The sequence below is a fragment of the Pavona decussata genome, unplaced genomic scaffold (assembly GCF_977016875.1).
Source record: "Pavona decussata unplaced genomic scaffold, jaPavDecu1.1 SCAFFOLD_8, whole genome shotgun sequence".
Classification (NCBI taxonomy): domain Eukaryota; kingdom Metazoa; phylum Cnidaria; class Anthozoa; order Scleractinia; family Agariciidae; genus Pavona; species Pavona decussata.
In genome coordinates, this window is record NW_028145431.1 from 900,924 (window position 1) to 955,000 (window position 54,077).

The 54,077-nt window shown below is 38.8% G+C and overlaps 2 protein-coding genes across 3 annotated transcripts in view; both read left to right on the forward strand.

Moving 5' to 3' along the window:
* The first annotated feature begins 1,335 nt into the window (after positions 1-1,335).
* On the forward strand, positions 1,336-45,543 carry LOC146488750 (uncharacterized). The gene is made up of 22 exons (XM_085112059.1): positions 1,336-1,821; positions 9,377-9,463; positions 14,729-14,815; positions 15,021-15,107; positions 15,306-15,392; positions 15,610-15,696; positions 15,898-15,984; positions 16,193-16,279; positions 16,497-16,583; positions 16,785-16,859; positions 17,377-17,463; positions 17,665-17,751; positions 18,257-18,343; positions 18,561-18,647; positions 18,848-18,947; positions 22,703-23,479; positions 24,336-24,440; positions 24,830-24,934; positions 39,392-39,464; positions 39,922-40,008; positions 41,105-41,209; positions 44,871-45,543. Exons 1-22 carry the CDS (start codon positions 1,769-1,771, stop codon positions 45,131-45,133), a joined length of 2,787 nt encoding a protein of 928 aa, XP_084968185.1. The 5' UTR covers positions 1,336-1,768; the 3' UTR covers positions 45,134-45,543.
* Positions 45,544-53,739: 8,196 nt separating this feature from the next.
* Positions 53,740-54,077, forward strand: part of LOC146488751 (uncharacterized) — a 9,551-nt gene continuing 9,213 nt past the window's right edge. Inside the window, exon 1 of one of the 2 annotated variants that reach the window (XM_085113186.1) lies at positions 53,740-53,871. Coding sequence is in view for 1 of the 2 variants with exons in the window: in XM_085113190.1 (XP_084969316.1) it covers positions 53,822-53,871 (50 nt within the window). In the remaining variant the exon portion in view is untranslated. The remainder of the gene's footprint in view (positions 53,872-54,077) is intronic. The other variant, XM_085113190.1, reaches the window with a different exon arrangement.

Sequence of the window (54,077 nt, forward strand, 5' to 3'; positions counted from 1 at the left end):
ACTACGACGAGGGCAAATTGGGGAAAAATGCAAAGAAAAGTAGTCCTTTTTCTACGCCGATTCATGGCGATTACATCGACGTGTGAAAATGTTCTTCGATCCGGGTTAAAAAACGGGCAGCCCTAGGAGTTTTTAAACCGAATTTTAAACCGAATTTAGTTGTTGTTTATATCTCGGCGGTAACAAATTTTCATTAAAATTTGCTGGTAAAATGTTCATTTCAACTAGCTCGTCTATTTCTTCAATGGTGGGTGCTTTATGGACTGTAAATTTTTGCATTTTCTTTGTATTGACGTAAAAATTAAAGCCAAAAATTCAAATAACCCGCCCAGAGAAAAAATTCGCTCACAGATATTACCATGGCTACAGTTTAACTGAAGTAAGAATTTCTCTTTCAATCAGCGCACGATTTGTACTTTATCCGTTTACTTTCTCCAACAAAATGTCAGTATCACGATAAAAAACTAAATTCGATTTTGAGACGGCAATACGGCTTTATATTGACGAAGTTGGGAGAAAATATATTCCGTATTGGGATCCGTCGCTTCGCGACTTCGCCCAATACGGAATACATTTTCTCCCAACTAGCCGTCAATATAAAGTCGTATTGCCGTCTCAAAATCGAATTTAGTTTATATTATAAAACACTCAAATTCTCAACGGTTTCTCATGTAACCTAACACCGCGTGAGATGAAAGGTCACGTTCCAACTCACACAGTCGACGCCTGTGCTGTAGCTATGCCTCAAACAACGTCGTTCCCAGGGTCTCTCCTCTTTACGTCCCAGGGACGTGAAGAGGAGAGACCCTGGGAACGAGGTTGTGCCTCAAATAATCAAAGGGCACAAGAGCCACAGTTGCTAAGCAGAGAAAACACGGGTCAAATAAACGGGCGTAAACCACAGAACTTAAAACGAAGAAATGACCTAAAAGAAAATGCGGCAATTCCGAAATCAACCAAAGACCGAGATGAAAGAGGCAAAAATGTGAGTTAGGGTTATGTAGGCAGTTCGAACCCGATTTTACTCGTGATAGAGAGTCAATATCTAAAATTTCTTTCCTGGTTCATCAAGGTTTTTTTCCTAAACGTTCCTCTCTCTGCCTCGAATTAATTTTAGCAAAGGAAGGTTTTCTTATGTATTTACGTTCCCTCGCCCTCTCGCTTCTTTTCGCTTCTTCTTAGCGATCTGTATCATCAACCTTCTTGTGAATAATGCAAAGATCGCACCCAGTTAACGATGAATTTATCCCAGCTTCTGGCGGTCCTTTTACAAATGAAATGCTTTTCACATACTTGATTGGTTCCAACATTTTATTTGCGAGGTTATCCCTGCTAACAGCGCTCTCCTTTCTTTGAAATAATTTTCTGGTTTCTACCTCTTGATTAATTTGTAACAAACTATAGGACTCTTATACAAAGTACAATCCGTCCACTTTTATTGTCAAAGTCCACGTCCAGGCACAAAAACATCTTCAAAATGACTCACATTCAAAGGACGCGGGCGCTTTGTTCACGATTTTGGTACACCAATATAGCGGCGTAGCAACCGTAGTCATAGATTTGGTCACGTGAGTGAAAACCATCTACAAAATCGCCAGGTGTGTATCCAGGTTTTTCCCAATCTCGTTTCCAGAGCCTGCGTTGTAAGTTGGGTGTGTCGCCGTAACCACGCATGCACCGATATGCGCATGTTCAAAAAGGGAGCCATCGTTTAGTTAGAAAACGTCTTCGGAGGTGTTGAAAACCTAACCAACTGTAGCTCAAGATAATGTATGGAAGCAGTTTTCGTTTGAAGGACTTTTGCACATTCCCGCCTACCAGGTGAGCTTGAATTAGAAGTAGAATTAGAGTTGATACACACTGTTTGGAGAGTATGAAAGCACACGCTCCGTTCATCTACGTACGTGTAGAGTTGAGCTGTTTCCAAATCTATAAAGTATTTTGGCAAGTTTATATTGGTACACTGCAAGCATATGTAGGTAAATGTCGTACATTAGCTTAAATTACACGTCGTACAATCGGGAAAAAGTCCTTTTTCTATTCCTGCATAAAGAAAACAACATAATTTTCGGTTTCAAAAAGTGTACGCATTGCAACACGTACATTCACTATTCTGCCGTTTCTGCGTGTACGAGTCCTTTTATGAAGTTCCTGTCTTGTAAATAAAGCCTTTCTTTCCAACAACACCGGCTGTTGACGCGTGAAAAAGGCGTTTAAGTTGCTGCGCTTACGATGAACAATGTTGAGGGAAATTTAAGCAAACTTCCGCAACTACATACCACTTTTAATCAGGGCGTAACATGTCGATAATTTCGAAATTCGACAAAAATCGATCGTTGTCGATCGAATTCGATACTAACCAATCGACAAATATCTGAAATCCATAAAAATCGACTACAGGCGCTGTCATGCCAAAACTCAAATGCAATTTTACTCAATCAGAATTGCGTTTTTACCCCACTCTTTGAGCTCATCGTCTAGTCTTCATATCCATTCTCAATTTACTGATCCTATCTTTTTATTGGATCACTTCTGCAAGGGCTCTTCTTTTCTTTTCATTTACAATGATCTTTTTGTATTCTTCCAACGATTGTATCTGTAATGAGACGTCTCTTTCTTCTTTCGTTGTATACATGTATACTTGATCCAAATTGCCAATAGCTAATGCGCCATATCAAAGGGAAACGTCAGTTAATGCTTCAAGAACGAAAATTGAATCCTGAATTTTTTTAACACAACATTCATCACGGCGTGGAGCTTCATCAAAACTTGAAGGCATGATGTGATGACAGAGAGTTTTCACACTATCAAAACTTTTATCAAAAATGTGGACTTCTGATAATTTTTCTGATAAATTTAATTTATGCGTATGTCTATGAAGAAATGTAAATACATGAAACATATATTTTGAACTGCGGATCAAAGATGTATGCGGTATGTCTATGATTGGTTCAAAGAATCACACCACTGTCATATGACTTAAATACAATAGGATTCTGATTACTCATTTCCTCGGGAAAGTCCCTAATATACATTACATCATCAACTTCCTGTTTTCCGAGAATTGTGACTGAAAGATGAAGCATTAACAAAAATCGAACAAAAGAAACAAGAAAAAATCAAGGAGTTAACATTATACTTCGATTAAAAAATACTGGGAAAATGTGATTAGATTGATAGGGAAGAAAATAAAATAGAAATGGAAAAAACTTGTTGTTGTCGTACCAGAACTTGCATCAGATGGGGGTAGGAAAATAGTGCAGTTAGAGTGGCTAAGCAAAGTTGAAAGAGTTGATTGTTGTGAACAAGGCGACACGCTGTGCCGGCCTTGGAGTTTTGCTCGGTACATAAAAATGAAACCTGACATAATATTATATATGATGAATTGTAATAAGGAAATTCACGATGAAATCAAGGCAATGGATTATATTACGTGTCCATTTTGTGATAAGAAAATACAGGAGCGTATTGTAAAACATGAAACTTGTTGTGAAAATGTGAGACTGAAGCGGGATGGGATGATTGTATGTGTCAGTTGTGGTTGCGTTGACAGTTATGAGATAGCAGACGAGTACATTTATTTTTACGATAATAAACACAGATTAGTGAAACGATCTGTATATCACCGAGAGTATCATATACAAAATACTATAAAGGATATATGCAGTAAAAATGATGTGCAGATAAAAACACATGAAGATAAACTGAAAATCATGAAAATATTCAACGAAATTGAAATCATTCTTCCACAAATATATAGTAATCGAAAAAGAATGATTAGCACTTATCTCATTATAAGACGAGTATTTGAATTGATGAAGCATCCTTACGAAAACATTCAAATAACCAAATCAGAAAAAACTGGCTTTTTACTATCAATATTGGTACGACATTATGAGTTTGATAGGTGGAAAGATTCAAACGATTACCAACAAGTAAACTTTTCATCATATTTCATCAGAAATTTGTCAACAATAGGGCTGTTGTCGGACACAGTTGTCTATATTGTTCCTACTCACATACAAAACAGATGGTTGAAAATCATCAGATCTCATCATGTCTTTAATAGTATTCAATAAATGTTGATAACTTTGGTAAGCGTACATGGTGTTTATAAACCCAGGATTCAACCGACAGCAATAAAACCTAAACTAACAAACACTAGACTGAATAGTCAGTATAAAGATGGTAAAATTTCCAAAATTACTTTTAGCGACGATAAAATTTATATCAGAACCCTGGCACTTGTGAAAAACTAGAAACTATACTACATGCTCATTGAATAGACAAAAAAAGTCTGTTTTCAAATTTAAAATAATGATCTGAAAATTGAATTGATAGGTAATGCTCCCAGTTTCGATAAGAAAAAACTAGAAAAAGTGGAAGAAGGTTATATTATTGAATACGCTGAGAAATATGGAAATAAATTGATTAACATAAGATCAAATCCAAATAAAACGAAAAAAGAGATAAATTACAAAGAGATAATGGAAAGTAAAACACAGTTAGAAGAACGGATCGCTATGTTAGGAAATAAACTAAAAACCAAAGATGCTGTAAAAAATGGACCTTTTTCCTTCGACGCAAAGGTTGAAGGAAAGAGAATACACACAGAAGCTAGAAATGTCAGATGTTCGAAAGATGAAGCATTAACAAGAGTCGAACAAAAGAAACAAGAAAAAATCAAGGAGTTAATATTATACTTCGATTAAAAAATGCTGGGGAAATGTGATGAGATTAATAGGGAAGAAAATAAAATAGAAATGGAAAAAACTTGTTGTTGTCATGCCAGAACTTGCATCAGATGGGGGTCGGAAAATAGTGCCGTTAGATGGGGTAAAAACGCAATTCTGATTGAGTAAAATTGCATGTGAGTTTTTGGCAGGACAGGGCCTGTAGTAAATCGATTACAAGATTTCTTGTGATTTTCAATTTTGATCGATTTTCAATGTTAAAATTCGATTTGATCGATTTTAATAGACAAGTATCAAAATATTAAAAAAGACTTATGGCGGGAGATAAGATTGCCGTCGACCGCGGACTAACAATGCACGAGCCGATCGGCTATAGCGAGACTTCATTAAACCCGGATTCAACACTATGTATTGCTGCATTAGAAGCTCAAACAAACATGAGGAGGGGGAAAATAATTATGCACATCAAATATCCGAAAAACTGTCGGACATCACGGCTCACGGAACGTCAGTTCAGGTTATATTACAGGGAACGAAATCGGGCGATCGAACGGTTTAGCATGGCTGAACAAAATATAAATGTTAACAATTTCTCAAGGTAAACATCCTATTCTACGCTGAATAACAACAGCACTTATAACAAACCACTTGGTTGCTTAGTTTTTATTAAACTTTATTGCCATACAGATTTACTTTGGAACTGTTCACACTTCTATTGCCGGTTTTCACTGTCACGCCATTGCCGTGTGCGTGAAAAACAAATTGAAACCATTCTATAAATGAAGTCAAGAAATTGACATGTTATAGATGATAAGTAAATAAGAAACCTGTCCAAGTGTCAGGTCTGTGCGGTATTCCGTACTCGAGTTATTTGACAAAATGTTTCACACAAATTTATAGAGCTTAGCATGGAGACGCCACGTTGGTGTCCCTCTGAGGGACAAAAACATGGCGGCCCGGAAATAGGAAAAAACATCTGGAGTTCACTTTTGCCAGAAAAGAGGTTTGTTTTCCTTTGTACATTTTCGAATGTTAAGAGAAATATTTCTCCTCAAACTTAAATTGTTTAGAATACTGAAAATCACCCGAAGAGGCATTTTTAAGATACGGAACAGCTTTGTCACGGCCGTCCTCTTGATGTCACGCACAATGAAAACTCGGAAATTGAAACTGTTCTATTTTCAAAAGGAAGTAGGACATCAAGCTAAGAAATTGTGAAAAGGCATATTTTTAAGTAATCTTTCCTTAAATGAAGGTAAAAATTTTGTAGGCCTCCCGGTTTTGAATTCTAGAATTTGGTGACGTCAAGTGAAAACCAAGAATAAATTGCCATTCGAGCTATCGGATTATTGGTTTGGTTAGTTTCGCAGCCGATTGAAAATTGGCCCAATTTCTATCAATAAAAATCAATAATCATTGTGATTATCGACTTTTATCGACAAATTCAACTTGTCGATTGACAATAGGCCTTATCACGGTTTTCGACGCCATTTTGACGGGAGGCAAACAGGCTTGAAATAACAGTGTTTGTACAGAAATCCGATGTCAAATAATTTTCATTAAACATCGCTTCTGAAAAATTCATGAATTGAAAACAAAACTTTTGGCACTAGAAAAACGATTCTAAGGACAAAATTGGAGGGATGTAGCTGTGACAGAAAGCGTCCAGTCGTGTTTTGAACTTTCCATACATTTGTCTGTATAGCGAACCAGCCGTGAACTGCTGCTAACAATAGTTCGCGGAAAAAAATACAGGGAAATGTATGGAAAGTTCAAAACACGACTGGACGCTTTCTGTCACATCTACATCCCTCCAATTTTGTTCTTAAAATCCTTTTTCTAGTGCCAAAAGTTTCCAATTCATGAATTTTTCAGGAGCGATGTTTTATGAAAATTATTTGACATCGGATTTCTATACAAACACTGTTATTTCAAGCCTGTTTGCCTAAGGCCTATTATCGACAAATATCTAGTACTATCGACTTATCGATCACGTTTTCGATGATCGATTTCGATCGACATGTTACGCCCTGTTTTAATCTATGCAACCCTCTCCTCTTGAAATTGCAAGTCATTAAAGTGGATAGATGGATATGAGTATGTCTAGTCTCAAAGACCCAGTTGAAGACCCAAAAGTTAGACCAATATGACTATTGACTATAGTCAATATGACTAAAGCAGACCGGAGTAGGAAACAGACTATTCACTAAAGTAGCCTTTCTTGTTCTCACTTGTTTGGAATCATATCAAAAACAATTTTATTTCATTCTCTTTGGAAAATTACGGGGAATCGAAAGGATTAAAGGGGCAGTTTCACGCAAATTTGGAGTCATTTCAAAACCAAAAAGTGTTGGTCTGTCAGCAGAAACAAAAAAATAATTGTCAAGTTTGTTATAAATTATCATCCCAGTGCAATAAAACTGTCGATTAGTGCCTCTGGCCAGAGACAGAGTAGGCCGGTATGGATCGAAACTTGAAAAATGCTAGGCTAATGTTTTTCAAGTTCTCGCATTTTTGTTTCCAAAACACGAGTTGTTCCTTTCAAGAATTGAGTTGATTTCTTTCTTCTAGTCATTCTAGAATATTATTTGGCCGCTGATTGAAGGTCTTGCTTCATCATTTTTATCAAATGATACTTTTTCTTTAAGAATCTCGGCTATGCGACGTGTCTCTACTTTCGAATTCCCTCTCTAGCCCTCCTATTTTCTCCTGTAAGTATACATCCAAATTCAGTTGTAGCAGATATGCAGTTCTGTTTATTCACTTATCTTAAATACATTGTATCAAGGATGCTGGATCTGCAATTCTTTCACCCATTTTGATCATCTCTTTTACGTTGAACAAGACAAACGCTTACATTCAAGTAGTATGCAGGATGTTTGTCACATAAATCTATAGCTCATTGGTAGACTAACTGAACTAGTTATCGGAGGGTCTTAAGGTTGGCTCCTGTTTATATATAGAACTCAGGTTTCCTTTTCTGATAGATTGGTTTATTCACCCTTCTTGCAGTAGAATTACTAAATTACAAAATTAGGTCAATAACTATCGAAATCTATAAGTTCCGAATGTGAAAGTTATCCATTGCATCAGACTGGTATGGCTTCTAAATTATATATTTCTCTGGGAATGATGTATTATTCAGTAATGACACAGGCAACCTCGGAAAACTAGAAATCCGAGTGCTCCTATCAGGAGTCGAACCTAAGACCTTCCGATTACTAATTCGGATGTTTTATGATTTAACTTGACGAAGATGAAACAAATACCTTTTTTCATTAAGAAACTGAAATTAACATTGAAGCAACAGATGAAAAAGAGCTATTCGAAACAACAGAAGAAAAGATGTTGAATTGACCTGAGAATTTTTATAAAAACAGTAGCAACTGGATATTTGATGAGTCCATTTTAATGGATATACAAACAGTTGAATATGCTCCACTGAATGGATCGAGTTATTTTCTATTACCTAAGAATTAGGCCTTAAAAACGCAATCATAAATATTACAGGTGTAAAAACAATGACCAAGAATGTTTCAAACGGAGCACTCTAATCAACCACGTTTCCAAGGCTTTTTCCCTTTTTCTTTTTTCAAAGACCCTGGCATTGGCTGGTCAAATTTTTTTCGAGCGAACGAGCGGAACTGAGTGAGCTAGAAAAACATTTGACTAGAGATGACTTCAAAATTGACTATAGTTTAAAAGAGCTGCCATCCTCGTTTTCCTGACTTCTTGAGTAATACACCATTGTCACTTACATTGACGTTTACAGTCCTTTATCAATAAATACTCTTTTACATCTATAATGTTATACTGCAATAGGCCATTTCTGAGTTGCTTTGAACCTCATTATGAAAGTGAGGCTCCATGCAAAGCTTTCTCTTTGAAAATTAGTTTTCAGTGTTTGCATAAGAATGAAAAGCAATTTTCATAACAAAAACTTTACATGATTTCTGTGGTGTGGTACTTGGGTATATTAGTGTATGGAGGTGCAAAGGCCTTTGGGGTTTAAACAACGGCGTCAATTGCGGTCAGGTATATGTAACGTCCTGTTTTCCCTCTTTATGTAACGATCTGTGCAAAGAAAGTGGCAGTTTCTCAATTTATTTTATTTTCTACTAGGACAGATATCCTAAATTTTAAACCCATGTGCAATAGAGAAATTTTGATATATTAAAATTTTTAGCTCGGTTACAAGGCTAAGGGGAATAAAACAAAAACATTTATCATTCCTCTCAGAGTCATTTATGTCATTTATGTTGTTTTATTCCCCGTCGCCTCGTAACCATTAATATACATCGAAAATAAATTATTGGTATACTGTGTTTTAAAAGCGAATTATCCCACCCAGGGGGTAACGACAGGCACTTTCAAATCCAGTCAGAATTTCTTGAACTTTAAGAACAAGGAACTTCTTTTAGCTTTTTCAAGGGTACATGTACAGTGTATAGCTTTACGGTAGCAGTTTATTCTGCAGTGAGTCCAAAAGCCATAAACCAGACATGTGTTTTCCTTTTTAAAGACCACGACGGGATGTCTTCATGTTCTTTAAGGACAAGGGATTGGTGACCGAATTTCCACTTTTTTTAGCTTTTTCAAGGATACATGTATACAGCTTCAAAGTAGCAGTTTATTCTGTAGTGACTCCAACAGCCATAATCGGAGATGTGTTTTCCTTTTAGAGACCATCAAGACATAATGTCATCTCTTCCATTTGCTTTAAACTCTACCCTTGGGAATGGCAGTCCAGCGGACAGGTCAAGTAAAATGTAAGAGAATTATTCCACTTAGGGGTAATAAGAAGCACTTTCAAATCCAGTCACGATTTCTTGTTCTTTAAGGACAAGGAATTGGTGACTGAATTACCACTTTTTTCAGCTTTTTCAAGGATATTTGTGTAATAGATTGAACTGTGGGTTCATTGACACAAACTCGCAGAAGTGCTCGGAATACAACGAGCAGCCATCTTGGAACACGTGGAATGCTAATGAGCTCAGACCAGGCCCTTTACGGCCATGAACATAGGTCCGTACTATGACATCCCCCTCTAACAAAACAACATAAATGAACGCCTGCTAAACAGGCATATGTGTCCGACGAATCAATATGAACAACGGCTGTCCAATGTTTCTTACCGCGGAAGATGACATAATGTCAAAATGACAGGAACAGTTAAGAGCAGGTTTGCTCTAGCAATATAACTACTAACTGTCACGATTACTGTTTAATGTCACTTCAAATGAAGTCTTAATCCTTGAACTTGACTGGCACCTGAGTCGTCCGTCCTGACCTTGTCACCTGGCTTCTTGGCTGATATGAAAGTTTCCCTCCCTTCACGACGATGACTTCAGTTCCTGGCCTTGGCTGAGGTGGATTCCCTGGTTTTGGATCCTTGACTGGTAAAGGTGCTACGACAGTGACCTTTGGTTGTGAAGCTGGGGTAACTAGATCGAGGTCACTGTCCGCATTACTCAGTGCTGTAGCAGGTGGTTCAGTCGGGTGAACCAACACTGATTCGGGTAGTACACAAGAGGAGGGTGGTGATGAATGGCATTCCTTCGTCTGTGTAGGTGGAACGTCGTTAGTGCCCCGTGGCCGCAAGTGCTCTCTTGTTCTCTGGTAAAGTTTGCCGTTCTTTTCGACAGTATACGTTCTCGGCTCTCGGTTAAGATGTGGATGGCTGAATATCTTGCCTGGTTCCCAAATATGCTTGTGCGAGTTCCATATATACACTGGTTCTGAAGTGTCAAGAACTCGTTTGTCGCTGCTGGCCCTTTTGTTGTAGTAATCTGCTTGCCTTGTTTGTTTTCGCAGGTTAGCTCCTTGGTGCTCATCGTTGTTAGGATGTTTTGATTGGAGGGCAGACTTGCTGTTTGGTAGAAGTGACCTGGGTTTGCGTCCATAAAGAAGCTCATGAGGCGACGGAAGTTGATCATCCAGAGGAGTTATTCTGTACATCCACAGGGCGGTGTCTGGACACTGCTTACTCTCCATTGCTTTCTTCCAAAGGGACTTGCAAGTGCCAACACTCTCTTCTTCAATGCTGTTTGTCTGGTGGTGGTATGGTGAGCTGAAGGTTAATTACTACTACTCTGCTCGCATTTCTTCTTAAACTCCTCGCTGAGGTATTGGCTCCCAAAGTCGGCGGTTATCATGGACTTTACAACCATATTCGGCAAGAACGCTGGTAAAGTGATTGGAGATAGTTGCTGCAGACATGTCTTTCAGCGGTCTGATGACAGGGAACCTCGAGTAATAGTCAACGATAATCAGGTACTTTGATCCGTTGAACTGGAAGATATCCGACCCAAGCTTTTCCCATGGTCTTGTCGGTAAATCAGGCTGCATGGCTGGAAGTTTCGTTTGCACCGGTTGGTGTTTGTTACATAATTCACAGTTTTTCACCATCTGGCGAATGCCAGGCCAGAATACTGATTGTCTGGCTAGAAGCAAACATTTGGTTTCTCCTTGATGACCAGTGTGTGTTGACTCCAACACTTGAGCCCGAAGAGACTCTGGTATAACTACTCTGTCTCCTTTGAGTATCAAGCCATCTTCCAGGACTAAGTCACACTTAAAGTTCCATTTGTCCCATAGTTCCTCTAGACACTGCTTCCTATAACTTGGCCATCCATTATAAATGGTGTCCCTCAACAAGTACAAAGTTGGGTCCTTTCCTATTGCAGACTTCACTGAGTCCATGCTAATAGGGCACGACTTGTCTGTGATGAAGTGGATACTGTAGCCAGGAGCACAGCTTTCACTTTGTTGACTTCCCAGTTCATGTATACCCTTCTTGAAGCATACCCGTGACAATGCATCGGCAACAGGGATTGTTTCACCGCGGCTGTACTTGACTTCCACATCAAATCTCAAGCATCGAAGCAGCAGTCTTTGCAATCGTGCTGGTGCTTCTGCAATATTCTTCTTGAAGATCTGTTCGAGTGGTGAGTGGTCAGTTTCAACCGGGGTATGTCTCCCTAATAAGTAGTACTCAAATTTCTCGAGACGGAACATCACAGCCAAGCATTCTCGTTCAATGTTGGAGTACCTGGACTCAGAATCAGTAAGCGATCTCGACGCCATAGCGACGATCCTTTCATTGTCATCGGAATCAACTTGTCTTATCCAGGCTCCTAATCCTTCTTGGCTGGCATCACACTGAAGAATGGTGGTCGTTGCTGGATCAGAGTCGTAGTAGGACAGAACCTGAGCTGAGCAGAGTTTCTCCTTGATTTTCTCCAGCGCAGTTTGATGGTGCAGCTCCTGTCTGAAGTGGATGTTCTTCTTCGTAAGCTCGCGCAGGGGTGCCGTAAGCTCTGCGATCTTGGCTGAGAAACGGTTGAGGTATGTAATCAGTCCCAGTAGAGACAGAAGCTCTTTGGTATTAGACGGTGCAGAAATGTTCTTGATCGCCTCCAACTTGTCTGCTGCAGGAAAAATGCCTTCTTGTGTCAATGTGTGACCATAAAAGTTGACACTCGGTTGCTTAAACTGTAGTTTTGTAGAGTTGAGGCTCACATTGTTTGCGCGAGTGGCTTCAAGCATGTTGACAAACGCTTGGTCATGCTCCTCTTCCATAGAGCCATAAATGATGATGTCATCAGCTATCCCAGTAACATTGCAAATGTTTCTGTAGATGTCATCTAACTTTCGCTGGAAAATGTCCTGGGACCCGACCACACCAAATGGTAAACGCTTAAAACGGTAGCGACCAACAGGTGTGTTAAACGTACATAGCACGCTAGATTCATAGTCGAGCTCAACATGCCAGTAGCCTTTGGTGGTATCAACCACTGAGAAGAATCGAAGTTCTTGCCATGAAGCAGTGACAGGATCTAATCGATGGTTCGGATGTAGAAATGTTCACGTCGGATGTTCTTGTTCAAATCCTTTGGGTCCAAGCAAAGCCTGACCTTCTTCTTTCCATCGGGTGTATCTTTAACATTGCAGACTATGGAGTTGACCCAGTCGGTAGGTTCTGTGACCTCAGTAATGATGTCGTCTCCGATCATCTTCTCCAGCTCAGCCTTGTATAGTGGTAAGATGTGAACGGGTACTGTGCGTGGTGGGTGAACCACCGGCGTAGGACTGTCGATCAGCTGGATATGGTATTTGTCTCCAGGGAATCGGCCGAGTTTATCAAAACAGTCCTGATAATCTCTCATCAGCGCAGTTTTGGATAGGCTGGCATGCTGGATGGATGGCTTGGCTGAAGATTCTACTGGAACACTGTGGAGTTCTTGAAGATTGACCGTTATGATACCCAATTCCTGCGCTTGCTGGCAGTCAATCATCGATGGGTGCTCTGGGGCTTCAACATTGTTAAACTTTGCGGAAATGGACTTGCTCTTGTAAGCTATTTGAAGGGTAGTAGCACCTAGGTTCTCTATAGGGTTTCCGCCATAGCTTTTCAGCACACTTGTATACGGTTTTATGTCGAGCGAAAGTCCTAACCTCTGTAGGTCATCTGTAGTTAGAACGCAAGTGTCTGCTCCTGTGTCCAATTTAATCTGAAGACGGCGCTTGTCAGTGATTGTAACTGTAGTGAAGATCTTGTCAGGGTAACTACTCAAGTTGTGAACTGAATGTTCAACTGGATTCTCAGACATAATGGTGTCTAGGAGCACTGTGACTGGTTCTGAGTCGCTGTCACTTGAAAAATCACAAGAATCACTGGTTTCGTCTTCTCCATCATCATGCAGATGGATGTCCTGGCCGCTGTAATCTGGACTTTGTACGATTTCATTCACTTGTTTGAGGCGCTTTTTCATACACACCTTCTGAAAGTGCACCCGCTTTCTTGCAGTAATGGTACTTGGCATGGATTGCCGGGCACGTGGCATCAACGTCATGCTTATTTCCACATATAAAGCAGCCACTGTACTTGAATTTGAACTTTGGTTTACTAGTAGATGAACCATGGGGCTTGAAAGCATTGCTTAAACGAGTCATCTTTGTACTACTCGGTTGTTTTGAGGCTATAAGGATATTTGCCTTCTTTTTACTTCTAACAGCATGTAACTCAGAGCTTTGATCTCCCTGTTTAATTGCTTGCATCTGTGCCCTAGTGCTTTCGTCAGTTTTGGCAAGATCATAGACTTGCTGAAAAGTTAGCGAATTTTCTTTAGAGATGGCATCCTTCCTGACTTTATCCGATTTCACCCCCAAAAACCAAAGTGTCTCGAAGTGTTTCTTCCTTGAATGCAGTGTCGTATCCGCTATCATCGATAAAAATGCGTGCTTTAGTTAGGAATTCTTCTAAAGGCATGTCCTCTTGCTTAAGCATCTTAACTGGTAATTTGACAGGATTTGATTACTTTGAGGTTTCGTGTATGCCTCCAATTTTCCAAAGATTAGATCAAGCTTCAGCTTGTCATCCTCACTGGCCCATGATGCAGTGTTTTGCAGTGTCTAAGCCTTTGTCACCGGCTCAAAGTAAAAGGAATCTTGCCTCCTTATCTTCCGGCTTGTTTGACAGCGGCCCGTCAAAAACAAGATTACATTTCTGCTTGAACAGTTTGAATCTCTTGTGAAGATCTCTAGGAATTGCTCAACCATTGAAGGGGCTGTAAATTTATCCATGGTTGTTGTTTAAAACGTAGCACTTGTATGATGTAGTGACTGGAAGCCAGTACTTGAACTGATAGCAACTTGAAATTTGAAAATTTGATGTTGAATATCGAGCGAGTTGAGTTTGGAACTTGAAAATTGAATGTCGAGCGACCAGAATGCGGCAACTGGTTTGTTCAACTTGAAACGTTCCCTAGCTTGTGAATTTCTTCTTGAATATATCCCACTTTCTGACACCATGTAATAGATTGAACTGTGGGTTTATTGACACAAACTCGCAGAAGTGCTCGGAATACAACGAGCAGCCATCTTGGAACACATGGAATGCTAATGGGCTTAGACCAGTCCCTTTACGGCCATGAACATAGGTCCGTACTATGACAACATGTACAGCTTCAAAGTAGCAGTTTATTCTGTAGTGACTCCAACAGCCATAAATCGGAGATGTGTTTTCCTTTTAGAGACCATCAAGACATGATGTCATCTCTTCCATTTACTGTAAACCCTACCCTTGGGAATGGCAGTCCAGCTGGCAGGTCAAGCAAAATGTAAGAGAATTATTCCTATATATAAGGGGTAATAAGAAGCACTTTCAAATCCAGTCACGATTTCTTGTTGTTTAAGGACAAGAAATTGGTGACTGAATTACCACTTTTTTTCAGCTTTTTCAAGAATACATATACAGCTTTAAAGTAGCAGTTTATTCTGTAGTCACTCCAACAGCCATAAATCAAAGATGTGTTTCCCTTTTAGAGACCATCAAGACATGATGTCATCTCTTCCATTTGCTTTAAACCCTACCCTTGGGAATAGCAGTCAAGCGGGCAGGTCAAGTAAAATGTAAGAGAATTATTCTACTTAGAGGTAATAAGAAGCACTTTCAAATCAAGTCACGATTTCTTGTTCTTTAAGGACAAGGAATTGGTGACTGAATTACCACTTTTTTAGGTTTTTCAAGGATACGTGTACAGCTTTAAAGTAACAAATTATTCTGTAGTGACTCCAACAGCCATAATCGAAGATGTGTTTTTCTTTTAGAGACCATCAAGACATGATTTCATCTCTTCCATTTGCTTTAAACTCTACCCTTCGGAATGGCAGTCAAGCTGGCAGGTCAAGTAAAATGTAAGAGAATTATTCCACTTAGAGGTAATAAGAAGCACTTTCAAATCCAGTTACGATTTCTTGTTCTTTAAGGACAAGGAATTGGTGACTGAATTACCACTTTTTTAAGCTTTTTCAAGGATACATGTACAGCTTCAAAGTAGCAGTCTATTCTGTAGTGGATCCAACAGCCATAAATCGGAGATCAGCCATAATTGGAGATGTGTTTTCCTTTTAGAGACCATCAAGACATGATGTCATCTCTTCCACTTGCTTTAAACCCTACCCTTCGGAATGGCAGTCAAGCTGGCAGGTCAAGTAAAATGTAAGAGAATTATTCCACTTAGAGGTAATAAGAAGCACTTTCAAATCCAGTCACGATTTCGTGTTCTTTAAGCACAAGGAATTGGTGACTGAATTACCACTTTTTTTAATCTTTTTCAAGAATACATATACAGCTTCAAAGTAGCAGTTTATTCTGTAGTGACTCCAACAGCCATAAATCAGAGATGTGTTTCCCTTTTAGAGACCATCAAGACATGATGTCATCTCTTCCATTTGCTTTAAACCCTACCCTTGGGAATAGCAGTCAAGCGGGCAGGTCAAGTAAAATGTAAGAGAATTATTCTACTTAGAGGTAATAAGAAGCACTTTCAAATCAAGTCACGATTTCTTGTTCTTTAAGGACAAGAAATTGGTGACTGAATTACCACTTTTTTTAGGTTTTTCAAGGATACATGTACAGCCGGCTTTAAAGTAGCAGTTTATTTAGTTTTGTAGTCACTCCAACAGCCATAATCGGAGATGTGTTTTTCTTTTAGAGACCATCAAGACATGATTTCATCTCTTCCATTTGCTTTAAACCCTACCCTTCGGAATGACAGTCAAGCTGGCAGGTCAAGTAAAATGTAAGAGAATTATTCCACTTAGAGGTAATAAGAGGCACTTTCAAATCCAGTTACGATTTCTTGTTCTTTAAGGACAAGGAATTGATGACTGAATTATCACTTTTTTCAGCTTTTTCAAGGATACATGTACAGCTTTAAAGTAGCAGTTTATTTTGTAGTGGATCCAACAGCCATAAATCGGAGATCAGCCATAATCGGAGATGTGTTTTCCTTTTAGAGACCATCAAGACATGATGTCATCTCTTCCACTTGCTTTAAACCCTACCCTTCGGAATGGCAGTCAAGCTGGCAGGTCAAGTAAAATGTAAGAGAATTATTCTACTTAGAGGTAATAAGAAGCACTTTTAAATCCAGTCACGATTTCGTGTTCTTTAAGCACAAGGAATTGATGACTGAATTACCACTTTTTTCAGCTTTTTTAATGATACATGTATACAGCTTCAAAGTAGCAGTTTATTCTCTAGTGACTCCAACAGCTATAATCGGAGATGTGTTTTCCTTTTAGAGACCATCAAGACATGATGTCATCTCTTCCACTTGCTTTAAACCCTACCCTTCGGAATGGCAGTCAAGCTGGCAGGTGAAGTAAAATGTAAGAGAATTATTCTACTTAGAGGTAATAAGAGGCACTTTCAAATCCAGTTACGATTTCTTGTTCTTTAAGGACAAGGAATTGGTGACTGAATTATCACTTTTTTCAGCTTTTTCAAGGATACATGTACAGCTTTAAAGTAGCAGTCTATTTTGTAGTGGATCCAACAGCCATAAATCGGAGATCAGCCATAATCGGAGATGTGTTTTCCTTTTAGAGACCATCAAGACATGATGTCATCTCTTCCACTTGCTTTAAGCCCTACCCTTCGGAATGGCAGTCAAGCTGGCAGGTCAAGTAAAATGTAAGAGAATTATTCCACTTAGAGGTAATAAGAAGCACTTTTAAATCCAGTCACGATTTCGTGTTCTTTAAGCACAAGGAATTGATGACTGAATTACCACTTTTTTCAGCTTTTTCAATGATACATGTATACAGCTTCAAAGTAGCAGTTTATTCTGTAGTGACTCCAACAGCCATAATCGGAGATGTGTTTTCCTTTAAGAGACCATCAAGACATGATGTCATCTCTTCCACTTGCTTTAAACCCTACCATTCGGAATGGCAGTCAAGCTGGCAGGTCAAGTAAAATGTAAGAGAATTATTCTACTTAGAGGTAATAAGAAGCACTTTTAAATCCAGTCACGATTTCGTGTTCTTTAAGCACAAGGAATTGATGACTGAATTACCACTTTTTTCAGCTTTTTTAATGATACATGTATACAGCTTCAAAGAAGCAGTTTATTCTGTAGTGACTCCAACAGCCATAATCGGAGATGTGTTTTCCTTTTAGAGACCATCAAGACATGATGTCATCTCTTCCACTTGCTTTAAACCCTACCCTTCGGAATGGCAGTCAAGCTGGCAGGTCAAGTAAAATGTAAGAGAATTATTCTACTTAGAGGTAATAAGAGGCACTTTCAAATCCAGTTACGATTTCTTGTTCTTTAAGGACAAGGAATTGGTGACTGAATTACCACTTTTTTCAGCTTTTTCAAGGATACATGTACAGCTTTAAAGTAGCAGTTTATTTTGTAGTGGATCCAACAGCCATAAATCGGAGATCAGCCATAATCGGAGATGTGTTTTCCTTTTAGAGACCATCAAGACATAATGTCATCTCTTCCACTTGCTTTAAGCCCTACCCTTCGGAATGGCAGTCAAGCAGGCAGGTCAAGTAAAATGTAAGAGAATTATTCCACTTAGAGGTAATAAGAAGCACTTTTAAATCCAGTCACGATTTCGTGTTCTTTAAGCACAAGGAATTGATGACTGAATTACCACTTTTTTCAGCTTTTTCAATGATACATGTATACAGCTTCAAAGTAGCAGTTTATTCTGTAGTGACTCCAACAGCCATAATCGGAGATGTGTTTTCCTTTAAGAGACCATCAAGACATGATGTCATCTCTTCCACTTGCTTTAAACCCTACCCTTCGGAATGGCAGTCAAGCTGGCAGGTCAAGTAAAATGTACGAGAATTATTCCACTTAGAGGTAATAAGAGGCATTTTCAAATCCAGTTACGATTTCTTGTTCTTTAAGCACAAGGAATTGGTGACTGAATTACCACTTTTTTCAGCTTTTTCAAGGATACATGTACAGCTTTAAAGTAGCCGTTTATTCTGTAGTGGATCCAACAGCCATAAATCGGAGATCAGCCATGATCGGAGATGTGTTTTCCTTTTAGAGACCATCAAGACATGATGTCATCTCTTCCACTTGCTTTAAACCCTACCCTTCGGAATGGCAGTCAAGCTGGCAGGTCAAGTAAAATGTAAGAGAATTATTCCACTTAGAGGTAATAAGAAGCACTTTCAAATCCAGTCACGATTTCTTGTTCTTTAAGCACAAGGAATTAGTGACTGAATTACCACTTTTTTAATCTTTTTCAAGAATACATATACAGCTTCAAAGTAGCAGTTTATTCTGTGGTGACTCCAACAGCCACAAATCGGAGATGTGTTTTCCTTTTAGAGACCATCAAGACATGATGTCATCTCTTCCATTTGCTTTAAACCCTACCCTTCGGAAGGGCGGTCAAGCTGGCAGTTCAAGTTCTGTGTACCAGAAAGTTGTAAGTTTGCTTACCTACATATAAGAAATTGTATAGTTAATAATTATTGCAGCAATTACCAATAACATTCGATGTACTGCCGTCAAAAGAGCCGGATAAAGTTGCATTGTGGTGGACATCAATCAGAGTTGAAAGTATGCTGACAAGATTCCAAGGCAACACATGAAATTGAGCATTTTTCCTCGCTAAGAGTAGGTAAAATTTAAGTTGCAAATAAATTGATTTTCAATTAGGCACATCGAACAAAAAGAAAATTTAACCGTGTTTTTATTTATATATATATTATATTACTTATATTCCCGGGGGGGGGGGGGGGTAGGGTTGTGCGGCCCGCTTCCCAAAACCCTTACCCTATTTATGACCAAAATCTGCGATTTTTCCTACCCTATTTATGACCTGAAGTAGCTTCTTCTAAAAGAAATCGAACCCAGGAGTAGAGTGCAAAAATAGTGCCCATACAAGGGAGTACCCCCCCCCCCCCCGGGTTATATTCCTCTCAGAGTCTCAATGTCATCTATGTTGTTTTATTCCCTTAAGCTTCGTAGCCAAGTATACATCGAAAATAAATTATTGGTATATATACTGTGTTAAGCGAATTATTCCACTGAGGGGTATTTAATGGCAGGCACTTTCAAATCCAGTCAGGATTTGTAATGTTCTTTAAGGACAAGGAATTGGTGACTGTGTTTCCATTTTTTTTTTCAGCGTTTTCAAGGATACATTAACCGTGGTATTTTTTACACGGAATGCCCGCAGGGCAGGCCGTGTCTAGGTTTCGGTCGGGTATCTTTTTTTTTTCTTCGTCGTAGTCACAAATCGACAAATTAATTTATGTATTAAAATATGTCCTCCCCTAGTAGGGATGTATTGTTCTGATTGTCTTCAACAAAAGCAGGCTAATCAAAATCTATTATTCGGGCACATATCACGAGAGAGGGGACCCACTCATCCCTTCCTGTGTGACGTCAAATCATTATTTGATTTATTCATTAAACCTTGATTAAATTCTACCGTCTCCCAGAAGGGATTTATCGTTCTGATTGTCTTGAACAAAAACAGCCCAATCAAAATCTATTCTCGGCGCGTATATCACGAGGGAGGGGACCCACTTATCTCTACCTGCGTGACGTCAAAGCAAGTCATCATTTCGAAAAGTTGTTTTTGTTCAATGGCGGCCACATGTATGAATTTAAGACTCTGATCTGCCGTTTTCAGAGAGAAAACAAACCTTTTTCAAGCGGTAAATCGAAATAATAATTTCTAGGTAGTGCTCGACAGTTGGAACGGTGGAAATTGGGAGAGTTCACAGCGAAGAAACTCCGCTTTCAAAAACAGATCGAATAATCAACGCGAAGGATTAGAGCTATAGGAGGCCAGACCAGTTCAGCGGGGTCATGACGTTATTGCAGAGTTATTTCTAGTATGATTCCTAGTAACACAACGATAAGTATCACCAGAAGCATATAACCCCGACGGGGTTATATGCTTCTGGTATCACGCAATATATCTGAATAAAACCATTCAGACAATTATTTCAATTGCCAAGAGAGGATAGTTTTTAAATAGCGGCGAAACATACAATGGGGAATAATTGGGGCTACATTAAGCTTTCCGTGTTAATGCCATTAGCCAGGCATCTTGTTTGTTAATTTTTTTTAATTTTACTGGATGCGATAATTTGTTAACTCGCGTGCATCGCTGATCTTGGAAATTATCGCGTGCAGCGATTTAATTTTTCTTTTTATTCAAAAATACGATATCTTCTAGTCGATGCCCTTTGTTTTAGATAAACTGTATTGGAAGTCAACTTTGATAACGTTTACGTTTACCTGTCAGCAGATAAAACTGTCAAGTTCTTGGTTCTGCATGTTGCCTTGAAATGTTGTCAGAATTCAAAATAATTTCAATGGCTTTTCTTTGTTTGTCGTCTGCCAAAACGCGACTTTAGCCGAAACTTTCCAGGGCGGTAGGTCAAACGTTATTGGTATCCTTCACGTGGCTCGGATGACCGCGCAGAAATAGCAGTACTGTCTCCAATTAGGGGACGTAAAAGAAACACTAAAAATGTAACGAATCCTGGCTGTGGCCACCCTCAGTGTCAGTTTGTGGTCGGCTTGGCGTGATTCTCTGAAAGGCTTCTGAATGAATGAGACCACAACTGCGTATAACGGCCAGAAGTCAATGGGATTTTGTGGAGTGCTCTGAAAAAGCATAGAAATATATAGAAACACATAGAAACTTGATGTTAAGTGTTTTACTGACAAATTGATTAAGACTTTCATTTGTCTTTTGTATAATGAAGGTCAGAATTATGCAAATAACGTAGAGGATGACGCAACACATACTCGTCTTAATGAAAAGGTTTAGATATACATTGAGAGTGAAAATAAACGATAAAAACGAACGACGTTTCTGTGTCGTCATGACGCCATTATCAAGTTCGAACTTGATAATGGCGACATGACGCCGAAACGTCAATCGTTTTTATCGCTTATTTTCGTCTGAATGTGGACTTTTTTGTAATTGTTATTTAACGGCCATAAAGTTCCTTGCTGAGTGGTATTGCCAAATAAAACAGAAGAATCTTTTCATAAGCAGTTGCCAACAAATACAAAAGTTATTATTTCCTGTCATTATTATTTCGCGTGTTAACTACTTTGCCGGGGGGGTACTCCCAAAAAAATTGGGTAGGGGTGTGTGGCCCGCTTCCCAAAACCCTTACCCTATTTATGACCAAACTCTGCGATTTTTCCTACCCTATTTATGACCTGATAGTGTCTGGTCAACTTCATTTCAAAACTCCTCTGGAGCCTAGCGCGTGACCGGAGCGCGTGACAAGCCGTTGCGGCACGTACACAGTTGCCGTAAACATCATAATGAAGAAGTAGTTTCTTCAAAACAAAGAAACGAATTCAAGACTAGAGTGCAAAAATCGATACCCTATTTATTACCAAAATGGCGGCAAAATGGCTAAAATCGATACCCTATTTGTGACCAAAATGGCTGAAAAACCATACCCTCTGGCGCCGCACATACCTGTATAGCCCATATAAGGGAGTACCCCCGCGGGGCTACTTTGCAAGTACTGGCAAGTTTTAACCAGTATTAAATACTCAGCACATGTTTAGAAAAATTAATCTAAGCTGACTTATCGAATATAACTTGTTCGGAGAACCGAACAGCAGATGAAACCTTGTATCTCGCTCGGTTTATGTACAGAATCTCTTACATTTCGTGCCGTGTACGCTGTTCAGCATCATTATTTTTACGTGCAAATCTCGAAGCCTTGTTTGTTACTCATCAGGAGAGAATAGCAAATGATCCAAATACCTTCAGCAACTCTAATGATGGTGGCGCACCTGGAGGGGTTCGGCAGCTCTTTACTGAAATTCATTTCTTTCATTTTCCTTTTTTTTTTCCCCTTCTTGAAAGATCTCCAAAGACCCCAACCAATTTCAACAAAGTTTAAAAATAAATTAAGAAATAATTTCAAAATCTTAGAAAAAAAATAGGAAATATGATAGGCCTGCATAGAAAGCTAGACAAGAAGGTTTTCGCATTGCGAATTTCAGGCAAAATAATATGAAAAATTGGTAGATAACAGTAAATATGTGCATGAGAATCAAGGCAAAAAAGAAAACTGAATATATAAAATAATTGAAAAAAAAATGAACAAAACTTTCAAAATCTGCACAGTAACACCAGATTTCGTATTTTTACGTGCAAATCTCGAAGCTTTGTTTGTTTTTCACCAGGAGAGAATGGCAAATGATCCAGATACCTTCAGTGACTCTGATGATGCAGGAGCTAATATTTCAGCTACCGGCGGCTACTCTAATGATGCAGGAGCTTATGTTTCAGCTACCGGCAGCTACTCTCATGATGCAGGAGCTAATATTTCAGCTACCGGCGGCTACTCTAATGATGCAGGAGCTTATGTTTCAGCTACCGGCGGCTACTCTAATGATGCAGGAGCTAATATTTCAGCTACCGGCGCCCACTCTAATAATACAGGAGCTAATATTTCAGCTACCGGCGGCTACTCTAATGATGCAGGAGCTTATGTTTCAGCTACCGGCAGCTACTCTCATGATGCAGGAGCTAATATTTCAGCTACCGGCGGCTACTCTAATGATGCAGGAGCTTATGTTTCAGCTACCGGCGGCTACTCTCGTCATGCAGGAGCTAATATTTCAGCTACCGGCGGCTACTCTAATGATGCAGGAGCTTATGTTTCAGCGACAGGCAGCTACTCTCATGATGCAGGAGCTAATGTTTCAGCTACCGGCGGCTACTCTAATGATGCAGGAGCTTATGTTTCAGCTACCGGCGGCTACTCTCGTCATGCAGGAGCTTATGTTTCAGCTACCGGCGGCTACTCTAATGATGCAGGAGCTTATATTTCAGCAACCGGAGGCTACTCTAATGATGCAGGAGCTAATATTTCAGCTACCGGCGGCTACTCTAATGATGGCAGAAGGGAACCAAAATATTTTGAAGCAACAAAATTAACTGAGAGAGCACCTGGAGGGGTAAGCAGCTCTTTAATATTGAAGTTCATTTCTTCCATTTCCCTTTTTTTTCTTTTTCCCTTTTTGAAAGAACACCAAAGGCCCCAAACAATTTCAATAAAGATTAAAAATAATTTCAAAATCTTTAAAAAAAAATGTGGCAAATTTGATAGCCATGCAAAAAAAGCTAGCCTAGAGGGTTTTCACATGGCGAATTTAGGCAAATATGAAACATTGGTAGATAACAGTGAATATATGCATAGAATAAAGAAAAATTACAGCAAAGGAAAAAATAATAAAAAGAAATTGGACGAGACTTTCAAAATCTGTACAGCAACACCAGATTTATCATTTTACATGCCAACCCTTGAAGCCATGTTTGTTATTCATCAAGAGAGAATGGCAAATGATCCAGATACTTGCAGCAACTCTAATGATGACAGAGGGAAACCAAAACATTTTCAAGACAAAAAATTAACTAAGAGAGCACCTGGAGGGGTGAGCAGCTCTTTACTGAAATTCATTTCTTTCATTTTCATTTCTTCTTTTTTCTCTTTTTGAACGAACTCTAAAGGCCCCCAAAAATTTCAAAAAACATAAAAAATAAATTGAAAAGTAATTTAAATATCTTTAAAAAATGGGAAATTGATAGCCACGCAAAGAAAGCTAGGTAAGAGGGTTTTCGCATGACGAATTTCAGGTAAATATAAAAAAAAATTGCAGATAACAGTAAATATATGCATAAAAGAAGGCAACTAAAGAAAACTGAAAATATAAAATAATAAAAAAATTGTACAAAACTTACAAAATCTTCACAGCAACACCAGATTTATTATTTTACATGCAAACCCTTGAAGCTTTGTTTGTTATTCATCAGGAGAGAAAGGCAACTGATCCAAATACCTTAGGCAACTCTAATGATGGCAGAGGGGAACCAAAACATTTTCAAGACACCAAATTAACTAAGAGAGCACCTGGAGGGGTAAGCAGCTCTTTACTGAAATTCATTTCTTCCATTTTCCTTTTTTCTTTTTCCCTTTGTAAAAGAACTCGAAAGGCCCCAAACAATTTCAATAAACATTAAAAATAAATTTTAAAATAATTTCAAAATCTTTTTTAAAAAAAAATGTGGCAAATTCGATAGCCATGCAAAGAAAGCTAGGCCAGTGGGTTTCCACATGACGAATTTCAGCTAAATATGAAAAAATGGTAGATAACAGTAAATATATGCAGGAGTATAAAGGCAAATAAAGAAAACTGAAAATGTAAAATAATAAAAAAAATTGTACAAAACTTACAAAATCTGCACAGAAACACCAGATTTATTATTTTTACATGCAAACTCTTGAAGCTCTGCTTGTTGTTTATCAGGAGAGAGTGGCAAATGATCCAAATACTTTCAGCAACTCTAATGATGGCAGAGGGGAGCCAAAACTTTTTCAAGACAGAAAATTTACTAAGAAAGCACCTGGAGGGGTAAGCAGCTCTTTATTGAAATTCATTTCTTCCATTTTCTTTTTTTTGCTTTTCCCGTTTTGAAAGAACTCCAAAGGCCCCAAACAATTTCAACAAACATTAAAAATAAATTTAAAAATAATTTGAAATTTTTTAAAAAATTGTGGTAAATTGGATAGCCATGCAAAGAAAGCTAGGCAAGAGGGGTTCGCATGACGGATTTCAGGTAAATATGAATAATTGGTAGATAACAGTAAATATATGCATGAGAATAAAGGCAACTAAAGAAAACTGAAAATATAAAATAATAAAAAAATTGTACAAAACTTACAAAATCTTCACAGCAACACCACATTTATTATTTTACATGCAAACCCTTGAAGCTTTGTTTGTTATTCATCAGGAGAGAATGGCAAATGATCCAAATACCTTCAGCAACTCTAATGATGACAGAGGGAAACCAAAACATTTTCAAGACACCAAATTAACTATGAGAACACCTGGAGGGGTAAGCAGCTCTTTACTGAAGTTCATTTTTTTCCATTTTCTTTTTTTTTTCTTTTTCCCTTTTTGAAAGATCTCCAAAGGCCCCAAACAATTTCAATAAAGATAAAAAATAAATTTAAAAATAAATTCAAAATCTTTGAAAAAATGGGTGTTATGATAGGCATGCAAAGAAAGCTGGACAAGAGGGTTTTGGCATGGCGAATTTCAGGCAAAAATGAAGAATTGGTAGATAACCGTTGATATATGCGTGAGAATTAAGGCAAATAAAGAAAACTGAAAATAAAAAATAATAAAAAAAGTTGGACAAAACTTTCAAAATCAGCACAGCAACACCAGAGACAAAGACTCATTTACATTACATGAAAGTAAACTTTTCCTCCTGTTTTATACCGAATTGTAGAAAAGAATACATGATTCAAGATTTCCGATAGCACGATTAACAGAACCACATGCTGAAAACTCAAAAAACAAATCGGAAAAGAAAAATTGAATAATTTAATGAAATCTAACATGTAACAGTCACAGTTGGGACTGCAAAAGACCCATGTTATGGCAGTGTTTGTCACAAAATTTAAATAGTACTGTAATTGTGAGAATATAGTAATGATTGAATGTTAACAAGTTTTATTTGCTGAACTAGGAGTTGGTGTATGTATTGACCTTGTGTGTAAATAAAAATAATACCCAAAAAACCCTGTGACAATGTTGAATATTTTACTTCTCTTTGGCTCTTAGGTGAGAGAGACACAACATCCTGTGTGTGATTCGCAATCAGGTGATTGTAGGTCTTAATTATCATAGTAATACGGACAATTCGTTAAAAACTCCAATGTTGTTGCAAATCAGTTATAGTACGGTGTATGTAACAAAACCCTGATATAACAAGCCCCCATTGTAATGCAGGGTTCTTGTTAGGAGCCGATAACCGGTTATTTTTACCGTCTACTCGCGTAAATGTTACCGGTTATCGCTAAAAAAAAAAATGTTTCCGAAATTACGTAAAATTATTGACACCGCTTTCAAACTTCATCCTTTATTGCAAAAACTCCTCTTTGTTTTGGGAAAATCCTTTTCATAAGTAATGTAAAAAACGTCTAGCAGATACATGTAGTATCATGTTGAAAATCAATCGCCTGTAAAGAAATTGCTCTTGGTTTGAGCATTTTCTTTCGTCAAAAACAATGCTTACTTCAAGCTCTGCCACATTTGATTTCCATTCTTCCCGTTATCTTGTTGCTCTTATCACCTGCTATTGCAAATTTATTACCTTTTTTTTACAAATCTTAACAAGAACCCAATAATGATTACATTTTCGCAGTCTCTTGGCACTTTGTTATATCAGGGTTCCACTGCACTAGGAAAATGCTATTTTTGCAACAATAATTATCTTGTGTGACATTAATTTATAATTTTTAATACATGTATAGTGTATTTATTATTGCGTCTTCGTCCTTCAGATGATCGATCTCATGTGATTGGGCAACCACTCAACGGACGAACTGGCCAGAAAGACCAACAGCTGCAGCATTTCATCTGCATTTCATCTTTGCTGTTTTTGTTGGTTATTGTTTTTGTTTGTGTGTTTTTATAATTTACATTGACGTTTTCTCTTTTTTCAAATTCAAACGGTAAATCCTCTATTAAGCCCCCCCGGGGGGGCTTATTTATTTTAAGCAACGTTTGAGCGGGGGGAGGCTTGATAAATAGCGGGGGATTATTTAACTCAGCGAAATGCATTACTGGTAACAAAAAAAGAGGAAGAAACAGACTAGAGTTACGGTTCCCTACTTCCTGTTTTGGACCAGGGCAATGACTGCCTAAATATGGAGATTTGAGTGATATTGTACTTGCTGTACAAGTTATTTTCAACATTTTTATTCAATTGTGGGAACGTTGAAATTTATGAAGTAAAAAAATTGTAAATGGTAAAATGATAACCGAAACAAAACGGTAAGGTAAATTGAAATGTTAAAAACTGACTACCGTTAATGTACTGCATGTAATTTGGTTGTGAAGAATAAGGGGGAAGGGGGAGGGCTTAAAAGAGAGGGAGGGCTTAATAAATAAATAAATAAATAAATAAATAAATAAATAATAAGTACCAGGTGAAAACTCATGAGCATTGACAATAAGACAAAAAGATGTTTTTTTTGACCTTGCATTTAAAAGTTTTAAAGGGGAGGGTTTAATGCTTTCATCTAGATTATTCCAAACTTTCACAGCTGCAAAGCGAATGTTGAATTTACCATAGTTTGTTTTGATGGCATTGATGTAATAGGTTGATTTGGAGTCGAGCCTGGTATTGTATGGATGTATTAATGACACTGTTTGAAAGAAAGTTTCAAGAGAGGAAGGAAGAATGTTATTATGATACTGATACATAAAAAGTGCATTGTGAAGAGTAACAAGGTCAGTTAATTTAAGAATCTCTACTTCCTTAAAAAGAAGCTCAGAGTGTTCATCTGGTTTCTAAAAAGTTCACCAGTAATGCGCATTGCTCTTTTTTGTAGAACAATTAAAGGTCTAAGGGTAGTACTATAAGTATTGCCCCAAATTGATACACCAGAGGCGAGGAGGGGGTAAATAACTGAACAATATAATAGATGTAATATGTTTTTGTTTACATAATATCTGGTTTTAGATAGTTAATTTATGGAACAAACTGAACATGTTATAACGAGTTAAAAATTAAGTTATTGTGTACGTAGAAAAAGTGTTACAACGTAGATATAACATAATGATCCTGTCTTGCCATGCCTACATGTGTATAAAGCTAGGGGGAGGGTGACTTAGTCATGTCAAGCTATTTGTCTATTTTAAACTGAATAATGAGTTTGGATATAAATTCAGAGGTGTCTACTTTCTTTTGCATTGTTTTGCACGCATAATGGTACTGCTTTGCATATAACAGAAGAAGACGCAAATTTTTTGTTTTTTTGTTAGAAAGGCTGGTGGTTGGGGTTGGTAAATTGAGAAAACCTGTAGCGGGTTAAGACTGACATTAGTTTGGTGTAAGTTATTAAACCATTGAAGGGATTCATAACATAATTTTTGGAAGGATTGACATTCAAGGAATGCATGTTCAATAGAGTCGTTCTCGCCTCACATAACACACTTCACACAATCAGTTATCCCAAAGTATTTGAGTTCCTTATTAGTAACTAGTATCCTGTGCAGCAATTTGGAATAAAGTTGTCTTACCTTATTTTCTCGAGTGATTTTAAAATTGTTTTGGATGCAGTCAAAAATAAGTCCCAACAACAATTAGGTAAATTAGCTCATAAGATGAATCTTACTATCTCCAATGTGTCTGCATGTTAAATCTGAAAATCAAGTTAAATCTTTGGGACTTATTTTTGTCTCTAATCTGAACTGGAAAGCATATCTACACGAATTGAGTAAGGAAAATATTACTTACTACCAAAAAAAAACCGTATGAGCTAATTTTCGTCGTGGAGAATGAAATATCACAAAGCTGTATTTTTTTTTTCGATGTTCAAGGATACTGTCGTGACAAGTTTTTAGAATTATTTTCCGTAGTTTTGTTAGTTTCAGTTCAAGCACGTTTTCAGTAATTTTAGTGCCCTTTCGAGCAGAAATTTGGATTGAGTGTTACAAGTGCATCTTGTGACAAATTAGACCGATATGACCAAGTTTGTTAACAGGGATCAGTTATCAGCCATTGGTGGTTTTGAGAAGATTTTAATCCTATTGGGATTATGTTTGGTAATTAAAAAAAGATATCGCAGCCCACGCTAAGGAAACTAGTATATGCATGAGCGTTACGCAAAGAAACAATATAGTGAGTCTATATATGCCAAATTGGTTTGCGGCAGGACTTATGTAGATGAGGCGTTTACGTCCGATGATTATTAACTGCTAGTGAGCATTGTAATGTTAAGATAGAATGGTTATAATGATTAGAGTAAACAGAACGAATGTACGAACGAAGCCCAATAAAGTCATCTAAACGATAGATACAGTCCTAAGTGTTTGTTGAACCAGCCGCGAGGGGGCATTCCTTAACGCAGTGGAAGATGGCGCCGCGAAAGATACTTCATCCTCTCTTGCATACAACCAATGGATCACCTTTTCTAGTTCCACATTTAAGTTCGTTTCTAAATTTAGAGTGTTACGATCATTCATCAGCAAGTAGATGAAATCCTAAAATATGGGAGCATTTAGGCATATCATTTATATATAAAAGAAAAAGAAGAGGGCGACTGAAGCACTGACCCCTATAGTACTAGATTGATAATCAGAATTAGTACCAAACAGAGAGACAAACTGTCTTCTGTTACTTCAGCCGGATAGGATGCAAACCAATCATTTGCAACTCCTCGCATACCATAATATTCCAAGTTCCCTCACATCAAATATGTAATTATAGATAAAAAACACAAATTTTGATTGAGATTTGTTATTCATCGTATAACTTCGAAGTATCTAGACTTTTCCCGGTTGCTCGAAAACCGATTAACGCAAATCCACAATTTAAAAAAGTTAACCGATTCAGTTCCTTTCGTTTGATGCAAATAGGCCTTATCACGGTTTTCGACGCCATTTTGACGAGTAGGCAAACAGGCTTGAAATAAAAGTGTTTGTATACCTGAATTGGAAACTTTTGGCACTAGGAAAAGGATTTTAAGAAAAAATATTGGAGGGATGTAGCTGTGCCAGAAAGCGTCCAGTCGTGTTTTTAATTTTCCATACATTTCCCTGTATTTTTTCCCCGCGAACTATTTTTAGTAGCAGTTCACGGCTGGTTCGCTATAGAGACAAATGTATGGAAAGTTCAAAACACGACTGGACGCTTCCTGGCACAATTACATCCCCCCAATCTTTTTTTCTTAAAATCCTTTTCCTAGTGCCAAAAGTTTCCAATTCATGAATTTTTTTGAAGCGACGTTTTATGAAAATTATTTGACATCGGATTTCCATACAAACACTGTTATTTCAAGCCTGTTTGCCTACTCGTCAAAATGGCGTCGAAAACCGTGAAAAGACCTATTTTTCTAAAAGCTAACTTTAAGCCCAAAAGTCAAAGTGGAAACTGAAGGGCACAGATATTTTGGAGAAAGCTTTATCGATTGGTAATAAAACTGAAATCAAAGTTCACAAACACCCTCCAAAGTTGGTCGACTTTCCATCGAGAGTCTGGAACCGGGAGCACCATGATCGAAGTAAGGTTAAAATTTGGAAATCTCCTGTGCAGTCCTTTTAATAGCGCTCCGAGAATTCTTAGATTGAGCACGGATAGATTTAGTCGTGTAAACGACTTTGCCCCATCCGTGCCGGACCAAAATTTCACCCGTGCTCGGACCATGTCGAGAGGTAGTCCGAGCACGGATAAAATTGGTACGCGATCCTGAAAATCTAGCCCAGCTCGGATAAAGTGTGCAGTGTAAACGATTAGCCGTGCAGAACTAACTTTTCTCTGATTAACCTTCGTGCCTTTGGTCAGCACCAATTTGGGAGAGCATGTGCAAATCGGCCCGCGATTCACTCAAGATGGCGCATAGCGGGAAGACGCTGCAAAAGTCGCCAAGAAAATCTTGCGGGATAGCATGGAAGGACCAAGATGTTAAGGAATTTGTCATACCACTCTTTTTCTGTGAACGCTGTCTCCACTATCTCAAACCACTGACCACTTCGTGTCAGTGTCCAACACCGTCGCTCAACAGAAGTACAAGCGAGAACTGATGCAATAAATGACAACCTGTATCTCCGCCTTTTTCTATTCTTTTGTAAAGTAGACGAGAGAAAGGTCGATTTCCGAATTTCCTGCTGGAATACACACGGTCTTTAGAGAAGAAATTCTAAAAACTTTTCGTCCGCCATGTATTTACAGAGGAAGCAGCATGCGCACTAGGCAAGAATCGAGTACACTGACCAAGATGTTGAGCCTTTTACCCGTACCAAATCATAATTTCACATCGTTTGGCACGGTAGAAAAAAGGATGTGTAAATGAGTAATCAGTTCTATTTTCTTGGTATGCGTATCACTTTCATCCGAGCCGTGCCTAAAATTTTCTGCCGTGTAAATGGGGCTTTAGAAGCTTTCAGAATCATTAACAGAATTCTGGCAGACTACAGCTCACATTTTTGTGATCAGACCACAAAAATGGGTCAAAATCAAATCCAATTTTTGAAAACATCAAATTGCTATCTCTGCTTCATAATAAACTAAGCTTTGAAATTTAGACACTATTTCCAGCAATGTAACGTTAATTTGTTGCAGAGAGTGGAGGTTCCAGGATTTGGCTTTGTGAGCGAATGGCTCACTCAAACTTGGCTTCAAAAGAGTAGGGATCGATAGAGAGCTTAAGTTGCGCTCGACGACAGCAACGCCAACGAAAACGTCACTCAAAAAAAATATATAATTTATTTCATATCAGCAACTTCACGATTATTTCAACTCGTTCAACTGCGACACAAACGGCGAACTACCCAGGAACCAAATGGAGAGAATGAAGGAGAATGAAAAATTCACCGTCTTGTGTTTCACGTTGTTATTTTTTTCACAGGACGGCAAAGAAATGTACCAAATTTAAGAACAAATAATGTAAAAACTGGAGCAAGGCTGATTTCACGGTCAGGGAAGTATATATTTCCAATATGTCGTTCTTCTTCAGGGTATGTTTGAGACTGACCCTGTGGCAAGAGACGTTACAATTTAAAACAGTTACAATAGATACCTGAACGAACACCATAGACCAGTTGACGAACAAACAAACAGTTCCAAACCTACTAACGGTCTTCAAGTCGTCGTTTTGTTTCTCCTATGTATTGCTTGTGGCAGCGGTTTCAATGTACTACGTAAATAACGTTTTTAGAGTAACAGTCTATATGATGAGTCATATGTCTAGTTTCGCCGAACGAATAAAATGTGTAACAAGTGCGTCCGTCTGGTATGTAGTTGCAAGAGATCCATGAGGTGGGTTGTTTAGTGTGGGATTACGTAGTTCAATGGCGCTACAGGATCCGGTACTTTTATTTTGTCACTATATTTTTAGTTAATAATAATAACTATCAAGCTAAGCTGCAGTTGACCTCAATCTAAAGGGATCTATATAACTTCAAGCATTGTTTTTGCTTTTCTATAGACTCCCTAATCACTATTTTATTTAGTATTGGATAGTTATCATGAACAACAATGTATTAGTGATGGAAGCAATAAATTGTTTGTTGTTGGTTTTTTGTTGTTGTTTGGTCCTTGCAAACACAGTTAATTACTGGTTGTTACCAAATTTATAACCGTGACGTACGTGCAAACAACTTAGTTTGCTCATTCAACTTACTGTTTTGCGGAGTTGTCGTTGCTTACCTTACTTATAGTATCAGCAGGGCAGATCCGGATCAGGGCGAATTGCTCAGATCAGGATTTCAGGTTTGTTGTGGCCTATAGGGGACTGGGAACAAAGCACTTCTTACGTAACGACACATGCATCTATATGCGCATGTTCGAAAGGGAGCCATTTTGCAATATTTACAAAGAAATCGTGTTCTGAGGTGGTGGAAACCTAACCATTTGTAGCTCAGGATAATGTTTCGAAGCAATTTTCGGGATTTTGAAGAAGATCCATTTTTCAGGTGAGCTTGATACATACTAAATAGTGCCCTGTTTGGAGAGTTCGAAAGCATACGCTCCGTTCATCTACGTAAGCTTACGTGTAGAGTTTTAAGTATTTTGGCCTAAGAACAAGTTTATATTGGTACAATGTAAGCGTATGTAGGTAAATGTCGTACATTAGCTTAAATTACACTTTATAGAATGTCGAGCAATCGGAAAAAAAATCGTTTTTCTTTTCCTGCATGAAGGAAACAACATAATTTTCGGTTTTCAAAAAAGTGTACGCATTGCAAATTCATACATTCTATTCTGCCGTCTCTGCGTGTACGAGTCCTTTTATCAAGTTCCTGTCTTGTAAATATAAGCTTTCTTTCCAACAACACCGGGTATTGACGCATGAAAAAGGCGTTTAAGTTGCTGAGTAGCTTACCATGAACAATGTTGAGGGAAATTTAAGCAAACTTCACAACTACATGTACATCTAAGACTTTTAAATACCGTGCCACTTTTAATCTATACAACCGTGTTAAACGCTAAATATTTGTATACAAAGTTATAAAGACCACCCTCTCCTCTTGAAAATGTAAGTGAAGTGGATAGATAGATGTGAGGATGCCTGCTCTCAAAGACCCAGTTGAAGCCTCAAAAGTTAGACCAAAAGCAAAACAGTTGAGCTTGGGTACTGTACATGTATTTTAAGGGGAGAGGAAATCCTATAAATAATATGACATCTTGTCAATATTCTAAAACAGACAGGAGTAGTAAAAGTGATTTACAATAGTTTACATCAGACTATTCACTAAAGCAGCTTCTCTTGTTCTCACTTGTTTGGAATAACATCAAAAACAATTTTATGCCATCCTCTTTGGAAAATTACAGGGAATCAAAAGAATTAAGAATCTCGGCTGTGCGACATGCCTCTACTTTTCCTCTTTAGCTTTCTTAATTTGTCTCCTGTAAGTATACATCCAAATGTAAGTTGTAGCAATTATGTAAGTTCAGTTTATTCACTTGTCCAGGGCTTCTGATAATTCGCGGGAAAAAAGTCAAATTTCGCGGGATTTTTGGAGACAAATTCGCGGAGAAAACGGCCGATTTCGCGGGAATTTTCGGGGCAAATTTCGCCGAAAAGCAAGAAGAAAGATCCCAGAAAAAAAGATATATTTGAAGGATGTCAAATTCAGGGCAAGAAAGAAAACACAAAAGTTCATCCAACACAGTTCTCAAGGCAATTGTACTTGTTTCGAGCTACAAGAAAAACATAAGCCATACCGAAACGCCCGGCCGGTTAACCTCCTTTTTCAGCTGCAATTTAGAGCCGAACACAGCAACGCAATAAATTTCTTTTCTGTCCTTGGTCTCTTGAGTTGCTTTGCAGTTTACAAGGCAAGATTGTTCGCAATCGAAGGTTCAAATCCATCTGTGAAGTCAAACATTTGTTGTGTCTTCGATCGTGCCCTGCACGTCATCTAAACATGTGCCTGCGTTACTACAGACAGCAGCTTCTTTTCACACTCGGTATAGTGTCACCGAAAAGTCTTCTCATTTCTTGTGCCCAGTTTTTTCGCAACATTAATCTAAGAACACCTGGTAGTTATGGTACGTTATGTTTACTCGTTGCAGTGACGAAATTTCAAGATAAATTTGCATTTATGGAAAGTAAACAGCCCCAGTAGCCAAGATGAGTTTCAAATATGTTGTACCGACATGTATTTGGTAGGATTTTTAACGAATTTTGCAGTATTACGCGTTTTTTTGTGAATTTCGCGGGATTCCGCGGATATACCCGAATTTCGCGGCTCCGCGACCGCGCGAAATATCAGAAGCCCTGCTTGTCTGAAATACATCGTATCAAGGATGCTGGAGCTGCAATTTTTTCACCCATTTTGATCATCTCTTTTACGTTAAAAGATAAACGCCTACATCCAAGTAGTATGCAGGCTGTTCGTCACATAAACCTATCGCTCAGTTGTAGAGCAACTGAACTGGTCATCGGAAGGTCTTAGGTTCCACTCCTGTTGGAAGAACTCAGGTTTCATTTTTTGATATATGATAGATTGGTTTATTCACCCTTCCTGTAGTAGAATTACTCAATTACAAGGGTAGGTCAAGTAACACACAGGTCAATAACTATTGAAATCTTAATTCCAAATATGCCTGTGTCCCTGACTGAGTAATATTCCATTCTCACTTACATTTATGTTTGCAGTCCTTTATTAATAAGTACCCTTTTACAGTATAATGTTACACTGCAATAGACTGTTTTCATTCACGTGACTACCGGCCATATTGGTTTACTGAAACAAAAGAAAGTATTTGCATAAAAATAGAGTTCAATTCCCAGAGGTTTAGTTTGGGACACCAACATGGCCACCGTGACGTCATGTGAAAACACTCTATAGGCCATTTTGTAGTTGCTTTGAACCTCATTATGAAAGTGAGGCTCCATACAAAGCTTTTCATATGAAAATTAGTTTTCAGTGTTTGCATACGAATGAAAACCAATTTTCATAACAAAAACTTTCCTTGATTCTTGGGGGGTGGTACTTGGGTATATTAGTGACATGGGGGTGCAAAGGCCTTTTGTGGGTTGAACAATGACATCAATTGCATGCGATGTCCTGTTTTCGCTCTTGGTGGTAACAAAGCGTACAAATAAAGTTGCAGTTTCTTAATTTATTTTATTTTCTACCAGGAGAAATGTCCCAAATTAAACCCATGTGCAATCTAGACAAATTTCAATATTATTAAAATTTTAGCTCGGTTACAAGGCTCAGTGGAATAAAACAAAAGAAATTAATTATTCCCCTCAATTTATGTTGTTTTATTCCCCGAAGCCTCCTAGCCAAGGATGAATTTTTATTAATACATTGAAATAAGTTATTGGTCTACTGAGTTAAGCGAATTATTCTACTTGGGGGTAACGACAGGCACTTTTAAATCCAGTCGGGATTTCTTGTTCTTTAAGGACAAGGAAAGGGTGACTGTGTTTCCATGAACAAATTTTGTTCAGCTTTTTTAAGGATACATGGTTAGCTTCACAGTAGCAGTTTATTCTGCAGTGACTCCAACAGCCACAAATCAGACATCTGTTTTCCTTTTTAGGGACCATCAAGACAGGATGTCATCTCTTGTTGGTGGATATGGAGATCCATTTGCAAGTTTTGGATTTCCATCAACACACCCTGCCCTTGGGAATGGCAGACAAGCTGGCAGGTCACCTCACATGCACAGTCGACAAGTGGCTCCAAATCATATGTTTGGCGGCATGTTTGGGGACATGTTTACAAGCATGAACTTCATGATGGCAAATATGCACCAAAACTTTGTAAGTTTGCTTACGTACATGTAGCAATTGTATAGTTTATTACAGCAGTTAAAGCTGTACAAATGACACGCAACCTACCACCATCAAAAGAACTGGACAAAGTTGCATTTTGGTGGACGTCAATCAAGGTTCAATGAAATTATTTTGAATTCTGACAAGATTCCAAGGCAACGCACAAAAGAGAGCATTTTAATTTGGTTAAATGTTATTTAACTAAGTGAGCCACGACGAGCTTAGCGGACATCCAGTGCATCCAGTAGTCAATCCCATAAGTGCAAGCTCACATGGTACGTGGTAGCTTTGTACATTGCTAGGATCTTGAAGTTCTTCGTTGAGCGTTATGTGGAGCGGTCTGTGGAGTGGTCGTTTCAATATCTCCCCCCCCCCCCCTCCTTCCCCCATCCCCTATGTTTCTTCCGTCCACTGCTTCATCAGTGTGAGGGGTGCCTGGGATTGGGACTGCAGAGATTTGCCAGCCATGGGGGCAGTATTCTACCTAGGGGCTGGCTGGCCACAGTGGAAGCCCCTGGGTATCCACCTTCTGCTTAAGCGAGGCAGTTGGTTAACCCATTGCAGCCCACGTGTTTTCGACATTTTCACAAATTAGCATATTGTTAATAATTAACCTAATGTGCAGTAAAAATTGACAACTTACTGGGTCAAAGAAACAGCACTCCTTTGGTCTAGAATAGCTAGAATTTCTAATTGTCGAATAAAATACCCTAGCTGCAAATTAAAGATTACCCAAAAAACAAACCTGAAGGTAAAAATTTCGAAAATTTGATGAAATTTGATCCTCGCGCCACATGGCAGTAATTTGATCCGCTCTCGAGAAGACGTGTTTGTTCACTCAAGATTAGGCAGTCATCACGTTTTATCAATGAAAATAGAAAGAAAAACAGGCAATAAAGCTTTCCTAAATAAAACATTTATTCAAATAAGTCTTTGTATAGGTCTTAGAAGAAAACGCGTATAATTTTTGCCGCGAGGCGATCGACTCGCAAGCGATTTGAAGCAATTGCGAGTCACTTTTGAAGCAAAGTTATCGACCTGTGCGGAGCACGTTTTTCAAAACTTTTGCGAAAACTGTTCGGAATATGAAGATCAATTAGAATAGTATTTCAGTACAAATCCACAATCAAACCTGTAATTCTTTGTGAGTTGTATTGCGAGAAACACTCTAACATCACCAAGAAAGTCCATGGCGAAAATAATGATTTGAGATGTCCGCCAGCTCGCCGCCTCGGTAAAACTACAAATTTTCCTCAAAGCATAATTTCTTCGCTGTTAATGCTTGGATTTCCGCTGTTGAAACTGTCGAGTACTCCCTAGAAGTTCCTCTTTCGATTTACGGTTTCGAAAAGGTGTGTTTTCCTTCGGAAAATGCGAAATTGGCGTCTTGAATATTTAAGCGTAAAGCGCGTGGCCTGCCATTATCGATGAAATCTGATATTTTCGGAAGACAAAAACCTTTTTGTGTCTAGACCCCCCTAAGACCTAAAAACATATGCGCAGACGATAGATTCTGATTGGTCAGTCTTTTCTAAAGACAATTAGAACAATAGAGGACAAAATTATCCCTTCTAGGGGAGGCAGGAACCTAGCACGGGCGTGCGGAATTTATCAGCCGGTTTTGGGCGCCTCGGCCGTTAATGGGTTAACCTTGCTAAGAGTAGGTAAAATTTGAAGTTGATTGTCAGAAAAGTGACTGTCAAATTTCACAATTCTGGAGAAATTTAACCCATCTCTGTGATTTCCCACTATTTCTGCAGTGGAAATGAAAATTCTTCAGTCATCGCTGCAAGCTCTCCTTTCTCCTGCCCCCTGCCCCAATCCTCTTGTGGCTGACCTAAAAGAGAGCTTGCTTGCAGGCTAAAGCTGACTAATCAAATATTACTTGTTCAGAGAACCGAACAACAGATGAAACCTCCTAGTATCTCGGTTCATGTACAGAATCTCTTACATTTTGTGACCGTGTACATCATGCAACATTATTTTACATGTAAATCTTGAAGCTTTGTTTTTTATTCATCAGGAGAGAATGGCGAATGATCCAAATACTTTCAGCTACTCGTCGTCAAGTGTCATGAGTTACTCTAATGATGGCAGAGGGGAACCAAAATATTTTCAAGCAACAAAATCAACTAAGAAAGCACCTGGTGGGGTAAGCAGCTCTTTAATATTGAAATTCATTTCTTTCATTTTGTGCCATTTATTTCATTTTATGTAATTTATCCCCCAAAAAGTTGGTTTATTGTGCGGCTGTCACGTAATACCCAATTTTTTCTTCTGTATTTTTCATCTCAGTCAGCTTTCCCAGACCTCCTGGTGTCACTCAATCTGTTGGTCACAGGTCTGAGTCCCCGTCAGGGTTGAAAAAAAATCAGTGTTTTTTTCCTTTTTTGCTTTTTTTTTCTTTTTCCCTTTTTCAAAGCTAAGAACTTCAAAGGCTCCAAACAATAATTATAAAAAAAAATTCAAAATAATTTCAAAATCTTAAAAAAATAATTATAGCAAATTTGACAGCCTTGCAAAGAAAGTTACATGTGCTGTAGGCAAGAGGGTTTTCACATGGTGAATTTCAGGTAAATGTGAAAAATTGGTAGATAACAGTAAATACATACATGAGAATAAAGAAAAATTACAGCAAAGGCAAATAACGAAAACTGAAAATATAAAATAAAATAAATTTATACAAAACTCGCAAAATCTGTACAGCAACTCCAGAGACAAAAACTGATTTACAATACATGAAAGCCAACTTTTATGCCAAATTGTAAAAAGAATGCATGATTCAAGATTCCATAGCACGAATAACAGAACCACATGCTGAAAACTCAAAAAATAAATCAGAAAAGACAAATCAAATTTAATTAAATCTAACAATGTCATGTAACAGTCACACTTGTGGCTGCAATAGACCCATATTTTGGTAGGGTTTGTTTTAAACAGTTGTTGTGAGAGTAGTGATGATTGACTGTTAAAAAGGTTTTATTTGCTGAAGGGGTTGGGTTTATGTATCAACCTTGTGCCACACAAATATTAATTTTTATTTCTCTTTGGCTCTTAGGTGAGAGAGACACAACATTCTGTGCATGATTCGCAATCTGGGCTGCATCGCATGGCAATTGGCCATCACTTAGGTGATTGTGGGTTTTAATTATCTTTAGTTAGTAATATTAAAGGATAATTCGTTAAAAACGCCAATGTTTGCAGCTCAGTTATAGTACAATGTGCAGTTCCAGAAAAAATCCATAGCCACCCCATGAAAGGTCGTAGCGAATTCCCTGGGGGAGGGGGGTCTTCAGAGCAAAGTATGAGGCTAAACAGGAATTTCCTGGGGGAGGTGGGGTGCAAAACAAAAAACCTTCCATGGAGGGGAAGGGGGTATGGAATTTTTCTGGAACTGCACAATGTGTGTAACAGAATCCGATACATCAATCCCCCGTTATACTGAATTCATTTTCACAGTCTCTTGGCACTTCGTTATATCGGGTTCCATTGCACTAAGAAACTGCTCTTTTTGCACAAATATAAAGTGTTTGACATTATTTTATAATTTTAAATACATGTATAGTGTATTATTGCTTCGTCCTACAGATGATCGATCTCATGTGATTGAGCGATCACTCAACAGAAGAACTGGCCAGGAAGAACGAAAACAGGATTTCATCAACCTGGATGAAAGTGAGTTTTATCTTTGTTTTGCTTCGTTTTGGTACATTAGCTAACCACAGCTCTAATTGTGTTATCATTTAAACAATCATGGTGTTTTGTTTATATGGTTTATGACTGCTAGAACAAATCTTGTTGCAAAAATTCCATTAGAAGGTAAGTAGTGTAAAAATTAAAACATTTTAAGAGCCTTAAGAATGAAACTTCTCAGGAGTGAAAAACATAGGCATTGGTTATCTTGAACTTGAATTTGCATCTTTCTGAAAGGTGCATTTAAAGAAGCCAAACACTCCTTCAGCTTGGGGCATAAATCAGTGTTCCAGATAACTTTCAAAATCAGAGAGTCAATTAAGAATTTTGAGGGGTCAATAGCTCTGGTTCTCTCTAAATCTTCTTAAGTTCACCATTCACTTTGACGGGTCAGGAAGCCAGGCTTCCCTGGTTTTTGACCTGAGACCCCTCTCTTACCTGGAACACTGGGCATTATGGAAGTAATGATTGAACACTCGAGAAGGAGTGTTTGGTCTAACTCACAAAAACCAAGAAGTAGGCTGAAAAAAAAAAAGTAGACCGCGAGCAGTCCTACCTTTTCCTCAGATCAACTGCGCAAAACGACAATTAAATTGTGCAAATTGGAAAGTGAACGAGGATGGATATTTGGGAGAGGTAGCCGCTTGCCAGGAGCCCTGCACATGACGGAACTTAGGAGAACAAAGAGACTGCTTACAGTCTAGAAAAAGCAAGATGCTGTTGAGGTCTTTTTTGTTTGTTTGTTTGTTTGTTTGTTTGTTTTTGTTTTAACCAGCTTCAAGGTGTGTGGAAATTGGATAAAACACTCTTTCAGGTGTTTGATATAGCTTCTCAAGCTACATGTATCAATAATTCTTGGAGAAATTCAAAGCAAAAGTTCACCAAATTCTATGATAAATTATGAAGATAACATTTCCAACCCTCCTTCACAGTGGTGATTCCCTTCATTGTCTCATCATGAATAAATTATTGATTAGTTTAAGAAGGTTTTTATCACTTTATCTTACATTTTTAGAAGTTGTAGTTCTTTTAATGATTAATTTTGAAATTGTAATTTCTATATTTTTTTGCTCCACAGATGATGCAGCCACTTTCGACCAGGAGTGGAAACAACGAACTAGACATTCCACAAATATTTTAACAGACAGACATCGCACACACCTCAGAGCCCTGGGGGGCCCAGGTACATGTGTTCTAATAATGTGGCAATTCTGACTACAGTTGAACTTCCCCTTGCGACCAACTCACTTGAGCAACCACTTTTACAAAATACCAAAATTTTTCCAGTCAAATCACTATAGTTTGAGCCTCTTGCAAGCGACCACCTCTCATAGGCGACCATGGCCACTTTTAGAGATGAAAGTTTGCAATTTCTTTTGTTTTTAACCTCATAAGCCACTTGTCACATACAGTACGTCCTCATATCTTACCCTGTCGGAAGTTGGACAATTTGCCTTTGTAACATTATCACATGTACATTATTGGGTAGTCCAGGGGACAGGAATGTCACAATCAGAGGAAGCAGGTGTCCCAAAATAGACTTGTCCCATTCACCATATTGGGTAATTTATCACAGGCAAACCATCAACTTGGATACTGAAATTCTTTGGCAATATAATTTTGGAAAGTTGAAAAACGTTTTCGTGGCTACTTAATCTCTGGAGTCACCTTATATTAATAAGTTCAAAATTAAGACCCCTTGTGGTCTGACCTCTCGTAAGCGACCATCTAGGCTTGACACTTTGGGTGGTCGCTTACGGGAGGTTTGACTGTATTCTTATTCCAAAACAGAGTTCGTTTGGGTCATGGAAAACCTAGAAAATCATGGAATTTTTTAACTTCGTTTCCCAGACCTTAAAAGTCATGAGTGTTAATTGTGGGTCATGGAAAGTCATTGAAAATTATGCTTATAGAGAAAAATCACTTAGAAAGCATTCTTTTCGGGAATAAAAAAGGAACAAGATGAACAATTTAAAAGAAAAAGAAAGTAAAAATAAACACTGTGCGTTTTGACACTGTAAAATGCGAACAATTTATGATGGAAAATTTGAAAAGGTCATGGAAAGTCGTGGATTTTTAAAAGCCCGAAAAGAGCACGAACCCTGTAAAAGAAAATACACAATGTCAGTTCCCAAAAGAACACAATTCTGCCTTTTACGATATTAAACCAAAATCCTTCCCCCAAAAACGCAATTCCTCCTATTCTTTTGTTTTATTTATTTATTTTATTAGCTACGCCTAACAATAAATATTATAAACACACAGACGCACAAAAGAGAAAATACAAGATAACAGGGGGCAAACAACTATTACAAAGGCAGGGACACTGCAACAGCGCATGCCAATTACTGCGGTGCCGGGGGGTTAAAAAGACTAAAAAACATTGAACGATGTGAATCACATACAACAAGAAATAGGGTGGTTAAGAGGTCTAGCAGCATTACATTTAAGGCATATTGTCCTGTATGTCCTTGGATTGTCCAGATTGTAACTAGTAGCTGATCCTTCCAGATAGTAATTGAAGATCTATTCTGAGCAAACCGTGTTCTGTTCATTCTGTTATCAGGGACAGAATGAATGGAATACTATTCTGTTCATTGTGACTATGGAATAGGTCCCAAAAGAACTTGAATACCATCTATTTGGGGTATCCTATTCGCCCAAAAGTGCATGCCCAAAGTAAGCAGTGACTGATTAAGTATCCTGCATGCCAGCGTGAGCAATCTATACCCGCCCTTTAACACAGGGTTCGTACGGGTCCTGGAAATCCTGCCAAGTACTTGAATTTTAGTCTGGCATTTTCCAGGACTGGAAAGCCCTTGAAAATGGTAGGACGTTCTGGAAAATCCTGGAAATTTGTAAACTCAAGTAGTAAATTTTACTTAAAGACATCGAGGAGCAACCAGATGGGAAGATCCAACAACTCAAAAATACTTACAATGTAATGTGCATTAAGGGTCCTGGAAAAACACTTTCTGAGGCCTGAAAAAAATTCTGTGAATTTATTTCTGAAAAACGGTACAAACCCTGTAGCAGTTGCCTATCTCTTACAAACCGCCACCACAAAAAGGTGTTCTGTGACAAACAGCCCTTTACTAGATTATCACAAGACAGTTTCAACTGTTTATCAGATTGGTGGTCCACCCCCTCTCTACCCAGCTAATTTAAATAGCCGATTTGCAAAGGACATGTAGGTGTAGGCCAATCACCTCAGATGTAACCCTCCACTCTTATCACAAACGTATGCAGTACATAAATGAATAAACTAGTAATAGTAATCAGAGATTAACAAGTGCGGCCGACATGCCAATTTGTATGTTGAAAAGAGGGGACTTGTGTGGGTGAAATCTTCACGTGAAAATGAGGCCAGATTCTTGCATCAAAACGAGGTAAATTTGCGCAACAGAGGAACAAAATGGCCGCTAACCTCGATTTGTTCCGAATGCATTTGCACAGGTAGCCCAACACAAAATTAGACTTGCGGTCTCTCGTTGTCGACCGCGTTAAGTAAATAAAATACCCTTTTTAGTCATGCATGTTGAGATTAGAAAATGGAATTAATACCAGTCGTGAGCAAATAGTTTCTTTTTCCCCCATAAAGTGCATGCATGCATTCATGTAAAAGAATGTATGCAGACCAGTGGGGCGGTGGTGAGAGCACTCGCATGCCACTTTTGTAGTCCGGGTTTGATTCCCGGAGGTGACGCCACTTGTGCTTCGAGTCTTCCTCGTTGGTTTTGCGTTCTTGCCCTCGGGGATTTTCTCTGGGATCTCTGGGTTTCCTCCCGTAGAATCCCGAACAAGCTCTGGGCTTCCATTCTTTCAAAGGACTATTTTGAGGGAACTCTTCTACGGACAAGGTTTGTTAGAGGTTCAAAATTCGTTGGGTTTGACAGTAAAAACAACCTGAAACTCTAAGCTGGCGCTTGTAAAGTAACAAGCCGTCTTACGTTTAGGAGGCTTGTTTGGGCACGGCCTCTTGTAGCAGGAAATTTTGGGCTTCAAAATTCGATGAGTTTTGCAGTGAAAAGTGCCTGAAACTTTAATGTAGCGCCTTAAAACACCTTAAGGCCCGTTTAAACGGTTTCAACGTTTTCTTCAACATGCGTCACAGTTGTTGAACCAAATGTTGGGGGCGTTTGAACAGGTCGTTCAACATTGTTGAAAGCGTAAAAAAATGTTGAAAGCTTGTTGAAAGTGAGTTGAATCAAATTATAACTGGTTTAAACTTTCATCCAACATCGATTCAATATTTCTTTTGTTCTTGAAAATGTTGAATGGCGTTGAAAGCGTTTGAAAACTACGTCCATCCAATAAAGTTGAACGGATGTTGGGCAAAAGTTTAAACCTTTTAAACGGGCCTTTACGTTGGATAGCGTTTATTATGGCAAGGATTTTACGTCTGAGATTTACTTGGCGTACATTCGGCCACAGGGGTGGGAGATGGGTGGGGTGGGCTTATGTTCAGAATTTTATGGTACTTGTACATGTATCTTTGAAAATAACATTCACCCGGGAAGAGTCGAGGGAGAGCATTTCTGTGGATATTCCTATAGCAGGGTTCCTACGGGTCATGGAAAACCTGGAAAGTCATGGAATTTTAGAATTTCATTTTCCATGCCTGGAAAGTCATGAAATTTAGGTGTGGGTCATGAAATGTCGTGGAAAATGATGTTTATAACAAAAAGTGCAAAAAAAATTGGGTTTGGTTGCGAAGAAAATAGTGAAAACGTACCCAAAATGAAAGATGATTTCCAAGAAAATGGTCAAATTTAGCTCAAAAGAGTACGAACCCTGTATAGTTTACTTTATCTGTATGTTAATATACCCCGTTACTGTCACAGACCGATCAACTCATATCGGCCGTCACCCTGGGGCCTCAGACGCGGGTGCCTCCTTGCATAGGGACAGGCTGAGAGGCCATCAGGACGGGCCAGAGGCACGCCTGCCGGTAGAAAACAGGCACCTGGACCACAGAGTTGCACGAGATAAGGACTGGGGAAAAGGAGACTTCGATGTTGCGGAAAGAAGACACAGACACAAGCCTAACCCCGATAAACACGTGCGATTAAACAGCCGCCCTGTGAACAAACACGAGCCCCGATAGACACAGTAGCTTTTTGTTTGCGAACAGTGCCTAGGTGATTGGAATGACATTCTACTGTTACGCTGTTATAACTGCTGGAAATTTTTAGTGTGCTTGGAAGTAAAACAGTTTACTTTTTGACACTCCTGTATATTTCAGCGAAATAACAATAGAAATTAATATTATATAAATTATTACTAGAGTTTAATACCGTATGATTCGCAGTTACCGTTATAGCGACTTTAGTTGAATTTAAAACGCGTTTGTTAAATTTAACGTCTTTACCGAGTTCGTGATATGTTTTGTACAATGCGAGTGGTTTATATTAATGTTAGTCACGTATTGCTTTTGTGGCTTATTTCTGGAAATTTATCGGTGCTTACGTCATCTGCTTTTCTAACGTAACGAAATAAAGTTGTGACTGTCTAAAATTGACTCTCGTTATGTACAATTAGCTTCACTGAATTACAAATTGCTATAGATAAACTGAGCACCTTTACTTAAACAGGGTAGTCCCTTTAGGACATACATACAACAGACCTGCTATCAATGGGAGCCCTGAGTAATAAAGCAACTTAATTCACAAGGTGAAGAACAATAGCCTACAAAAGGATCTTCAACAGCTAAAAAGAGTAAAATTACGTTTACAATCTATATATTAAAATTAGTTAACCACCGTAATAAAAGGAACGCTTCGTGGTTTTGCCTGGTGGTGCGACTACATGTACATACGTTCTTGTTGAAAGTAAAATAATTCTTGGAAAATTGCGGGCATCGACCAGCGGCTCCGCTGCCAAAAGAGATAAAGGAAAACTTTGCCATTTATAGCTGTCTTTTAAATTGGCAGGTGACCTCCCCCTTCCCTCCCTCAGCCAGTTATGACGTCAGAAATCTTTTTAATCTTGACTAGGCGAAAATTGTTCTATTTTCTCGGCTATAACTTGAGAATTTTTTACTGGTAACCTTTTATGGCCCACCAGACTTACAGCACGATAGGTCACTATAATTGGGACAATTGCAATAAATATTTTGTCTCGTGTACATATGAAAATAATTAATGTCGCATTTTTAACCTATTCTTTACTTCCTCTCAACAACCTTGAAAGGACAAAGTTTATAAGAAATTGCCAAAAGGCGTAACAGATTACGTTGTAACCGGTTGCTGCCAGAAAATGGCTCTTTCGCAGTAGGGTGTGAGTGGGCTTTATGCATGGGGGCTTTGTCGGAGCTTGGATATATCGAGCAAGTGAAGTTCTCGTTCGCTGGCAGACGATAACTTACCGTAAATCGCTCTTAAAGGGCTCCCTTTTGGACATAGTTGTGATTTATGCAGAGGGGGAACCCGTGAGGCGAGGGCAAGAATAGGCGGGGAACCTAAGTATGCTTTCCTGTTGAAATGTTCCACTGCAAGGCATTCGTGGATGGTGCAAAAAGTCACAGCAAGTTTGCCTATAATTACTGTCAAATTCCCCTCCCATGCCTCCAACCCCATACGACTTAATATTACTTGATAAGAACATTTTCGGCAATCAGAAAGTACCGCTAGTCGCTGCCTGGAATGAATTGCAGACTTCGAAGTCTTAAGACGCGTCCATGTGCACCGTTTTGCGGACGTTTTTGCAAGGCGCCCGAACAGAAGTCCCCCGCTCTACCGGTGACACAGCCTGTAGATCATGATTTCACAGTGTAGTTTATGACCATATAGGAGTTCCTCTTCACATCTCCATTATCCCCATTTTGTTTTTGTTTTGTTGTCGTTTTGTAAGCATATAGGGACGTTAGTTTTGAAGGCCACAGAGGGCTGTCAAACACCCTCCCCCTCCCTTCACCTGTTTTTGCCCGCACCCCAGCCCCAAACCTCATTTCCAAGAATCATCCCTTGTACTCGTCGTGACAGACTGGGGGCAGTTATTTTGCACCAGCTGTTGGTCGTTATTATGAGTGATCCATGGGATTATAGTACCATGGCAAACATTTCTTTTTTTGGTCGTTCAGGGATAAAACAATAACTTCACTACGAATGATCATTTCTAACTGAATCAATGCGTTGCATAAAAAGTGACGGCTAGCTAGTCGCACCTCACATATTTCCAATGTTTTGTTGGTTTATTCATTTGTGCTTTTTAGTTTCTTATTACACGACTAACATGGACCAAGGCAGTCCGAGGGCCAATGACTGAAATCAACCAATCAGATCGCTCTCTTGCCGGTTCAATATTTTCCAAGTAATGGACCGGGTATTGTCCCGAATGATCCCGCGTTGTGTTCCGCTCTCAACTTAAAATCAAGATGCAAGGTTTTGTCAGACGCTGTTTCTGGTGCTGGGCTTCAAACAGTCAAGAGGAAGCTGTTACATTATTCAGTGAGTACAACCAGCATCGTTAGATTGCTTAAACCCAATTTTCCCGAAAACTACGTGATGCAATTAAGCGGTCACAACAATTTTAAGCACGTACAAATCGACTTATTTTATAATTAGCCACCAACGTCAGATGTTCGATGCACTCAGCGGAAGAAACGAGTCAACAACTGGAAGCTCCAATGATATACATTTTGATGATTCCTACTATTACGTCAAGGTTCCTTCAGTTTTTAAAATCATGATTCAGAACGTTGTGACCTTCCGTCGTCAACTTTTCAGGTTACTTGATCGTCAATCTCATACGCTCTTCAGGAAACCGTCTCAGCTGAGTCTGAGCTGACAGTCTTCGTTGATGCTAACATAAACAATATTTCATCCATAACGGGCTGCACATTCCAGTTCATCACAAAATCGATTACAATGGTTAATAAACCAGTTCTATTTAAGCGACCGAGAAGGCTCATCATTGAAAGCAACGACGAAGATTGTGTACTTTCGCGTATTTATTGGGTCTTGACCATCTGCGAGCCAGCGAGCCATGCGAGGCAGACGTGCGAGGCACTCAGGTTAGCCTAAAAAAGGCTCCGGTTAGCCTAAATAGCACTGTGGGCCCAGTTGCTCGAAGCATGGTCAGTGCTAACCCGGGTTAAATACCATAACAACCTATCGGTTTTAATACCTCTTAACCAATGGTTAGCGCTAACCATGCTTCGAGCAACTCAGCCCAGGTTAGCTTAAGTAGCTCCCCGGTTAGCTTCATGGTTAGCATTTTATGTTGGGGGTTGTTCGTGCCTCGCAAGCCTCGCATGTTTGGCTAGCATGGCTCGCACGTTTGGCTCGCATGCCTTGCACGTTTGGCTCGCATGCCTCGCACGTTTGGCTCGCTGACTCGCTGGCTCGCACATTGGCCACACTCGTATTTGTTTACTGTTTCTCCCCACCGATTTCCCTGCTAGCAGAGGTCTCTGACAGCAATTTATGGCACAAGTTCTTGTTGATTGCTTCACCGGTTAACGGACTTGAAAGTGCTGGTCAAAACTCAAGCTACAACAAACAACAACACTTTATTAAAAATAGACAGTTACAAGGTGTTTATATACCTACCCGCAAATGGCTGAAGCTAGTCGAGGCGGGTAGGTATGTTTATACTAAACTAAATACATCTACATTTGGTGTTTACAGCTGAATTGACTAAAATAAAAGTTAAATAAGTACACTGTAGTAAACAAACAAGTGACGCCAAAAAAAGGGATCCGCTAGCTGTTAGAAATTAAAGGATTGTTACATATTCACAAGCTTTTCATTATTTCAAGAATTGAAGAAGGTGTAAGGTAAGCATTTTCTTTTTTTTGAATGTTGATTAGTATTTCATGTATTTGTTTTTTGAATAGTTTTCTGTTGTCAGACGCCAAATCGAGAAAATGAATTCTTCAGTTGATCAAGACGTGAAGACATGATATAAAATTTGTCGGCGGTTGCTGACCTGGTGTTGTAGGAGTGTATATCTGAGATATGTTTAAATAAATTTTGAATATGAACAGGTGCTAGTTTGTTTTGGATATCATACATTAAACAGGAAACAGATTCGACATAGAGAAAATGAACAGGTAGGATGTTAAGTTTAATGAAGTAAGGAATAACGTGTTCACTTTTTGTAGAAAAGTTCATCAAACGTAGAGCTCGTTTTTGTAGGAGAAGGAGCTTTTCTAAGTTAGACTGAGAAGCTTGACCCCACGAACTAATTCCATACATGAGGTAGGGGGAAATAAGAAATTGATATAACTTAACAAGAATAGAAAAGGGTACAAAATGTCTCAATTTAGCTATAATTAGATTTCTTAGTATTTAGAGTTAATTTGTTCGCTGTTAGCCATTCGCAAAGTTTATTTAATTCAGTATTTACTTCTAGTTCTAAGGATTTAAGGTTCCTATTACTGCAAAGGATACTAGTGTCATCAGCAAATAAATAAAACTTGAACTTATCTGAACCGTGAGTTAGTGATATCATTTATATACAACAAAAAGAGTAAAGGCCCTAGAACAGAACCTTGAGGAACGCCACATTCCGTAGGGGCCTTTTCAGAAATATGGGGACCGATATTAGTTGTTTGTGAACGCGATTTAAGATAAGAAGAGAACCAATCGTTGACTATCCCTCTTATTCCATAATGATATAATTTCTGCAGCAGTATTTCATGGTTTACTGTATCGAATGCTAAAAATGTCTCAAATCTCACATGCGTTAGTGCGCGTAAAAACTTCGTATATTATAGCCTGTGAACCCGGATAGGGCGAAGGAAACGGCGAAGGAAAAGACCGCGACCGAAGCGAGCCGAGTGAAGCTGGCCGAGGGGGGCACTGGCCCCCTTTCTCCCCCCAGTTCCTCCTCGGCCAGCTCCCCTCTCGGCACAGTTTCCCCCCGGCTCGCTTCGCTCGCGGTGTTTTCTTTCGTCCTATCCCCAACCGTAGCCTGTTCACAGGCTACGTATATTGATGAACTTAAAGATTTTGTTGACTCCAGTAAATTTACTAAATTCATATTCAGTTGAAATTTTAAAGAATGACGACCGGCAAGGCAAAAGAAATGAAAATCGTACTTAAAAAACTTGATTTTTGATAGATTATGGACCAAATAAAGACCCGTGGGGGTAAAATTTGAGGAATGGCATGTGGCATGACCTGCGGCATGGCATAATTATGCGAAAAACGATACTTGCGGAATGACTTAAAGAAATAAATTAACTGAAGAGGCGTCTTTTTTTGGCGCCAATTTTAAAGAAGAGCATCAGCCTCTCGATGTTGCGGAAAATGCAACAGATGGGTAGTCTCCTACGCAGCCGTTCTTAGTGTCGTCACGCAAATTCCCGGATTTTCCAAATTTCAGGGTAAAAAGACGACAGGTTGTCCATATATATGATTCCGTACCGGAAATTTAGGTTGAATAGATCGCGCCCTTTAAATTTGGAAAACACGTCCGGTAGTAATTTTGATTGGTCGATGGAAACAATGGTCCCTTGACGGTCTTGACAAAAAGGACACGAGGAGGCCCCGCGAACAAATCTGTTTGCCTGTGGACAACTGGCCGCTGGCCACCCGTGCCAGGGAACTTTTGTTACCCAGTGTGCTGCTCGAACGTTCAATGTGTCCATGGCGTTCTAGCCACGCATCTTTCGAAATTTCACAAGCGAGCCGAATTGAAAGGAAGTCTTTCTAGCAAACGTGATACGGCTTCAATCGAGTCGAAAATGCGCTGGAAGGATAGGTATTCATCTCTTCTTTGATTCTATGAAGGAATTGGGACACCAGGAGTGATTTCAACGGATTTATTCCGATTTATTCCGTTTCACGCTTCGGGCATGGCTGAAATAGAGTTCGGCCTTTCGTTAATACACTTAACAGTGGAAACCCGAGTGATGCTAACTCGCCGAAATCGCTTCGAATCGGCTTGAAAAGCTGGTAAATGACAAAGAATACAAGAAGAAACAGGGTAAGTTGACTTTATTGACAAAACACTGTTATTTTCTACCATTTTACCCAAATCCGTTGTATTCCCATACGAATCCTTAAAGTTCAACGGTTCTCTGATATTGAGTTTGGGCTACCTGTGGTTGAACTTGTCAATTTTATAAAATTATAAAATTGGTGCGAAAACAGGACGCGCTCTGCAGTTAAAGTGCCCCTAACCCTTCAATTTGTTTTCTCGTGGTAGATTTCCATATCTTTCAAGAACTCATTTTCGAAAAAATTTTTGAGAAATATTGAATCCTTTTTATTTTACGAGCGCTAAAAGTTACTGAAATTTTTAAATTTTTGCGCCCTTTAAGCCCCGCTGGACAAATTGTTCTCTCGTGGGCTCATTAGGAACGAGCCAATGAGAAGCGTCCGATATTTGACACTTTCTTAGCTGTGACGTAAGAAAAGGACACCAGAAGGATTCAGAAGGATTCAGAAGGAATCTTATGCATGCTGATTCCTTTCTCTACATTTCGAGAGTTGCTGCATCCAAAAACCACACATTTTCCAACCATTTTCTCTGTTTACAATTGAAGCATTACCGCGAATCTTCGGATATTTTTGCACGATGTCCTTTTCTTACGTCACGCTCCACATTTGGCCGAGTGGGGGACTAATGCGAAAGATAGGTGAAAATATCGACGAGACTGCCTTCACTTCTAGCGCTCCAAAAAAAAAAAGGATTCAATATTTCTCAAAATTTTTTTCGAAAATGAGTTCTTGAAAGATATGGAAATCTACCAAAAGAAAACAAATTGAAGGGTTAGGGGCACTTTAATTTATTTGTTTTTAAAACTCATTCCGTAAGTATCGTATTTCGCATAATTATGCCATGCCGCAGGTCAGTTCGGCAAACTCGTGCCGCCTTTTACAAAGACAATTTTATAGTTTCCTAAGCGGTTCTCATATTACCAAGTTTGATATGTGTGGTTAAATTTTATATTTTAAGTATATAACGGACAATTAACACCGTCTCTTTTAACATAAATCGGTTGAGAAGAAGCCCAACTTCAAAACCCACAAATAGTCATGTTTTCAAACTGAACTTGGCCTATTTACTCCCCAAGTATTTTGCATGAAAAATGTTCAACATTCCATTCAAATGCCGGACATAACAAAGAGGAATTCGAATGTTCATTTCAGTCTCGGAAAAACTGATCACGCGTGACATGGGTTGACTGTAACCCCCAGAGGGGGGGGGGGGGGGGCTACTTCCTTATAAGAGGCTAATGGGGATGTGCCGCTGGATGAGGTCGCATTTTCACGACTCGATTGACTAGAATGGGGTTGCATTTTTAATAGAGTTACTAGAATGGGGTCGCTCCATCAAATCTTCCAAAGCAGCCAGAAATACTTGGGAGTAGCACAGGCCTTTAAAAACCAATTTAGCTTTGAAAAAAACATACATGTACTCTTGTAAGCTAGATTGAAAATGGCTAAAACGCGCGAGGGTGTGGCGTAGGCCTGTCACTCTTCACTGAGATTCACGCATTCAAAAGGAAGAAAAACCTTGTTTCAGGTACAAAAAAATTTGTCTTGTCGTTCTCTGCAATATCGAACTTGGCGCTGAACTAGAAAAGAAATTTGTGCAGTTTCTATATTCGACTGTCTTGACTGAAATGTGACGCGGATCGTTTGCGGTGATGTCCCTGACAAATGAGCTCCATTGTATTTCATTTCCTGTATGGGTTTGTATGCGAACTTTGAGATATAGAAATGATGGACTGCTGATGCAAATCGGCGTTTGGGTTAAAGAAAACGAAAAAAAATAAAAAGACACAAAAAATTAATTAATTAATTAATTAATTAATTAATTAATTAATTAATTAATTAATAGAAAAAAGAGACCCCGGCCCCGCGTTTTACTGACAAATATGCGCCTTTTACCTGGAACTAAGAAGCTTTTTAGCAAGGCTCGCGGGTTAATTAACTTAGCGTTATAGAGTTTTATGATTTAGGATTAAGAAATTTTGTATTTTTGTTATTGGAATTCCGTAGTTAGTGATTTAAATAACGACTTACGACTTATGTTTTTAATTTTTGTTTTTGATGCTTATTTTAGCATCATTTTCTTACCGCGGGATTTCTGTAAACTAGTGGTATGGCTAAGCATATTCACCACGTTAAATAAAGTGTCTTGTCTAAGCTCTAATCGCATTATCGTAACGTCGAAAAGATTCCCGAAAATGTCGGGAGACATTTCGGGACACTTTCGGGTGTTCTGAGAAACACCCTTCGGGACCCGAGAAAAAACGCCCGAAAGTGTGCCCGAAATGTTTTGAAATGCCCAAAACGTTCTCACGACCTTTGAGAAACGCACGCCAGATCCACCTGCACAGCTCATGATCAGTACACGGCATTAGTGCTGTCGCGTATAATGTAAATTGTACGCAAATGACGAAAATAGAAAATCACAAGAAACGAACAACGTAAGTCAGAAATTTATTGATTTGCTTCTTTTTCACAACTTCTGTGAACTCCCTGTGGTTCCACTGTAAATAATATGGAATATTTTAGTCCTGTGGCCTATCAGAACAAACTTCTTACCTAATACTTTTCACGGTAAATGTTTCTCGTTTGCATTACAAAGGCATCCAACGTGGATGCGAGGCCATTTCGGGCTAAAACGACAAAATAGCCCGAAATTGCCTCACATACATGCTAGATTTCATTGTAATTCAAATGAGCAGAGTTAACCGTGAAAAGGACTATTACACATGCATCGATATGCGCATGTTCGAAAACGAGTCATCGTTCATCTTGTTTTCATCTCGCGTTTTTTACAAAGAAATCGCGTTTAGAAGTGCTGGAAACCCAACGATTTGTAGCTCAGGATGACGCTTCGAACCAAATTTCGAGACTCTCAAAAAGACCTGATTTCCAGGTGAGCTTGATACACACTAATTAGTGCCCAGTTTGAAGAGTACGAAAGCACGGTTCACGCTCCGTTTATCTACGTATATGGAGTCGAGTTGTTTCCAAATCTATAAAGTATTTAAGCCTATATACAAGTTTACATTGGTACACTGTAAGCGTATGTAGGTAAATGTTGTGCATTAGCTTTAATTACACTTTATTTAATGTCGTACA

Bases quoted from the DNA above. Each gene is read 5' to 3' on its own strand.
- LOC146488750 (XM_085112059.1), top strand. From the start codon at position 1,769: ATGTATGGAAGCAGTTTTCGTTTGAAGGACTTTTGCACATTCCCGCCT. The intron at 16,584-16,784 runs GTAAGAGAATTA...TTTTCCTTTTAG, and splicing joins GCTGGCAGGTCAAGTAAAAT to AGACCATCAAGACATGATGT. The intron at 18,648-18,847 runs GTAAGAGAATTA...TTTTCCTTTTAG, and splicing joins GCTGGCAGGTCAAGTAAAAT to AGACCATCAAGACATGATGT.